The sequence below is a fragment of the Ambystoma mexicanum genome, chromosome 5p (assembly GCF_040938575.1).
Source record: "Ambystoma mexicanum isolate Mex_15411 chromosome 5p, UKY_AmexF1_1, whole genome shotgun sequence".
NCBI lineage: Eukaryota > Metazoa > Chordata > Amphibia > Caudata > Ambystomatidae > Ambystoma > Ambystoma mexicanum.
Genome location: NC_090930.1, coordinates 618094727 through 618166815, shown reverse-complemented (window position 1 = coordinate 618166815; position 72089 = coordinate 618094727).

Below are 72089 nucleotides of genomic sequence, written 5' to 3'. Positions count from 1 at the left end.
GACATGCTGGGGTGTACACATGGTGAATGTTCACATGTGATGTGTAGAGAACACTGATGGTCACTTGAGTGCACATGCATATGTTGAGTGCATGTCCTTGCAGACCCACACACTTGCACTCTGATGCACTACATGTACTCCCACCCTTGCATATCCACGTGTACACTGTTTGCCTTCTGGTGGCCACTGTGTCCCTGCAGCACATGTTCTGTGACCAATTATGGATCCTGTACATGCCTAATTTGCTTTTTGATGTGGTCTGTCGCTTAGATGTGGTGCTCAGGGTGTGCATCACACACAATGGCTGTTCACTGTGATGTGTGCTGAGCAATGTGTTGCAGGAGTAGGACACAGCACACAGAAGCTGCAGTGTTGATTTTGCAATGCACAATGTGCATGCAGACAGGCATTCATTGTTATGTTACGTCTACAACTCTTGTAATGCATTTGGAAATGACTTATTTTGGGTGGGAGGTTGTTGGTCAGTCATTTCATCTGATTCCAGGTCAGGCATCATTGTCTGATGCCACTGTACATTTTGGACATGGCAATGTGTACCTTATTGTTACTGTGTTGGTGTATGGGTATTGCTTGCCATGTCATGTTGTGGTTTGGGAGGGTTTGAGTGACATAACAGTGATGGCCATGGCCTGTTTTGCAGGTGTGTGTGATGCACACCTTGCATGTCAGGGTCATCCGCTTCTCAGAGCAACTAGCTGGGGGTAGATCTCTCTCCACGGCAGGGCCCTCCCTCTGGAACAGCCTTCCGGCCTCACTTGAACTTGAGGGGGATCATCTCCGGTTCGGGAAGCACCTCAAGACCTTCCTCTTTGCTTCTGCTTTCTCTCTGCCTCTCCCTTGCGGAATTCTTCACTGGAACTTCACTGGATCTGCAACTGGGCCACTCTCACCGACCTTGGTCCCTGGCCCAGCCACTCTCCACTTGCACTGCCTCCCTGGCAACCCCTGCACTGCGGTACTGCCTCTCTATCCCTACAGCCCCCCCTTCCCAGCACTTGTCTCCACTTACCTTTGCAGTTGCCACCAGCTGACCTATTTATTTGTTTTTTGATCTACTTCCCCTGTACTGCACTCCCCCCTCCCCTTCCCCTTGCACTTTTCCCTTCCCCCTACCCCTGCACTTGCACAATCTAAATGACACATGGCCTAGTAGTACCGTTGTCTGTCTTCCCTTGTTCCCCCCTCCCTGCCTCATCGCACCTTGAAATACTTGTGTAGAGGCCATATCATGTCATATGTCATATGTGTGCCTTTTGGTCACACAGGATAGCTTGTGTTTAAGTAGCTAGGGATGCAGACGATGTGGCACTTCCATGGCAACTATCTCAGGGTGGTAGGGTTGTGACAGTTGACTGTCTCTTTGTCATCATCGATTGTCACCATTTGATTGCCAGGCCTGTGTGCACTCCGCAGGGGTGGGAGTTTAGGTGAAAAATGTGGCCACAAGCTGGGTCCGGGCTTCCTCGCCATGTGCCCTGTCCCCTCCCATGGGCAGCGCCTGTGCCTGTGTTTGGGGATGTGGGGGCACCAACATGTCCACCGGGACGCCCTGCCGTGTTGCAACATTGTGCAGGACACATGCTGCCACAATGATTCTGCACAGTACTGGTGGTGCATAGAGTAGTTGCCCGCCAGAGCGGTCAAGGGAGCGGAAACGTGACTTGAGCACTCCGAATGTGCGCTCCACTATGGCCCTGGTTGCAATATGGGCGGCGTTGTATCTTACCTGGGATGGTGTGGTGGGGTTCTGGATTGGCGTCATCATGTGGTTGCTCAGAGGGTAGGCACTGGCCCCTGGGGAGGTGATAATAGTTGAGATTATTAGGGTTTGGGTATTTGTCTGTGTGTGACTTGCATGCATGTGCAAGGGCATTTGTACTCACCTAGGAGCCATGTGTCGCCATGCTGCCCAGCTTCCAGGGCCCGGCTCAGGGCGGACATTCTGTATATGAAACTGTCATGGGTGGAGCCAGGGTAGTTTGCATAGACAGAGGTGATGATTCCCTTTGCATCGCATACCACCTGTACATTGATGGAATGCCAGTGCTTGCGGTTTCGGTAGATGTGCTCAGTGGCCCTAGGTGGACGTAGGGCCACATGGGTGCAATCTATGGCACCGAGCACTTTGGGGAAGTGTGCCACCCTGAAAAAATCCAGGACAACGGTCTGCCTTTCTGCGGGTGTTCTGGGCATGTATATGTGCCTGCGGACTGAGGGCCGCGCTGTCATGATTGCCAGTACCTGGTGTAGGCAGCGTGACTGCGTGGCCTGTGAGACCCCCCCACTATGGCAGTAGTCGCTGAAATGACCCAGTGGCCAGAAAATGCAGGACATTGAGCAGCTTCTCCAAGGGGCTCAATGCTTGGGAGCAAAGGGTTGGGGATGTAAGGACATCTTCCCACTCCTTGACCAGGTCTAGGATGATGTGGGGTGGAAACCTATACCTGCCATAGACCTGGTCATCAGGCATCCCAAAAAGGCTTGTCCGTGGTGCGAAAATGCGTACCCTGGCTATTCTCCTCCTCCTGCGGTGTCCCACGATCAGTGCTGCGACAAATGGGGCATTCATCGTAGCTGTATATACGTGTTTGTTGTTTGCGCGTACTTTTGTACTGTGCGCGAGGACGCTTCCACCTGCCTTCGTGTGGCGGACGCGTTGACGCCTGTGTGCGTCTTTTGCCGTGCGCGGGTTTCCCGTATTCGGATCCATGAATACAGGTTGTTCGTGTGCGTGTGGGTGTTCCGTGTAGTTCTCTGCAGTACTTCCCCAGTTACGCCTTCTTTTTCACGCGTTGTTCCCTATTCTGCGTGTTACGCCCACTGTTCCGCCCACTTTGGTTGTGTGCGCCGTGCTATGTGCGCTTTGGCTGTGCGCTTAGCGCACGCCGTGTATGCCTGCGTGCGCCATGGCTGGATTGGGCACACGGACAGCGGTAAACACGCGCAGCGTCTTCCTTGAAACGCACGCGTGCGCGTGCGCTGCGTTTCTCACGCTTGCGCTCCCTTGCGCCTGCTTGCGCATGGATTTTCGGCGCACGTTTGTTCCATGAATCGGCCCCTTAGTTTTTGTATTCATGTTAGTGAGGTTGAAGGTTTATTTAATTGTATGTTCTTGTAATGTTATTGCAGTTTCAGCTATGCAGTCATTTTAGCTGTTTTGAGTTTTCTTTGAGGTAGTACAATTGATGGTGTTTTGTAATGTCATTTTAGTCATTTTTTATTTTTGTATTGTGTTTTAGCTGAATCGTTCTCATTATCTCAGTGGATTTGCAACAGATGTTGGACAGTTAACTTCTGTAAAAGGCTAACCCAATTTCAAAAGATAGTGGTACTGCTGGAGATGAAAGAAGCACATGTATGAAAAGCTTTCTTTTTGACCTTTTTAGCATTTCAGGTGATTATTTCCATGGAGTGCTGTAGGTGTTTAAAGACTCGGGCTGTTGCTGGTAGCACCTTTAATGTGTGGTGGTTGAATTTGTACAACCACTGTTCACAGATGCAGTCAAGTAAACATGAAATTTCTTCGGAAAGCAGTTGTGGCAAATGAAAGACATTATTATGTGTAGTGAACATCATTTCTAAACAGATTGCAGTACTACTGTTTATGTACGTGTGTGATGGTTTATATCCCTTGTTCTCCAAGATGTATTATCCCACCCTATTCTCTCTTGTTATCCAAGTTTACTTAACCTTCCCCATCCTCTGTCCTGCAACTGTCCAGTATAATGTCCTTTGTTTATTCTCACCAAGTTTACATATCCCTATTAGTGGTATTTTTGTATACTTTTTTATATTGTTGTATGTTTTTTTTATCTAAGGTGGAATTGTTTTCCCAATGATTAGTATGTGCAAACAGAGTGTTGGATGCACAAATATTGTATCATGTATATTGCATGTGATGCATTGTATACAAACATTTGTGTCATTAAGAGGTGAGTATTAAATTGTGTTTATTAAAGTGTGTGTGCTCTTAAACTAATTATGTTTTCCTTTTTTCAGATAGAAGGATATTATTTTTATTTTAAACATTGATGAAAAACCACGGCTACAGTTTTGTCCAATGGGCAGTTGGATTTTGGAGGTGCGGATAACCGCATCAACTACTGGGGGGATCCTAGCCATGGGTTCAATGAATTATTTCAGTGGTTATAGCTGTAATGCACAAAATGAACACTCTTTTTATGGACTCTTTTTACTGTCTGTTTTGTTATTAATATTTTATACATGGTTTTATTAAAAGAAACACACAAAATCCTAAAGTCGTGGTTCCAAGAAAGGATTGGGTTTTTTGTAGCCGCGGCTGTACTACATTTTTGAAAATAAAATGTAATGTGGAAAATATATTTAAGATTTATTGAGTGTAGTGTTTGTAAACAGTTATTGTAACATTTTAAATACTTTTTATTCATTAATAATTTGTATGTGTACATATTTGAAAAAGGTAAATTAATATGCAAGCAAAGTTTGTTCAAACGGGTTTATTGGGGTGTGGTTGTGGATCTATGTTTAATTTTAGGTGAAACACATGATACATCTTCCTCTGTTGGCCAATTATCCGAATGTGTACCGTACATGATTTGTCATACATTTTGAATGTCCTTTTTTCATTGATTGTCTTTCTGGTTAAATATTAATAACTATTTTTCTTCTGTTGAGTAATCCATAATTACATGTGTGGGTACTTGTTGTGGTGGTTCCTGTTTGAATCTTTTTGAGACTTTATTCACTTCTTCATCTGTTTGAAAATATTTGAAAATGCATAAACAATTGAAGATATAAAACATTTATAATATTTGTGTTGATTTTTATAAACATTTGATAGTTTGATTAGTGTGCTATATATATTCCTTTAAATATATTTGTTAGTCTAATTTTAAATCAACATATAGAATGTTCTACAAAATCTTGATTGTGCATATTTTCTTCTGGTGCAGTGTTGTCTCTGTCTTCTTTTTTAATTACTTGTTCTGTAGGATAAGTGTCCTCCAGACATTGCATGTAGTTTCAATTTTAGTGTGGTAGAAGAAATACTGTTTGTCACTTCAGATATTAAAATTAGCAATGAAGGAAGAGTACATGAGGAGAGAAGGTGAAATGTTTGCATTTACTTTCTGATTGGTTGTTCATTGTCTGTGTGGTTTGTGCCTTCTTATAGGATGTCAAGTACCTCAGATGCTGTTTAATTATTGAACCTATCAGAGAATGTATTTTTTGAGTGATGTTTTTATATTCCAATGAAACTGTTGATTATATTGTGTCATTGTATTAAGAGCTTTTATACATTATACATTTTTGTTGCTTGAGAGTGAGGTGGAGTTGTATGAGATTTGTATATTTGGTGTTGATTGTATTGTTTGATCGGACATTCCAAAAATGCAGCCAATTTCAGAAAGTGAAGAATTTGATTTTTCAGAAGACCGTTTAGAATTTGAGAATAATTTTGAAAATGGTTCATAAATTGTGAGCACATAGGTGATGTGTTGTTAAAGCATTGGCTTGCAACATTTTTTTGGTTCTATAATATTATTTTAGCTGAAGTGTTTAAAATGAGAGTATTACCCTGCGATTATGGAAAAATACTTTTGAAAGGGAGCCCATGTACTTTCTGTTTGGGAAAAGACAATTAATTAATCATCTAAAGAAAAAACACAGAGACATGTTCCAAGACTATTTTATTTGTCATAGAGGTAAAGAGCATTTCTCTGATTGGAAATATATGTTTTGGTTATATATTGCTAAAAGAAGCCAAAGTCTCTTTTAATAGCCACCCAAAGAACCTTGTTCGTATATTGGAAAAGGTAAATACCGCTAATGCCTTTTTCGTTTTTTTAAATAGCCACAGTTAGGAGAGCAGCCAATGGAATGTTGTGCTCTGTCAGATGGATTATAGCCGCGGCTACCACTAAGCCAATGGGATGTCACATATTTTTGGTGGGTGTAGATGCATCTATGACTATCGCCTTAGCCATGGGTATGGTGATTTCGAGTTCTGCATTGATCATGTTGTTTCATTGATTTTACAAGTGTACATGTGTTCCTGATTCTATGCCCTCATTTTCTACCTTTATTTTTTTTAGTTTTTTTTGTCATCTTTATTTAATTATTTCAAATAGAAACGCGTTGACATTACATCTATGAAATCCTGGAACTAAACATACTTCTCATTTTACACTACCACACAGGTAGCATTTCAAAAAACAAACTAAACTCAACTATATCAACTATATCATTTCAATTAAAACAAATTCCCTTTCTATACACACATTTTCCTCAGCAATATATTTCCCTTCCAGACTAAACACTAACATAATATGAACAATAAAACAAACACAAGTACTGAACAGACTAACAACCAAACTAAACGAACAATAAACAAACATCCCACCTAAATAGATAACTGCAACAAAACACAACAAAGAAGGAGATCCAAACTCATCCTCCCTGATTACTTCTATTTATTCATTCAATTAAAATATACTCTCAGAGCACTCAATACTCACCCACCATATTACTCGATAAAACATGTCCAGAGGGCCAAATACTTTCCTTCTTGATCGTGCCCTTGAAACATTACTCGCACAAACTCAGACAACACCAATACGCCATTTACCCAATCCACCACTTGTGTATTCTTCCTTGTCTTCCACACTTTCAACACCTGATTTTTTGCAATCACAAGCACCTTATCAACTGCCCATATCAAAAACTGCCTATCCATAGCCAGAGCCACAATAGGTACTAAACTTGACTATTGCAATGCCCTACTCCTAGGCACCTCGGTCAACAACCTAAAAGAACCACCAAATCACGCAAAACAACGCGCTCTGCGCAGCTCTGTCTATTCCCAAAAGGGAACACATCTCTCAAGCTAGGAAAGAGGCACACTGGCTGCTGGTTAAAGAACATATACTCTTTAAAACCATGGCCATCACACACAGATGCCTTCATCTGATGCCCCGCCCTACCTCTCGGAAAGAATCACCCTCAACTCCTCCAACCGACCCACGAGAGCTCACCGCACCAACCAGATTTATGTCCCAACATTCAAAAGAACCAAAGCCGGAGGGTCTAGCTTCGAACACCTCGCACCCAAAAAATGGAATGCCCTGCCAACGTCACTAAGGAATGAAAATTCATACACCACCTTATGCAAAAACCTAAAAACCTTCTGATTCTACTAATGCTCTACTAACAGCTTGCAACTATGCTATTGCACTCTAACCACAGCAAAGCATAATATTTGACCTGCTACTTGTCCTTCTCATTGCTCCAACATGAGTATGCAATTTGCCGTACCGCTGCAACTGTTTACTTGTATCCTACCTGTGTCAAGTTGAAATTCGCTGTAACAGCGCCACGATGCCTCAGGGCAGTTTTCTGTGCGCTTCATGAATGCAAATAAATTTAAATAAACAAATAAATAAATAAATAAATAAATAAATCATTGAACAACTTTGCACAGTCTCTTTTTCCCAATAATAACACCTGCAGAGGCATCCTGGGAAAACCTATGAATAGTATTGTAGCTAATCTAATAACATTTCCTTCCAAAATTCTAACACACAAGGCAGTATATGTGAACAAGTGTTTCCTTCTCTTTACTGCATCCCCAACATAAATCATCATCACTTAGACCCAGTTTACACATTCACACTGGCTTCCAATGCAAGCAAGCTAATACTTTCTGATGAACAAGCCTCACTTTAAGATCCAGTCTACTCCTATACCCATCACACCACATATGCTCCCACTCCTTCCTGTAATCTCACACCCTATTTCTTCCTCCCACTTCTCCAACAATTTCCTCCAAGAGTCAGTGACTATACAACTTGCTTGCATAAGATTTGTGTATGTACATACCATGCACGGCGAGGATTCAAACAATCTGCAGCCTGCGTGCTCTTCTTATAACGGTTTTGTTAACATTGTTAGTCTCTCATTCAATAGGGACCTCAGTGCTACAAATCTATTTCTCTCTCTATTCCCTATATAAAATGTCCCTTGTAACTCCTAGAACGTTACTATCCGGCCATCTCATATCATATCTCCTATATTAAAAATGCCCTTTGAAATCCAACTCCTCCAATGTATGGTCTTATTGTCAATCTGCAGACCCTGATTTAGTCAAATAGAGGCCTTATAATTTAGACATAGCTTTCCATTAAAAATATTCAGCCACCAAACTAGTATATCTTTGGTCACAGCAATGCTCTGCAATTTGTAACCCCTCCAGGTAACTTTCCCATTGAAGAAATAGCACTTAACCTAAATCTTGACAGTCTACTCCTTTCAATTGTCATCGATAGTGGCTCATGTTCATTCTCTACTGACATATAATGTGCTGCTTTCTTCAATATGAACTCTTTATAATACTTATCCAAATCCCAATACCCAAAGCCTCCCTCCTTAGTGCTACATAATAAAATTAACCTTGGGAATTTCAATTTTTTCTTCTCACCCCATAGAATTTTTTTACAAACTCGATCTATTGTGTTAATGATATTTTTTTGTGAACCTTAGAGGTAAAGATTGCATGACGTACTTTTAGTAGGAGAGTCATCTTGATGGTATTTACTTTTGCCCAAACCCCCATGCACAATCGCTCCCATTTCATAATGATTCTCTCCAAGTTTTCCACTGTTCTTTTCACATTAAATTCTATCATCTTCTTTATAACTCTAATTAAATAAACTCCTAAGTACTTCACATGAGATTCAGTCCACTTCCAATCCAATCTGGAAATTCAACACTAATGCAATTCTTAGAAAGTGGAAACACTTCTGTCTTGTCCCAATTAATTTGATGTCCCGAATGTTTACCCACTTTTTCAAATATCCTCTTCAAAATTCCACTGCCCCTCTCTGGGTTAGAAAGAACAACCACCATATCATCTGCATAGTAAAGAACTTTGACCTCTTTAAGTCCAAAACTCAAACTCCTGATACTCTGTTCTCTTCGGAAATAGGGTATTAATGGTTCCAAAGCAATATTAAATAAGAATGGCGATAGAGGACAGCCCTGCCTCGTTCCACGTGTTAAGTTAAAATAATCAAATAATTCACTATTCATCCAAATACGTGCCTTACTTCTGCTTTGTAAGCAGCTGATTACCCCTATACATGTATTTCCAAATCTCATCTTTTCCATTGTAAATCTCAAATACTTCCAACTCACTCTATCAAAAGCTTTCTTCGCATCCAAAAAAACGAATGCTGTGTTTAAGGATTAATTTTGATGTAGACTCATCATGTCAATTTTAGTTCTTATATTATCATACCCAAACCTGTTTCTCATAAACCACACCTGTAACTCATGAATCAACTTCCCAATGCATGTATCTAGCCCGTTTGCCATTATTTCAGTAAATATTTTCACATCTACATTCAATAGCGAAATGAGTCTGTAATTTCTAAATGTTTTTTGATCTCATCCCTCTTTTGGTATCAAGGTGATCATTGCTTCACTCATAGATTGCCATATTTCCCCTTCCTGTACAAAAAGATTAAATCATTTTTACAGAATAAGCACCAAAAAGGTCTTAAATCTCCTATAGAACTCCACTGGCAAACCATCCATTCCTGGTGATTTTCCTATTCTAAGTTATTCAACTGCCAGTAGAACCTCATTAGTCTCAATTTCTGCTTCAAAATATGCCTTATCCTACAGTGTTAGTTTAGGAATACCTATAGTGGAGAAGAAATCCTCCATATCATCCTGCGAAGGATATACTTCTTCTATTACATGTCCACGGTAGTGGCCATGTAGTTACGGTTAAGTTGCTGTTTCAATAGGAAGAGCACTTTTTGGGTGGCTTATAACTTGGTTCTCCCTGGACGGATCCTCACCAAACTTTGCAAAAAACGTATTTGGGTCACCCTGAAGTTTGGTGAGGATTCGTCCAGGGGGGGCAAAGTTATAGGGGGGGTCCCAAAACTTTTTTTTTTCCCATAGACTGAATGGGAAAAAAATGTTGCTCGTGCCTACAGCCCAAACCGCTGTATGGATTTCCACCAAATTTGGACCAGGAGCAGCGGCTTGGTCCCGAAAGTGTGCTTTTGCAACTTGGTGAAAATACGTCCAGTAGTTTTTTTTTAAAATGACCAAAAAGTAGGTTAAAAAAAAATTAGTGATATCTGTGTTCGGTTCGCGGACACACTTCCCTGTTCGCTCCGCGGACAGTGTCCTGATTGGCAAATCGTCTTGCGTGATGTTCGCGGACATGCAACATGTTCGCTGATTGGACGGCGTGGAGCGTGAAGCGCGTCAGATTTTTCGGTAGCGCCCGCCATCGCGGACAGCGCGGTGAAACTTTGTTCAAAATGTGTATTTTGTAGAGTGTGTTGGTGTGTAGGAGTGTTTGGGGAGGGTGGGAGTGTATGAGATAGGATGAAAGTTGTGTTTTTTTTGTGTTAGACTTTCTTTTTGTGTTCGATTTGTTTGCGGACATCACAGGTGTTCTGAAATGTTCTAAATAAACTGACTGGGGGGTGTTCTAAGGACTCAATATGTGTCTGTTTTGTTCACAAGCTAAGTGAAACTGTTCTAAGAACACTCGCGGTGTCCGGGGAGTGTTCGTAGGGGGTGTCCTGAGGACGCTGTCCGTATTGTTCTCTGTCAAGTTGAATGTGTTCTAAGAACACCCGCGGTGTCCTGAAATGTTCGCAAATAAACAAAATGGGGGTGTTCTGAAGACGTTTTTGAGAACACTCCCGGTGTCCTGAAATGTTCGTAAAGGGTGTCCTGAGGACGCTGTCCATATTGTTCTCTGTCAAGTTGAATGTGTTCTAAGAACACCCGCAGTGTCCTGAAATGTTCGCAAATAAACAAAATGGGGGTGTTCTGAAGACGCTTCTAAGAACACTCGCGGTGTCCGGGGAGTGTTCGTAGGGGGTGTCCTGAGGACGCTGTCCGTATTGTTCTCTGTCAAGTTGAATGTGTCCTAAGAACACTCGCGGTGTCCTGAAATGTGCGCAAATAAACAAGATGGTGGTGTTCTGAAGACGCCTCTAAGAACACTCCCGGTGTCCTGGAATGTTCGTAGGGGGTGTCCTGAGGACGCTGTCCGTATTGTTCTCTGTCAAGTTGAATGTGTTCTAAGAACACCCACGGTGTCCTGAAATGTTCGCAAATAAACAAAATGGGGGTGTTCTGAAGACGCTTCTAAGAACAAACTCGCGTTGTCCGGGGAGTGTTCGTAGGGGGTGTCCTGAGGACGCTGTCCGTATTGTTCTCTGTCAAGTTGAATGTGTCCTAAGAACACTCGCGGTGTCCTGAAATGTTCGCAAATAAACAAGATGGTGGTGTTCTGAAGACGTTTCTAAGAACACTCCCGGTGTCCTGGAATGTTCGTAGGGTGTGTCCTGAGGACGCTGTCCGTATTGTTCTCTGTCAAGTTGAATGTGTTCTAAGAACACCCGCGGTGTCCTGAAATGTTCGCAAATAAACAAAATGGGGGTGTTCTGAAGACGCTTCTAAGAACACTCGCGGTGTCCGGGGAGTGTTCGTAGGGGGTGTCCTGAGGACGCTGTCCGTATTGTTCTCTGTCAAGTTAAATGTGTCCTAAGAACACTCGCGGTGTCCTGAAATGTTCGCAAATAAACAAAATGGGGGTGTTCTGAAGATGCTTCTAAGAACACTCGCGGTGTCCGGGGAGTGTTCGTAGGGGGTGTCCTGAGGACGCTGTCCGTATTGTTCTCTGTCAAGTTGAATGTGTCCTAAGAACACTCGCGGTGTCCTGAAATGTTCGCAAATAAACAAGATGGTGGTGTTCTGAAGACGTTTCTAAGAACACTCCCGGTGTCCTGGAATGTTCGTAGGGTGTGTCCTGAGGACGCTGTCCGTATTGTTCTCTGTCAAGTTGAATGTGTTCTAAGAACACCCGCGGTGTCCTGAAATGTTCGCAAATAAACAAAATGGGGGTGTTCTGAAGACGCTTCTAAGAACACTCGCGGTGTCCGGGGAGTGTTCGTAGGGGGTGTCCTGAGGACGCTGTCCGTATTGTTCTCTGTCAAGTTAAATGTGTCCTAAGAACACTCGCGGTGTCCGGGGAGTGTTCGTGGGGGGTGTCCTGAGGACGCTGTCCGTATTGTTCTCTGTCAAGTTGAATGTGTCCTAAGAACACTCGCGGTGTTCTGAAATGTTCGCAAATAAACAAGATGGTGGTATTCTGAAGACGCTTCTAAGAACACTCGCGGTGTCCGGGGAGTGTTCGTATGGGGTGTCCTGAAGACGCTGTCCGTATTGTTCTCTGTCAAGTTGAATGTGTCCTAAGAACACTCGCGGTGTCCTGAAATGTTCGCAAATAAACAAGATGGTGGTGTTCTGAAGAAGCTTCTAAGAACACTCCTGGTGTCCTGGAATGTTCGTAGGGGGTGTCCTGAGGACGCTGTCCATATTGTTCTCTGTCAAGTTGAATGTGTCCTAAGAACACTTGCGGTGTCCTGAAATGTTCGCAAATAAACAAGATGGTGGTGTTCTAAAGACGCTTCTAAGAACACTCGCGGTGTCCGGGGAGTGTTCGTAGGGGGTGTCCTGAGGATGCTGTCTGTATTGTTCTCTGTCAAGTTGAATGTGTTCTAAGAACACCTACGATGTCCTGAAATGTTCGTAGGGGGTGTCCTTAGGATGCTGTCCGTATTGTTCGTTGTTAAGTTGAAACTGTTCTAAGAACTATCGTGTTGTTCTGAAATGTTCGTAGGGGGTGTCCTGAAAAAACGGTGTCCATATTGTTCGCTGGCAAGTTCAAAGTGTTCTAAGAACACTCACATTGTTCACGGACATTAAAAGGTTCCCATAGATCATAGTTGAAATGTTTGACTCTATGGATGTGATATGCTGCGGTGGTTGTTGCCAGGGCATAGAGTCTTGGGTGCATGGCCATTTGGCCATTGGCATATCACATTCATATTTGCTTATAACTTTGGGTGAAAAACAAATGTATAAGGAAGAAAGGTATTAGATACTATGGATGTGATATGCTGCTATGGTTGTCCTTATTATTGTATACTTACTGTTTGGTCTAGTAATGGGAGTCCATGTTTTCATTCTGTGATAAAAGAAAATAGCATGTTAGTATTAGTATTTTGTAATGACTTATTACATTGTATAAGCAATATACTTTTATTTTTTTTCGACCCTCAAATTTAGTAGTTTGTTCCATACGAATTGGTTCGTTTTTATTAGTGGTGGTTGTACTTGCATTGAGTTTATTACATACTCATAGTTGTTTTTGAGAAACACTGTTTCAACCTAGATAAGCAAGTTAGGTCAGCTGACCTACATATGAGTATGTAATAAACTCAATGCAAGTACAACCACCACTAATAAAAACGAACCAATTCGTATGGAACAAAGTGTCACAGTAACTACTTCACTAACTTCCAAAGCGAGATAACCAGGAGACCACCATTTTTCTTATCCAACCAAACAGGGGCTTGGGCTAAACCCCTACAATCACTCCTGTGATCTTGCTCATGATCAATATAACTGGAGCTCAGCACTGGCAGGTTCCAACCCTAGAGCCTAAAACTACCTTATACTCATATTTAGTAGAGTACAAATCAGAGTACTGTGCAATTTGCTCAGTTTCTGTATTTGTTGCTAAAATCATTGGGTCTGTAGGAGAAAAAAAAATCCATGTTGGATTAAAAAAAAAACCTTTTTCTGTTATGCTACAGTTTATTTGTTTGTTTGTTTTAAATGTTCACTTTTTGTTTCTGGCTAATGCTTTATACTTTGCTTTGTTGTATTTTTGTTGGAGCAGTAACAGATTCTTCATTTGTTTTGATATTATAAAATTTTGGAGCAGTTAGATACCAATTGGCGTATTCTAACTGTCTATTTTTTTAATATATTTTAGTGGTTTTGATTTATCTATTTATCTATTTGGATTTTGTTAAATTTTGGGACAGTTAAATACCAATTGGCGTATTCTAACTGTGTATTTTTTGGCCTAATTTAGTGATATTCATTTATCTGATTAGTTGTTGTAGAATCTTTGAGCTGTTAGATAGCTTTTGGAGTATTCTAACAGTTTATATTATTTTAACACAAATTTATAATTTTGGGACAGTTAGATACCAATTGGCGTATTCTAACTGTGTATTTTTTGGTCTAATTTAGTGGTATTCATTTATCTGATTAGTAGTTGTAGAATCTTTGAGCAGTTAGATAGCTTTTGGAGTATTCTAACAGTTTATATTTTTTTAACACAAATTTACTTAAAGGTTTAAATACAGTTTATTTATCAAATTTTGGTTTTAAGAACATCAAATAAGCGTTTGTAAGATTTGCTGGTAATCTCTGCTTTAGAGTAATGGTACTATCATTACATTCAAACCATCCACATTTCTTTTTTATATATGCAGTGTAGTGCCCTGAATTGGTTGTGGCTCCTGCGTGGTAGATTATACCTATTGTTGTGAAGGTTTTCTTACCAAGTGATATTTGACCATGTGTGAATCCAGTCAGCTTGCAGTTGTTTTTGGTACCATCTGCATTGTAACGTAGAAGCATTAGTATTACGTGTTTACTATGTGTTTGTATTACTAACGTGGAGCGATTATCTGAATTGCAGGTAGAGCATAATCTACCATGGTTTGCATTTTGTACAAGTTGCTGAAATGGAATGGATTCACAATTTGGTATTGATATATATATGAAGCGTTCATTGGGGATTTCTTCTTGTGTCACATTGTTGCAGAGAGTGCATGTATGTTTCCACATGTATGAAATCTGAAAGATTTCATTTACAGGTATGTTTTTGTTTTCCAGTACTTGTAGTAAGTACATTAGAAATTCTTGTGGATCTTCCTGTGAGTTTATAGTGAATTTCACCATTCCAGCACAGTAGTCCAATTGTCGTCTTATTCCAAAAACACTATATGTGTTGTCAGGATTGTTTGCTGCATTTCTGTGAAGTACTAACATTTTCAAACACAATGGGTCTGTACTGTGTAAGTAAATGTTGTCAACAATTGGTGGTAATTGAAATAGAATATTCATTGCTACATTTGCATAGCAACTTACACCAACTATATTTGAGAATTTAAATGGTCGAGGTAGTTCTGTATCTAACTGCTTTTTTGGAGTTTGTCTTCCTTCTTTAAAGAAGTACCTGGTTTAATTTCTCTAATTGATTCTTTTTTGTTTGTGGTACTTGATGAAGTATTAGTTTCTTTTACTCTCTTTGGAGGATTTGCAGTGATGTCCTGTTGCATTTCTGTTTGATTTAATTTTCTTTTACAACGTTTTAGTTTTTGTGGAACAGAATATGTGTTTAGATGGGGAGTGTATAGTGAGCGAAGTCTATTATATTCTAAAATGCAAGGAATATCAGCGTTTACTTTACTTGCATCAAAGTTGATTAGAAATAGACCGTCAAGTGTACGTAAGCGTGATAGTGCTACGTAGCTCATGCCTTCTTTAAAGACTGTGTTACCAATATCTATCATTGCTTTGTCTAGGGTAAGACCTTGTGATTTATGAATCGTGACTGCGTATGCAAGAGTTAGAGAAAATTGTTCTCTGCGTACATACATATCTTTGAAGAGAAGGAATCTAGCTGTTGAGCGTCCTATCCATTTTACTTCTGAAAGTTTGTCAAAGAGCATATTGACGAACTGAATTTTGTTGTCACATGGGTATGTTTGAAAGCCAACAAATGTACCCAGTGCTCCCTTAACTAGTCCTTGGTCCACGTCTAGGTTACGTTTAAGCATTACTCTGCAATTTAAGGATAATTTTAACATCTTTTCTAAGCCTGCTGCGTTTGAGATTGATTTTTCTAAATTATTTAGTCTTGTTGTAGCTTGGTCACACAAGGGTAGTGTGATACCATGTACATCTAGTTTGTCTGTGGTGCTAATTTCCATTATTGGTTGCATTTCTTTACTTAACATGATTTCATTGAATTTGAGACAGCTTGCAAGAGTTGGCATTAAGGCCATACAATTGACATTTTTGTGGGCTAATTGTTCCATAACATCTGTAGCATATGCATTATCGCCATAAAGTGCATTAATGTGCCGGGTGTTCAATGTTGCTTCTGCTTCTTTAGAAAGTATACCAACTCTCAAACTTTTTAAAATGTTGGCATAAGTTAAATCTGCAGATTGGCGCATGTTTTCTGTTAATTCTCTGTATTGGAAATGTTGCCAAAGGTTGACATTTCCAATGCTGCCAACAGTTTTACGGCTGAGTTTGTGTCCTAATGTTTTAAAAATAGGTTCACCTTTTACCGGTGTTAATTGAAGCAGATCTCCAAAAACAATAATGTGTTTTCCTGCAAAGAGCTCTTCATAGTCTGTTTTGAGTACTTCTTGTAATCTGAGGTGAATCAAAGCTAACATCAGGTTGGAGACCATGCTCACTTCATCTATTAGTAGCATTTTCATTTGTTTCAATACTCTGCGTAATTCCATTGCAGCTTCTGCAGAAAGTTTGTAATAGTCTAATTTGTTCTGGTGTTCTACTGGTAATAGTAGTAATCGGTGTAATGTAACACCACCTATTTTGTAGGCAGCTAAACCTGTGGGGGCAGTGACAACAGCTGACAGTTTGTTGTTTGTCAATTGTTGAAGGAACTTACTAATGATTTTGATTAGGAATGTTTTGCCAGAACCAGCTTCACCACTGACGTACAGTAGTATAGGTTTATAATTATGGCAGGAACATTCTTTATTTTCATGTTTTACACCATGTGCAATTTGTTTTGTTACTTCTTGAAAAATGCTACTTTGCTCATTGTTTAGTTTTGATTGTAGTATAGTTAAGTCTTCCTTATCTTCATACTGACACATGGTGTTTTCTACTTCTATCATAGCTAATTCTGCCTCATTTGTTATTAGTGGTTCTCCCAGTGGTTCTTGGCTTCCTGTTACAGAAGGTTGACTACTGTCAGGAGTATCCTTATCTAGTTGGGCTTGGAGTTCTTCTTCATGTTGCTGTTCGTTGTGCAACTTTTTTTGTACTGTGTAAAGTTTACATCAGTTATAGTGCTTTCATTTGCTTTGAAAGCATCCTCATATGAGTCATAGTTATCTAGTAATTGTTCTTCTTTTCTCCATGGTTTGAAGAGTTGTAGCAGGGACATGTAATATACTTCTTTATGTTGAGGAGTCTTCAATGACAATTTGATATGATTAATTAAATTTGGTTTAGTGAGTTTAACTAAGCTGCCTTCACAGTCTGTCACTCTATATTTACCTTTTTTTTTCATCAGGTTTCATATTATTTTTGTATTTGTAGTTTTGGGCTATTTGGTAAAAACACATGATTTCCAAAGTATTACTTCTGTTTGGGTAGTATGTGTCCAATACATTGTTTTTTAAAATGTCTTGGCTGTTGGGATCATGTTTGGCTATTGTTTCTATATCTTCATATGATTTTAGAACTCTTTTTCTAGATTTAGCTGGACCAAGACTTAGCCATACTATATTTTCGGATTTACCATACAATGAAGTACCAGTTAAACGATCAGCTGCTTCATAAGATCCACATTCTCTATGGGTGAGCATTTTTATGCCCAAGCTGTATAAATTCTGAGATACTGTTTTATCTGATGACAGGTCATTCCAGAGGTCTTGGAGCTCTGTCTTTTCTGCTTTAGTTAAGTATGCTGTGACATATCGTGCAACTGCAGTAGAATTGTCTGCAATGTACTGCACATCTATGTTTGCATTCCATAAGTGGGCAATGATTGCATTATAATCATTGATATATTTTTCTTCTTCTTTTCTTTTTATGTTATATGTATTTTTAGGTGACTTACCTTTAACACTATGTCTAACTGAAGACATGAGGTTGTTTACTTGACCTGTATTTGTAACTGGTCTAGGGAAACCAAATCGGCATTTGGTGTAGTATTTGCCTTTGTTTTTGTATTTGCGACGACAATATTTTCCACATTTGTGTCTTTGAAATTGTAAAATTTGTGCATGAAGATCACTATTTGTGGCTTCTGATGGAATTTCACAAGTGACATATTTTTCAATAAACTGTAAAACAGTGGCATCACTGTCTTGACCAAATTTAGGAGCATCTTTAATCCATAAAAGCATGTGGATATGTGGTGCTCCTCTGGCTTGGTATTCTTTTCTCCAAAAGAAGTGTTGCACTTCTCCAAGGGGAGGAACAGTTTTATTACAAATAAAATGTCGCATAGCAATGAAGCAATGGTGAAAATATCTTGAAACATTAACAGGATCCAAAGAACAAAGTTCTCCAGTTGTTAGAATATCTATGTTTGTTTTGTTTTTATTTGATATGCATAGGAAATCATGTAAATCTTCCCATGCATATTCTGCACAACTTAATGTAACAAACCAAGTGGGTGGGCCAAGGTTTCTGATCATACAACGTACATCTCCATGACGTCGAAACCAGTACTCTTTAGTACCACGCATATTTGCAAATAGATTTGTAATATTTGATTGTAAAACCTCATCCTTTTGTTGCACTTTCTCTAATAATTGTGTAGCTGTCATATTTGTGTAGTGTGATCCTGATTTTAATATGTGTGCAACTCCGTAACATAAAGTTGCTACTTCACTTTCAAAGAGTAGGTGGAATATGTATTCCACATTTTGTCTAAATCTGGGATCTTCAGAATACATCCGTAATGAGCGGTATTCTGAAGCTGATATTTGAATAGGTCTATCATCATACCTTCCTCCTTTGCCAGTAGGAAAGAGTAGAGGAAAATCACGTGCTTCTATACTTTTTTCCCATATACTGATTGGCGATCCTTTTGTTTGATGCATTTGGTAAGTTTCCAGTAGATCTTGTACGGTGTCATTACAGTGCAAAGGATGAATTGTATAATGGTCTAAAGTATTTGATATTGTAGCAGGATCTAGTAGCTCAAATTGACCAGCTTCTTGTGTTTCTTGAATTATTTCAGTTGTATCTTTCAAGTTTTCTTCAATATTAATTTCTTTGCAATATTCATTATTCTCTTTAAGATATTGGAAGGCTTGTCTAACTTTATATAAATATACCAGCTGTTGCCATATTTTTTTGTCTTATGTAGGTACTCCATTTACTAATATAATTAAAGATTGCTTCATTGGACATTGCACTCCTAGAGTATGCACATTTTCTTTTAGATTTAATGGTAAATAAACTACTTTTCCACAAATGCCTTTTACCAATTCAGAGGGAGGTAATTTTGCTGTTTTTGGTTGAAGGCATATTATTGCTTGAAATGGGTGTACTGTTTGAATTATGATGCTCTCATATAAATTAAGTTGTTGTAGAGGTTTTGGTACTGGGTATAATTCCAAATTATTTGTGATAGAACGTGAAGGAGTTTGGTTGTTGTCAAGTTTTGTAGTGCAATAACTGCAAAGTATTAAGGGCTCAGTTCTTTCATATTTGTTTTCTGCTACAAGGTAGAGAGCTAATTCAAACCATTTAGAATCTTCATTGTCTTCTATTTTGTATGATAGGTCCACAGTTTTTGTGTTACTTTTATAAAAAATTCTACGGCAACATACACATACATGGTTTGATACTTCAGCTGATGTACTTTTAAATTTTAGTATTTCTTTTTTTTATGTGTTTAGCAAAATGTTGCCATGTGTAGAATTGTTGCTTAATTGGTTTAAATCTATTTCATTCTGTAAATGGCTTTCACTTTCAAAATATTTTTTCTGGATATAGTGAATTTCTTCAAGTAGGTCTTTTGCTGTACCATGTAGAAGGATGTTATTTAACTTTGCTAGTGCTAAAGCAGGACTTTTAGCATAGTACAGATTATAGACTGGATTTCTTATAGTTGAATGATGTGTTGATATCCTTTTGATATCATGGAAAGTGGTTTTACAATTAGGTCCTGTAATGCAGGCCAATGAATGTCCTTGTAGTCCTGTGTACTTGCGCACTGGACAGGTATCTATATTTTGCAGTAATTTAATTTTGATTTTGTCTTTGCTTTTTACATATTTATTGAGGAATTGGCGTAAAGATTTGAAACATTGTTTGGGAATGTTACACATTGACGTGCATGGCCATTTGTACACTAGACGTTCTGATTCAGTTGAATGGAGGGGTAATTCAGGGCATATTTTTGTAAGGAGTACTTCTTGTTCCATTATGGTATTATTCACTTTTTCATAACCTCGACCACTGCTATTTATGGCAATTGTATTTGTTTGCTTTTGTTTGTACGCTTCTTCATTAAAATATGGTTCTGTGCTCGTAGTGTGATTCCATTCACCTCTGCAGATACCTAAGAAGTTCTTTCAGTTGACATTTCGCTTATTGAGAAGTCTTTTTTGTAATTTAGTTATTAGTTTTGTTAGTGGTTTCATTTTGTTTAACAGTAAAATAAATAAATTTCTTTTGAGAAGAATTGCACTGTCCATCAATGCTTCTAAGATTAATTGCCTACGATATGATTTAAGCTTTGAACCTGATTTCTCTCCTGTTTTTATAAGATTTTGAAGGACTTTGTGACGGTATATTTTGGCTAAAATACTTTTCTTGGTATGCTTACTTTGCACTATATTAAAATTTGAAGAAGTAGTTTTATCTGTACTGATAGCTGATTTTCTGTTCATTGTTTTTTGGTTTGTTTTACATTTTGATAGAGGAAGCGAAGTTGTTGTACTTGAAACTTCTTGTGTTTCACTAAATGATTGTATTAGCTGTTTTGTTTCAACTTTTTTTACAAATTCTGCTAGAGATGGATGCTTATGTTGGACACCTTTATTTTCATTTGCTCTACTTTTGCGTTGCTTTCTACGGACTTGACTTTTGGTAGGCATTCTTTAGGGTCTGTTGAAAAAAATAAAGAAGATATGGGTTGGGGTGTTCTGGAATGTATGTGTGCTGTGTGCATGAGTGTTTGAGTAAGATGATAAAGATGTATGTAATGGTGTGTGATTGTGCATTGGGAACTAAAACTCGTAGGGATAGGTATTCTTGAATTTGTGTGTTACTAAACTGGGGTTCAGATGACAAAAAAAAAGTAAGCTAGTGGTGTGGAAAAGTACAAATAGTAAATCTAATGTATACAATTAAAACAGTTGTTTGTTCTATAATATGAAAATTGTAGTGGTTCAGTTGGCTAATTTGTGTGTCCAAAAATAGAAATTTGTGGGCCATTCTGGCTGTAAATCACTGTTTAAGACATGGACATTTTTGGACAAAATGGTACAAAATCTCTATTTTTAGAAACCGAAATAGCTCGTATTAATGTTATAGTATATTTGATTAATAATACAAATATTATGGTGATATTTTACTTACTTTTTTTAAATTAACAGGTAACTTCTTAGTTTTTCTTTCTTTTTCGAATTTGGCTGCTTCTTTTCAGGAAACTGGTCTTCACTGCAATTGTAAAAGCTTCAAATTAGTAACTTTGTTTGTATATAGCACTGTTTTTAATTTAGATATTGATTTTTTTTATTGAAATCCTCAGTGCCTTCTGTAAAATCATAAAACTAATTTATTTACATAAGATACATTGCATCAGTTCAGTACATATGATATGTTCTTAATGAACAAATTGTATTGAATGACTAACTGTAGCAAAAAAAAAATATCTTTACTATGTCTTGTGAAATTTATAATATATTAGTGAATACCACTATTTCTGTAAGTAAACTGTTCTAGGTAATAGCGCCTCAATGTCATGTCTAATTTAAAGTAATTAAGTAAATAAATAAAAACAAAAAATATGAAATTGTATAGGTATTTTTTATAAAGGTTTAAGCATAGATTGTGTTTGCATGCAATTTTGTTTGAATATATGTAGTCTATATATTTCATTTAAAAAATGTTAGTTTAACATGATTTGAGTGTGTGTGTATAAAGAAAGTAAATAGTATAAAGGTTTATAAGTGATAGTTGATTTTAGGAAATTGAAAAAAGTACAGTAAATTCATTTTACAGATTTTACAAGGTAAAAGTCTGTTTGAAAATGTGTTCATCTACTATACAGAAAATATGCATACCTGAAGTTTGTGTTCATGCATATGGATATGCATGGAGCTGCAAGTAGAAATCTTGAAGACTTGTACAGTATTTCTGGTAGATGCTGCTTGCCAATGATATGACACTTGTACTCAGAGAGATTCAGAGTACATTTGCAGTGCTGATCTATGATGATGCAGTTAGATTAGAGGTCTTGAATGTGATTGGTGCATGGTCATGTGATTTTTGAGGTACATCCAATGAGGGAATGGCAGAGAGAGTGTAGTGGAAATGGTAGAAGGGCTGTTCATGTTACGATATGTCCGCGGACATGGCGGTAGTTCGCGGACATCGGGAGTTACATCCAGGGATTTTTGGGTTCATAAGTCATGCAAATGAGAATAAGCACTGAAAGGGATTGGTCAGGAAAGTTTGGTGGGTGTGTTGTGTCAGGAGAGATTTTCTCAGATACTCTTTTTGCTGAGAGAACAAAAGATAGCTATGGCTGTGTGTTTCAGAAAACAGATTGTTTGGATTTTAGGAGATTCGTGGATACATTGGTTGAAGGTGCATGCAGAAAGCTGTGGAGTAGCTGTAGATCTTGGATTCCCACATGTGGAAGTACACTGGCATGGAGTACGTGGAATGAAGTGGTTGGACTTGCTACCTCTCTGTGCTACTCTGGAGACAGAGCAACATCCAGACATAATTGTAATTCATTGTGGAGGGAACAGTTTAGGACATGTGACTGGAAATGATGTCATCTTTGATGTCCTGGGTGTTAGTCTTAGCAGTGCACGGTGGTGGCGCGAGTTATGGTTGCTTAGCTTACCATAACTGGCGAATTTCAAGGGTTTTTCGGTTTTACTTGGAACCATAACGTCCCTTTAACAAAGTTTTTTCACTGAATTTCATAGGTTTTTAGTAGCGCAACTTAACCATAACGTCCCTTTAACAAGGTTTTTTTCACTGAATTTCATATGTTTTTAGTAGCGCAACTTAACCATAACGTCCCTTTAACAAAGTTTTTTCACTGAATATATATAAAATTGATCATAAAATCTCTTGAATCATTTACATAAATCCACATTTTTTTAATTCTACACAACCTTGTTTGTTCTCAATGTCCTGAACAAAGGACTTTCCCACTATCCCATTTAGGGGCCGATTCATGGAACAAACGTGCGCCGAAAATCTTCGCGCAAGCAGGCGCAAGCAGGCGCAAGCGGAAAAAAACAGGCACACGCGCACGCGTGCGATACATGGAAGTCCCTGCGCGTGTTTACCACGGGATGTGCGCCAAACCCGTGCATGGCGCACAGGTCACTGCAACATCCCGAAAGACGTGCGCGACGCGCACAGTGAAAGCGCACAACCTCTGCGCATACACTAGAAAGTGGGCGGAACACGGGGCGTAACGCGCGGAATGGGGAACAACTTGCGAAAACAAGGGCGTAACTGGGGATGTACTGCAGGGAAGCAGAAGGAACGCCCACACGCACCCGAACCACACGTATTTATGGAACCGAATAGGGCAAAGCCACGCACAGCGAAAGACACGCACAAGCCGATACACGTCCGCCACACAAAGGCAGGCGGTAGCGTCCCTGCGCATTACAAAAGTGGCAACATACAGCAATTGTGCGAGCGGGGCACGTGTATTTCGGGGGTTCGCGTGAAGTTTTACACGCGAATAGCCTGGGCGCGTGTATTTCAGGGGTGCGCGGGAAGTTTTACACGCGAATAGCCTGGGCGCGTGTATTTCAGGGGTGCGCGGGAAGTTTTACACGCGAATAGCCTGGGCGCGTGTATTTCAGGGGTGCGCGGGAAGTTTTACACGCGATTTCAGCAGGGTACGTGTATTTCAGGGGTACGCGGGAAGTTTTACACGCGATCGGGCTATTCGCGTGTAAAACTTCACGCGCACCCCTGAAATACACGCGCCCGGGCTATTCGCGTGTAAAACTTCACGCGCACCCCTGAAATACACGCGCCCAGGCTATTCGCGTGTAAAACTTCATGCGCACCCCTGAAATACACGCGCCCAGGCTATTCGCGTGTAAAACTTCACGCGCACCCCTGAAATACACGCGAATAGCAGCCCCCTTGCCGTGCTGGTACAGGGTTAGCGCAGCCCTTTGTGCTGGATTGGGGATTTTGATGGCTTTTCCCTGCGCGGAAGGCGTTCTTGGGGGCGTAACTGGCGCTGCTGGAAGGTCGCTGCGCCACTGTGCGCCACGGCTGGTTTTGGTGGCTGGAATCCATGAATACGCTGTGCGGGGAAATGGGTTTTGGCGCACACGGCTGGCGCAGGGATTCGCACGCGCACACTGTGCGCCAGCCGCGTGCGCCACTTGTGCGCTGAATTCTATGAATTACCCCCTAAATCTATTAGCTAGCTACTTCCCACTCCTATCCCCACATTCCCAATATTTTTGCCTTGTAAAGAATAGACCTTGCTCTGCTAAAAAATCTGTTTTTTCTCACCAAAATGTTCTGAATCTGTGCCATCTCCAATTTATCTTGAATTTTTCCTGATTGCACATATTTTTGTTGCAGATAGGAGTCTTTGCTCAATTGATTTTAATTCTCCCAAATGTTTTTTTAAGATGCAATGTCTTACTAATCAACCCTCCCTGTACTGTAGCTTTGAAGCCATCCCACACACCTCTAAAACCTTACCAAAAATGTCTTTTGAGGAGAATACAGTATGTATTCTCCTCAAAAGACATTTTCGTTAATGCTTAAACACTCTCCTCAATACCCTCTTCATCCAAAATCCCTACTCTTAGATGCCATCTCATAAAAGCAGATTTCTCACTTTCAATATTCAAGTGTAGATCCACAGGAGCATGATCCGAAATGTCCCTTTCCCTAATGTTCACACTTATAATCTTATCTATTAATTTATTTGTGATTAACACATAATCAATTATAGACAATGAGTGATGTACTGTAGAATAAAACATGTATTCCCTGGAGGAAGAATGCAATTCCCTCCATATATCTACTAAACTGAATCTCTGCAAGAACAACTCTCATTCTTTGCATACACCAGCATTTGTGTACCTACATTGACTAGTTTGATCTATTTTATAATCATGACTACTGTTAAAATCTCCTCCCAAAAGTATTGTTTCTCCACACATTTCATGCAACATTTGCCATATTTCATCAAAAACACCTTTCCCGTTGAACATGGACCATAAACACACCCCAAAGTGTGTATCCTCCCACTGTATCGAATATCCACAAAGATCATCTGACCCTCCCCATCTGTAATTAACTTTTCAATATTGAATCTCATTCCCTTTCTAAATAGAATACTAACACCTCTTGATTTAGCTAAATAACAACTTGAAAGTTCCCTGTGATGTCTAGAATTAAGTAGACATCCCATGTCTTCATCTTTTAAGTGTTTTTCCTGTAAAAACACGTTGTCTGCCCTTTCCCTCCATATCCTTGTCATCACCTTCCTTTGCTTTTGTGGACAAATCAGGCCTTTAACATTCCAAGTCATTGCTGTTAGTATACTCATTTCTCATTCAGTCTATTATATCAATATGTTCAAACATGTTATTCTCTAGCATAATCAGTATTAATGTTCTCCGCTGTGTTGTGTCATACAATGGATAAGTGAGCACTAAAGTTAAACATTACGATATAGCTAAAATAGCTACAAATTCAGGATCGCTGACACCAGACAATATGCACAAACAAAACATTAGACAGACAAAAAAACAAAAAAAAAGAAACCCAATGCATTTTAAATAACTGGATAACTTGGAACCAATGTCCAGTTTTCTTCTGAGTACACATCCCCCTAGTACAAAACACATTCTAAACCATTTCCCCCAGCAATCCCAAGTCCATAATAGCTGAGTCTCATTCACATTATTTCTCTCTTATTGCAATTTCATAACTTCTCAACCACATCCCGACATTTCCATGTGCAAGGTCCATAATAATGTAATAGTACATAGACTACTTCAATGAGTTGCCTATATGTAAGCACAGTCATTTCACTTATCCATTCCGCTCCTGTTTGCATCTAGTTATCTTCCCTTTTTATAGTCCAGACCTACCCTGCTCTTAATTTTTGCTATCTTGCACAGATTATTTCCCAAATTTTTATTTGGGACTAGTTTCAGAATACCCCAGTACATTACATTCAAGCCAGAGAGCCATTCATGTAAAGGTGTCAAACCAATTTTAACAATCTTTAGATGCACAGCCTATTTTTGACACAAATATTAGTTAATAAATCCTTCATGAAGAGTCTATACCTCTTCAAGCAGTAACAGTAACATGCAGCAATATATGTTCATAATCAGGAGCAAGCAGCGATGCTCAGAAGGACTCGAAGGAAGGGCTAGCGGGCATAGCCACAAATGAGTGATAAGGGGACAGATTATCCTAAAGCTGGAAGGAATGGGGAAACAGAGGTAGTAACCAAAGCCATAGACAGCATTAAGGAGAGCAGCAAAGCAATGGATTTGGCTTAGATAAAGGAGGAAGCGGGCATGAACGAGAAGGAAAGAGAAAAGAGGATAGCGAGAGAGAACAGAAAATGGATAAGAGAGGAGGCAAAAGGGCAGAGGCACTGGGAGAGAGAAGAGAGGTTAGAGAAGGAGCACAGATAAAGGAAGAGAGAGGAGTGGGAACAGCGGGATAGGTTGAGAAGAGAACAAGAAGAGATCAAGAGACGGAGGGAGGCAGAGGAGAAGGAATAACTCACGTTGATATTGAGGGAACAAAGGAAGTTGCAGGTGGAGAGACTAACAAGAGAGTGTGCTTGTAGAGAGGAGGATGAGCATGAAATCACAGCTATGAAGACACGATGGACAGTGGATAAGGGAGATGACAGAGTTGGATGGGTGGACAAGCAGAGCCAGATAGTATGACAATACAGGACAGGAGTGCCACTGAACCAGACAGAACAGGTCTAGGATCATGGAGAGGATGAAGCAGGTATAACTTGAATGACATCGACATTACCATGAAGCCCAACCAGATATGACAACTAAGAGAATGAGCTTCATAGACGTTTGCTGGCAAGGACCGCAAAGCTTGAAACACACAAGGGGAGACTCACATTCATAATCAATGAACAAGGGGTGGAGAGATTTGATGATGCAGGGATAACACAAGAGTTCTGCTGCTTCTACCAGACCTGTATTCATCCCACACCCAAGCCTCACAGGCGGAATTAGAGAGTTATCTGGATCAGGTGGAACTGTACTAGTGTACAGGGGAAGACAGAGCAGGTCTGAAAAGTCAAATATCTTTGGAAGAGGTGCTGACAGCCATTAAAATGTTACCATCAGGGAAGACCCCCGGCCCGATGAATTCGGGGCAGAGTTCTACATGTACATTGCACCCAAAATTAGCCCCTGTCTTTTACAAATGTACCACCAGAACACCTTGAAAAAGAGACTCTCAGAATGCCTGAGGGAAGCCATGGTCACTGTTTTGCCCAAAGATGCATCAAAAGAAATCATTGAATCATGTAATTGATTTTCATATTTTTTTCAACCTGTATTTTCTGCAATGAAAGCATAGCCATTTGAATTATGAGGACACGGTTCAGCTTGGTTGATCTACCTTGCTTCTATCCCCATCCATCACCTTCTAAATTCAAAGATGTATATGGTGCTGACTAGTTCAGGGCCATCTAATGCATACTACGCAATAAGCATAGTCAAAGCAGGCGGCCACACAACAAATGTGGAATAATTATGATGCCTAGGCTGGAAATAGCGTTTTATCTAGCGTTATCATCATGAGTGCTATCAACGCTATAAATAGAAAATAAATCCATTATGGATGTCCCTCTTGATGAAAAAAGAAAAAAAAATAATATCTCATACCATCATGTTTGCAACTTTGTTAGGAATAGAATGCACTCTGTTGGTATAGTTAGCTTTGGGGGTCTCCCTGGGCCACTGATCCCCATCCTAAACGTGTAGTTCGAATCAGGATTCCAAAGTATTCCCTATGTGTTCGACACACAAGCAGTGAAGAGGTTGACTGTCGCTAGTTCTGAATTTGCTGGAACCCATCGTTTGCAGGGAGTGTTTTTTTTTCTTATATTTCATGGCAAAGTCTGGAAGATTGACTCACACCTTTTCATGTAACTTCTATTCCGGAATCATGTCCATTGCATGCTTTCATTTTCGGATCTTAAAACCTTCATATCTGTTATGGTTTTGATGCCCCTTCAAATACACAATGTTTTTATTGCTCAGGACTGAGACTACACCTTCCGTTTAATCGCTGTCTGTGATAGGGGCATTGGTGCTTAAAAGCTACTGTAATATAGTACTCTGTTGCATATTATAATAGCATCATAATAAATTCATGATCTCGTTAGTGCGCCAGATTTATTTATAAGAAGTGTTCAATATGTGTAGATTTCCCTTCTGTATTTGCAAAACGCGTTTGGAGTGCCCCTTCCTATTGCATATACCCCAGTTACTGCAATGCAAATGTTTTTCTAGAAGGCACAGCTCATAAAAAATGCAAGTGCAATCATGTAGAAATAGTTGTTTTCGAAAGAAAACAAGGGTCTTGTATCACTGTTCTTTAACACAGACAGCAAACCTTTGCAGCCATTTCTCTTCTCCTTTCAACTTTGAAGAAACCCCGTGCATGGTTAGGTTCACATAACATGATGTCAGCTCCCAGTGACAGGCATTCATGCAAGAGTGAAACTACATAATGTATCTGCCCACTTAATGTATGCAACAATCCCTAAAAGATTGCATTTAAATATTTTATGTTTGAGTTAATGAAAAATTAAAACCGTGCTTTCATAAAAAAAAATCCTCCAATATAGCAGAATTAGAAACCATAATATCCGAACTTGGAAAGTATGTCATGGCAGTACTTGGATTTTGTGGGTTAGTAAATATTAGCGGAATTTCAGCTATGCACACAGGAATAATCCGTGTCTAGTTATGTCTTTCCAGGCCGTTAGTTTTATGATAGATTGACAGACAGATATGTTCGCGAGCAGAGAAGGGGAAATGAGAACTTTTCTCATGAAGGTTTACAGCGGAGGAATGATCAGACTTCTGGCACTTTTTAAAACGCGAGTATTTGCGGCTTCATAATAAGAACTTGGCACACAGAATGACATTTCTCTTATGTGAATTTAGAGGTTTGAACAGCGTTATATTCTGTTCTATGTGCAGATTGGAATTGTTTTTTAAATAAAACGTTTAGGGTGCGCACACTTTAAAAACACACTTCTATAATTGTGTTTCTCCTAGCATTAGGAACTCCAAGTGCTTAAATTTAACGTTACACTTTGAAGTTTGCCCCGCAAAACGTGTCTTCGTTCAAATGTGCTTTTCCCACTTCGGTCTAAAAACATATTTGAATATTCTGCTTATTTTCTTGCAACTTTTATTTTGATTCGGGACCAATATTTCTTTCAGCATCTCCCTAAGCCTATAGAGTTTTATACTCTGTATTCTGTTGTTGTACTTTTTGACTAAAGCTTTTAGGTGATATATTAAAATAATACATAGAAGGAGCAAACGGGAAAGAACTAGGGGGGAATTATTCAACAGGAGGAAGACATTAATCGTAATGTCTTATGCTGTTATAAAAGTGAATAGTGCTGGCCATTTGAATGGTATGGTATAATATGTGCATAACATTGTCACCTGGAATATGTTCTCTAAAAATATCCCAGTTTTCATTACCTGCAAGGGTGACCTCTGGTAGACCAATTGCGTGAAACAAATGAACGTAGTCTGACATTGTTCTACTGCCGGATTTGTCACTCCTTACAGCAAGTTCTGCACCACGTGGTGAGGAGAAACACGCTACATAGACCAGTAGACGGTTTAGAGAGTCTATGTTTCTGCCTAAGTTCTTCAAGGAGAGTGTTGCAAGTGCAAAGACAGATTTCAAAGTGAAGCTGTACGTGACACTGTTGGGGATTTAAGGAGGTGCTGAGTGCTGCCTGCAGCGGGAGTCTTCGAGGCAATGCCCCATGACCAAAAGCTGGAAGGAGTGATTCAATTGTAAAAATTGATAATTGCCTTATCCCAAACATTTTCTAGCATGTTTGTGACACATTGGGGCAGGCAGCTCTACATTCAGAGGCATAGACAGGGTAGAGCCTTAGTGGGCAAGGCCAACACAAAATCTGAAAATACCCACCCAGTAATGCTGTCTGGGCATTTACTGATGTCACTGTACAGACTCAGCAGCAACGGTCCCTCTTTCGTTCATATGTGCATGTAATGAACCAGGGAGCTCTGCTCGTATCTTAGTTTATGTCTGTACCTCGTTGGAGCATGGGAGCTGGAAGCCGATGGAGGCCTATGGAGCAGGGATCAGCTGAGGAGGCAGCATCATGCATTTCTGTTTGGGTTTGTGTGCCTGTGCGTAATTAGGCTTCAACCTTTCTTGGCATAGTCTTTCTTGTATACCATTTAGTCCTGAAGCTTCTCGGTCCTTCATTTTATAAGGTATTACCCAATTTGATTGAATATTATTGATCGAATGGTACATTTGACTGATTTCGGCCAGTACAATTTGATCGATTTGATTCAACCAAGTTGGGTAAAAATACCAAACATGGCGGGCGGGGTTGCAAGGGTGTCCCCCACTCTCTTGTTCACTATGTTTGGGCCTTGCGAGTTTGCAGGGGTGTCCGCTGCTTCCTGTAGATTGGAGGCAGGGGACAAAAACAAAAAAAAGAAAGGAAAAGGGGACCATGCAGCGTCAGATCCAACCCACCTTAGAGGGACGGAACTGACACTGCAGGTTCAGGAGAGGGAGTGGACTTCACTTTCATCAGATTTCTGTGTACACGTAATTAATTGTACTGAGACAAGTCTGTGTGTGTGCTTGCATAATAAGCCTTGCTCGGCCTCCTAGTTCTCCAGTACTTCACTTTGCCTTTAGTCTGTCGAGGTAACATCACTAGGGCTGACATCCAACCTTCTCCTTCACATGGTTTCTCTGTCGGCTCCCTTCCACCAGCGTCTTCTCTTTGTGGTTCTCACAGTATTGCTTGGTGTCTTGGTATCCCAAGGGGAGACCAGTGCATTTGTCAATTCCTGCTCGAAACAGTGTCAACGTTGTTAGATGGGCAGCATGCCCACCGTGAAATCCTTGTGATAATGCCACCATCCCACTATGGACTCTACTCCCCTCATGCTGCACTTCCAGTGTTTATTTTCTGTGTTCAGAAAACTTCTGAATGTCACAGGCTCTCTGGCTCTCCCCAACTCCATCTCCTCCAGCTCTTATGCTCCGAGGGGGCCTTGGTTGCATGTGTATGCGTTCCTTTCTCTCTGTTTCTTTCGACCTGCACACTTTCTTCAATCTCTTTGTCCCAGTTCAATGGAGATCTTTACTTAAAGAGATGCTTTTGTTTTCTTCCTGGTAATGGCATACAATAGATTTCTCTTTAGCCAAGTCTCAGGACTTGACACTACTTTGGATGTTAGATAGTCCAGTGTAGGCTATTATGTGACATGGTTTAGGGAGTACCTCACAGGAACCAGAGTCCTTGTCCCCAAATCGGGATTCTCCTCCGGTTAAGTCCCAATTGCCTATTTCCTTATGGAGGGTATTGTGAAGTGGGGGCTCCTCTTTGGGGGTGCCTGTAAGTGCATGGTTAAGAATAAATGCAGTGTGAAGGGTGTACATGGTTGGGAATGCACATGTGAATGAGAATGCCAGAGAAGGATTGAATATGTCAATGAGTGACTGAGTGATGAATGTGAGAGTATCAATCAGAAGGAATCAGCAGGAGGGAGAGTGAGTGAATGATTGAGAAAGTGATGGCCAGAAGGATGCACACACTGTGTATGAGTGAGCTGCTAAACCAGTGAATCATTATGCTTTGTTGTTTAAGGAAAACTGCACTGACGAAAAGTATATACAGGAGTAAAAAACATAATTTTAAAAACAAATATGTGAGCCGCAGCTGGCACACAACATCTGAAAAACACACGTGCAAGGAAAAGGTCCAATGTTTGCAACTCCTGTAAAATGAAAATATCACTAACAAGACGTGAGATAAATAATTCCAAGTACCAGCAAATATCCTGAAACTTGTATTCAAATGGAAAACTGCTCAGTATAAGATTGAAAACACAACATGGAAGATGATAATGGAATTGGGCCTGCATTGTTGCAGACCTTTCATTGTATATATATTATTTTCATTACAGAGTTTACAATCTGCATTATGAATCATGCAGAGGCATTACAGATGTATATTGGACAGAACACTGATCAACAATGCAATGTTATAGTTTTGTTTTAAAGTGTCTATTGCTACATAGAGAACACAAAGATGTATTCATGATACTTATTTTTAAAGCACAGCAAACCTATAGCTATTGTTCCTTTCTCACAACACCCAGAAACAAGATGGGAACTGAGATGCCTTGCTTTCTCAAGGAAATGAAAACCTTTTGAAACAGAGCCGTAAAGATAATGGGCCTCATTATGAGTACGGCGGTAGGGAGTTAACGGCACCGCTAAGGATGCCGGTGCTGTTAACCCCCTACCGCCGCATTCCGAAGTCCCTTAGCGGGTCCCGCTAGGGCCGGCTGGTTTTACCAGCCGCCCTTAGCGGGACCCGCTAAGGGACCAAGGAGCTAATAACCGGCCCGCTATTTGCTAGCAGCACCATGGCTGCCTCCAAACTCGTAATGACCCCCAATATCTGTCACTGGAAAAATGTCCCAGGAAGGCACACCCTCCAATTAAGTCAAAGGGTTGATTTTACAGCCTTTATCTTTTCATGTGCTGTGATTTAGCATCTTAAAATTAAAAGAAATTCAGCTTGACCAGTCTGTCTTTCTCATTGAATGTGATATTTCAATCACCAAGGCCTTTCCTGAAGGAAGGAATCTGACATGAGGGAAGGCAGAATGTCTTATCTAAGACCAGCCAGGCCCTGGGACAACTCATTGTGGGAGGGACTAAAGTCAAGAACCGCCCTATCAACCAAAACTGCAGAAGACGTTACCATAGCCAGATCTCTGAGTCATAAATACACCAGCTCCGACTTAACAGCATAGACACCAGATATTGTGGTCACTAGGCAGAAAAACCAAAGACTGCCATGTCATGTTGTATAGGTATACAAAAACGTCTAGCCATATCCCAATATTAACACAAAGCAAGAAATCTAAAAATACAATGAAAATGAATGGGAAATGACATTGAAAATGATCTGAGATTTTATATTGTAATTTAATTAAAATTATATGAATTGTATATGCTTGTGTAATTTGTATGACATTACTGTATATACATTTGTGAAAAGTGCAATAGAACTTAAACACAATAAAAAAAAAAACATCGTATAAAGAAAATACATTATGGAAAAACATTACATTAATATTTCTGTGGGCAGCGTTGAAATTAAAAATCATAGAGAGCTAAATCGTTTTTAAAAATGTTCTGCTTGAAAATAAATGGCCCAAAAATAAAATTGTTCTGACTGATGTAATTGTATTATTTAAATTAGACAAAATTGTATTTCTGTGCAGAAATGACACACCAGTTATTTATATATCCTAGCATTCCTACTGACGAGCCTGTTACTTTGAGATAGAAAAATCATTTGTGCATTACTGAATATGTGAGTTAAATGAAAACAATGTGTAAGTCATCAACCATAACTTGTATTGAGATGAAATTTGGATTATTTAATTTGAGCAGGAGAGAGAGATCTAGTGAACCGGTTATTAACATTGTCACATGTGGAATATACTATTTCAGAAAGTACAATGTTTAATGCAAGAAATCTCAAAGATGACATCACATCACATAGGAGGGAAACTGGGTTTAGATGTTACTCCCATCAGATTTCCCATTTCATTAGTATGCCCAATGACCACAGAGGGCAAGATCTAATGTGATGCCTATACACAACTCAAAAAGCCAGGAGGAAAGCCCAATCCTTCTTCAGTGAAAGAGAAAGCACACAGGCTGTATTAGAAAGCTGATCCCATCATGCTGACTTAGGCAGACCTGTTCCTAGAGGAGGAGAATGGAACCAGTCCTTGAGAGGGTGCCCACCTGTCTGTGAGGCAGCCAAAAGAAATTAATATGCAAGTATGTTCTAAAAGGGAAGTTATCTTGAAGGGTGGATACTATAAATGCAATTAGATTATACACTGCCCCCTGTTATTTGTAAGTGCTAAGAGGCGGGGTATACAAATTGACTGTACATCCTGAGAAATAAGTAAATGTTTCAGAAGTGTATGTGCTTCTGAAATTATAGATTTTATCAAATAGTACCTATGGTCTATATATGGTGAGATCTCCTCACTCCTTCTCTTTGCATTGCATAACCACAGACAAGCAAAGGACATCTCACTGGGCCTCATTACGAGTAGGGCGGTAAGGGATACCGGGCAACGGTAAGGAGTAAGGGGACCGGTGCCGGTAATCCCCTACCGCCCTATTCCGAGGTCCCTTGGCGGGGACCGTAAGAACCGTGTGTTCAGACCAAACGTCCCTTACGGGTCCCGTAAGGGACCAGGGCGCTAATAATGGGCTTGCATGTTGCGGGACCATTATTAGCGTAATCCCTATTCTCATTGAGCCCTATGGGGGCTCAAATAGGAATGGCGAATGGCATGTTCAATGGGGACTTACTTATTGGTGGCAGTCATGGTGCAAATAGCGCCATGACTACCACCAATCTCGGAATGAGGCCCACTGTGTGCATACCTAGAAAAATAAAGTAATTGAAATCATTTCCCGGGTGCACCATCAAGCAGAACCGTATTATAAGTGCTGAAATGCTCACAACAGATGGAAAGGGTGATCATTCGATACCAATTCTCCCACCTTGAGTTGCTTCTTGCATTTGAGTTTTCTAGAATGTTGCTGAACTTCTGTCATGTTTATTAAAAAGGGGGGTCTCTGTTTTCAAGAAAGGGGAAGTAGAAAGAATTGGGTTGGCAGGGGTGATATGAATTAATTAGCTTTTTAACAGATTAAATGTTCAGCTTGGACTTGTGCATTTTTCAATCCATGCTGCATCCATGCTCAGGGTGAAATAAATGTATAAGATACATGTGGTGTTGTGTGTGTTACAAAAGGCTCTATTTCTGTAACTGTAAAACTGAGGTGGCTAGTGTATTCATAATTGCTCATCATTGTTATTGGAATTTCATGATGCACAACTTGCTTATCTTTAAATTGATTCAACGGCTTCGATTTTATTAATACTTTAACTTTCTATGCAAAGCTATGTATTTCTTGTCGCAAGAGGCGAGAGGTTGTAAGGTAACATTACTGTTTTATTGGGGGGGGTCCCAATTTCATTAAAAAGAAATTAATCGAATGAAGGGAAATTGTATGTGATTGTTTTGGGATGGGTGGAAAGTTCCCTGAATTAGATATTGCCTGATTCAAACATTCTCCAGTTGGATTCTAGACTTTTAAATTAGTATGAGTGGCTTTGCTGCATAGTGTTAATATTGCTGCAGTGGATTTTTAAGTGTAACATAAACATCTTAGAAGAAAATGCCAGGTTGTTAAAATGTATTGAGGAGAAAGGCCTTGGTTTAGAGTGAGCAGTGTGGTTGGTTTTTGTGTGAGAAGTTGGATTTGGTGTTTTAAATGCCAAACACAGCAATAACAGATGTAGAGGAACCTATTTTCCAGTTAAAAAGGAGACCAAATTACACATGTAAATAATGATGCTCCTAAGGTGATACTGAAATAACACCAAGTTTTCACCAGCTTTCTGCATCAGTAAAACTGTTTTCTATCTGTCTTGGTGTAAATAAGATTCCCTTTTGGCCAATGACAAACACAACTGCAGAAAATAATAAAACACATGAATACAGTGAGCCCACATAATTCTACTGCCACAATAATACAAGTTACTTTAAAGTGGTAGTGTGAGGAACTCTCTGACCTCCATGTGGCAAATTGCATAACATCCCTGGTAGAAACCAATTATTGCATGTAGGTGTGGCATGCAACATGTGTGAAGTAAATATAGTTTTGATTTGTAGCAGGTGCTAATTTATAGTAGTTAGCACTGGGTTTCGATACTACCACAGTTCCAGAGCTGGTATCATATGTTTGGAGACTCTGAAGTGAACACATGCGGCCTCAACACACAACAGCTGCATGAGCTCACGTGCCACAATTCCACCCAGTGCCCAGCCCTGGAAGTTCATCTTCAGTTGGCCTAAAAAACACATACTATTGTGGGTTAAACCCTTCCCTTAAGGGAACATTTTCTGAGGATGTAAAATGATGCTTCAACTTTCAAGGAGAAACATGTGCAATTCAATAATAAGATAGTATTGTCGGTTTGGGACGGATACACATGCTCTATTCTTCTATGCTCCAAAGAGTTCAGAAAACAATGTGTTAGTTGGAAAATTATTTTCTGAAGAGTAAGCATGTTTTTTAAACCAGATGTCTTATTTGCAGGTCCTCCTAGCTGTTACTGCAACTTCAATCTATTCTGTCAGAAACACGATAGCATAGGACCTTATGTAATTCAAGTATTCCATAGAGGCTGTTATCCTTAGACACCAGTTGCTATTTTGTAATTATAATGATGACCCATGGGAAGTATCAGTTTATTTTCTTTGTATTTTACTGCAGTTTAAAACAGATCAGCGGGCACAACTCAGAATGGCAGTGGTGGAAATCCATTCCTCTGGGTTAACGTGTGGCCCTTATGCCCTGGTATATGGTCTAGTCTCTCTACACTACCAGGTAGTTCAGTGAATTACATTATGGAACAAGGCAAATGGTCTGGGGTAGAATCCTCTCCCCTTGGTAGATTATGGAAAGTACTCTGCATGCATTTCCTTTGGACATTTTCCCACTAGTAGCTTCCCTCTGTTCTGTTGCTGGTCTGCAGAATGTTCTTTTCGGTTCTGTATCTATTCACATTGTAGTGGGGATTAAATATATCTCTAGCCATACCCTTACTTGAAATGATTCCATTGGTCAAAGATATTATCAGACAGATACTTCCTGTTATTGTATAATCCGGGTGATCAGGTCTAGGGAGGACAATTACAATGTACACCCACAAAGCGCCCATTAGGTGTTAGCAGGGCAATTCACAAAGTAGGAGTTTAACATAACTATTTGAACCTCCCCTGAACCAGAGGGAATGCATGTTCTGGGTGCTTGTGTGACTGGCAAAGAAGCTGTAAGGATGAGTGATTGGTGTGTGTGTGTGTGTGTGCATGCGTGCGTGCGTGCGTGCGTGCGTGTGTGTGTGTGTGTGTGTGCACGTGCGCATGCAAGCCTGGGACCCAGGGAAGGGATTGGGGATTGGGGCATGAACATTTATACAGGGGCATGAAATGTTTGACTGGCATTTTTGGGAAAAGCAAAGCCAACTTGAGCGTTAAAATGTGAAGGTCGGTTGGGGAGTACTGAACTGTGGCTGCCTGGGTACTTCTGTGGCATGGATTTGTTTACACACATCAAGGGCAAAGTGAACTTAACTCCTCTAACGCGGGGAGATTGGAGTGCATGTTTCCCAAATGTGGCATGGAATTTTATATGTCGGTGATGCATATTGCCCTAACACACAAGCAATACACACAGAGGAAAACAAGAACCACAATGCAAGGGAACACATACCTATACATCAAATGTCACAGCCCAACATTGCACACATACAATGCAACACTGGCAGAAAGGAATGCCCAGTAATTTGGTAACCATGTATGTGAAGCCATAATAGAAGGAATGCAGACACTGCAAACATGCAAAAGAATAACAAATCACCCAACAGGGCACATGCATGACAGCAATGTACAGGTCAAAGACAGGCCACATAGTGAATGGCAACTGGGATGGACAACCATGTTGTATGACAATACATGGACAATGCATGCACTGATTGTCCATCAATATTTAATTAGACAAGGCAACACATGCACAATGCACTGTGACTGATACCAGTGGCCTTTGTTCTTGCAGGTGACTCTGGATACCCCCAGTTACCATGGCTAATGACACCTGTGTGCAATTCACATTTGCCACAGGAGATGGACTACAATCAGGTACATCAGGATGAGGATATGCATTGAGCAGACCTTTGGCCTACTGAAGGGTCATTTACAGTGTCTACACAGGACCGTAGGGGCCTTGATGTACAGGCCAGAGAAGGTTGGAAAAATAATTCTTGCCTATGCCATGCTGCACAACATCTGCCGCAGGTCAAATGTCCTCCTGTCACCTAATGAGGACATGCAATCCAGAGAATACATTGGCAAAATACCTGAAGGTGCAGTGCTGCCACAAGATGAGTGGGAGGAGGGAAGTTATGGTCACCTGCTGCAGCAAGAACCAATTCACAATTATTTCTGAATACATCAAAAAGCACCTGCTTCTCCCCTTTATATATAGGCATGCCTTGAATAGATCACATTTAAACAATAAGTATTGTCCTTGCATTGCTTCAAGTGAACTGGCATTTAATGAAGTGTCAAAAACATACATCCCAACCACCCCTCCCCACCCACCTTCCCCATCCACAGCACAACATTCCCAACATCCCTCCCTAGCACTCCTCCCTTATTCCAACATATGATTCCCAAAACTCCTCCCCACCCATCTCACCCATCCCCACCCAGTTCCCCAACCCTAACACATGATCCCCAAATAGCCCAATTCACAACACACCATCCCAGGCATCCATGCTCTACCACCTCCCTCGTACCATGTCACTTCCTTGCCTATTGTCTTTGCCAGCCTACTCGGGCACTGTTGGGGTGAGATGGCTCAAAGAGGGGCACCTTGGGGTGCTAGACAGTGATCCCTCTGTGTGGGTGCCAGAGGTGGAGGGCTCTGACTCCTGGCGCTGGATGTGCTGCAATATCACGATCCTGCAGAAATGTAGTGACTCAGCAAAGGCTGACATGCCCTTAGTGTGTTCCCTCATTCTCGGCCCAACAGTGGCGATGGCAGCAGGAGTTTTTGAAAGCTGCCTGCACTGGCCCTGATTGCCTAAGGGTGCTGCAACTACAGTCCTGCAAGGGTATTCGGTGGACACCTGCAGCTGCTCAGTGGCATCCAGCCTCACCCATATTGTTGCCAGTGAGTGCTGTGGCACTGGTTGTGAGCTCTGGAGAGGGCTAGGGCTGAAACAGGGTGACATGAAGCCCATGTCTCCTTCCTCCTCATCTGAAGGGCCATCTATTCCAGTGTCTGCCCCAGCCTGGTGCTGGTGATACCTGTCTGACACTGGTGATGAGAGGGTATCGGGGGCAGATGGATGGGTTCAGGTGTGTGAATGACACCATGTTGACCCTTGGTGATCTCCGCAGGGGACGGCTCTGGTTTAGCTGTTACAGCTGCAGCATCTGTAGCAACATGTGCTCTGCCACGTGTACCATCTGCATAGCTGGTGGAGGGGCCCGGGGCACAGATGTGCAGACAGTGGGTTTTTCCATGCCTAGCATGGCTGACTCTGTGCTAGTCTCATGTGGCCTAGGTGATCTCCTACCTGCTCTTCCTCCTGCTAATCCCATGGCCGTCCTGTGCAGGGGTGAAGGTGTTGTGCAGCCAGTGGTAGAGGTCTCCTGGGCAATGGAGGGCCCTACCTCTTCAGTCTCAGTTGATTGTGTAACTGATGGGTGGATGTAATGCCATGCATTCAGTCATCATGCATACTAGTAAGTGGGCTAGCAAGACACTCATTCCAAATGAAGTCTGATCATCCTACACACATTTGTTTTGATGGTTATGGTTACTTTCAGGCCAATGAGTACAGCTACTGCTAGGTGAGAGTAGTGACTGATAAGGGTGTACATGCCACATGCATGTGCATGTTGCTTGTTGGCCTGCCAATATTTCTGGTTGTTGAGGTGGTGCAGGGGATTGACTTGTCAACATAAACCATCACAGCACATATGGGTGTTTCTCATGGTTCCATGGCTTCACATGCACATTTTCCCCACAGTACATCGGCATTACAACATTATCCCCTCTTCCCTGGCACATGCATGTAGTCTTTGTGACTTTTTACTGATTGCCAGTGGTTGCCCATTCCCCAGCCCATTGTGCTCATCTATGTTTCGAGACGCATGATTTTGGCAAGTGCATTCATATGAGGATGGAGACTGAAAGACTCACTGCCATCCACTTGGCTGCTGGCTCCAAACACGGCACTGCCCTCGATCCCCTCCACATGGAGTATTCTACTTGCCTTCTCCTCTGACGTGGTCAGGACAAGGGGGTCCACAGTATCACCTCCTATTGCAGACATCTCTCAACAGTGTTTCAACAGGATGCTGTGGACCCTGGCCTTGGGGTCATTCTGCCTCTTTACGGAAGTCTTCTCAGTCCCGTGGGACTGTGCCCACTGCTGTGATGTCTTGTATGCTGGCCCAGATGGAAGCCTTCCTCTGGCCAGATGTTTTCCTGTCCCTAGAGCAGTAAAGCTATTAAGCATGGGGCACTACCTCATTTGTGAGCACCTGCAGCTCTGCTTTGCATAATTTTTGCTTGTGAAGCCTCACACCTGGCACCTTCCCTTTGCCCCTTTCCTGTGACATGTTCTATATTCCTTCTGGGTTCAGATTGCAAATTGAAATATGGGGTCCGGAGTGAATTTGATTTTTTTAAGATGGTAACCACAGTGTTTCCCATTGCAATTGAGTAATTGGTGCTGGATGTGGCAGCAGTAACAGTAGTTCTGCTGATTCAGGGCAGAATTACCATCCAAAACTAATTTATAGCAGTAATTCCGCTGGACGGAATTACTGTTACTGCCAATGATGTGTGTGCGCTGCTGTCAAATTGTAATACTGCTGTAGTTCCACTGGACAACACAGCAGTAATGGTAATTCTGCTACCAACGTATTACCACCAAAATCATGACGAGGCCCTTTGTCTTCCCTTATTTGACATAAATGCTGCTACCACCTCTTTCTTTTGTAATTCATAGATTAGTGAGAGAGGGAGTGATATCTTGAAGTGGAAATGTGAGATAGTAAATTGGGACCTATTTACAAGAGGCTAGTGCTAGGAATTGTACATTGTCTTGTATGCCTACTCCCCACTTCCCACACATGTTGAATCCACTATAAGATTGCCCACCACATTGCATTACACACATAAATCTCCCACAGCACAGGCTGCCACAACAGTCCTAGTTGTTAGCACAGGACTAATAGATCAATGACTACGTTTTTTCTTTAACCCAGTCACACTCTCCCACATTAGGAGCTAACTATACCCAAAGCTATGTGCTTGTATACCATCTTGAGCTCCTCCATATGGATAATATACTCCCAAGTCTCTTAAACAAACCCACATAAAGCAGGTTGGCACACAGGAACCAGGTACTTCTAATTTGAACCCATCCACACCACAGGTTTATCATCTTCCTAGCCCACTGCGTCGCCATCACACCCTTAAATAATTAGGCCATGAAAAGTGGCGAAATAATATTAAACAAGACAACATATTTTTATTATGTAATGCTGTCAATGAAAATGCCATGAATGTGCTTGCTTTCTTTTGCATCCTATGCAGCCCAAAAGGTATACAGTCTCTTTGTTCTGTACTGAAACCTTTCAATTGTAGGCACTGATGCCCGCTCTTTTATTATATTGTATCTTCCACTGATGCCCAAATGACCTGAACACTGATTCAGGATGTGTCGAGCATATTCCTAAAGGACACAAAGCATGAGGCTATTTTCCAATAAATATAAACTGTTTAGTATATATTTGTTTACTATGTAATTATTTATGAGCCAGTGCTATGCTAGGTGTGTGGGCAAACCATATATCGACTCTAAATTGTCTTTTTATATACATTGTGCTTATGTTTTTGATATCTAACATTGTATAATATCTATGCCTGTTGGTGGTTTTGGAATGTATTTGTTTAAAATTGAAATTGGGTTTTTATATTAGGCTTCATGCTGGAGTCCATCATCATAGCGCAGAATTGAGAATCAAACCCTTGCAGAAAAGTGTTGAATTCATTACTTTTATGGGAGTATGGGCCAAATGAATTAAAGCAATGATGATGATCCCAGCATCCAACAAAAATAAGTCAAGCCAATGACACTATCTTCAAATGGGAGATATCTATGGCAATGGCCCTCATTAAGACCCTGGCGTTAAGGGGTTAACGGCGCCGTAAAAGGTGTCAGCGCGTTAAACCCTTAACGCCTTACTACGAGGTCCCTTTGTGGCTCCCGACCTTAACGGCTGGTCTGGACCAGCCGTTAAAGTAGGGACCCGCAAAGGGACATTGATGGCAATTACGGTAGTGCAATTTGCGGTACCATATTTGCCGCCTTCCCCATTCCCATTGAGCCCTATGGGGCAAAAATGGGAATGGGGAAGGGCCATGGAGAAAGGGGGAATTACCGTCCCGCCAACCTTGGAATGGGGTGCTGATTCCCCCTTTCCCCATGGCGGACTCTGGCATGGACCATGGTGCAAATAGCACCATGGTTTAGCGCCGGAGGCCTAATGAGGGCCAATGTCTATAAAAATGGAAACAAATGATGAAGGATTGTGCAAGATGTAGAGAGCAATCAAATTGAAATCAGGGATGTCCAACCTGATACTGTAAGTGACAGAGTTCCCACACGTTTTAAAGATCAAGACATTACTGATATACAAAATAGATGGCAGACAAATCCCTGTTACTGACAATGGGTCTACTCAAACAGAGGCACAGAGCGCCAATGGAAATGCACATAGGATAAACACCAGCCCAGTTTGAAACAGATGTGGGTAGGAAAAGTACACCAGTGATGAGAAGGAATGATCCACCATCAAAAAGAGTAGCCCTGGGGTTAGAAGACACTTTATACACATGTGCCAACTTAATGACAAAGGATGGGTAAGAAGCATGAAAAAGTACTTTGAAGTGTATGACTAAGACTTTATTTTATCAGTTCAGAGCAACAGAAATGGAGGCTTAGGATAGTTGAAGTTTATAGGACCACCATAAACATGATGTTGGATTCATTGTCTTTCTACACCCTTACCAATTAGGCAATGTTAATGGTAACATTTTCAGTAAACTGTGGGACCTTCCAAAAACAAGCATCAAACCCACAGCCTCCAGAAAGAGACAAATTCAGATCTATGGCTACAAGTGGGTCACAATAAAGTACAATGACAGAGTTGCTGGTGCAGTCTATGTGTGGTATCAGAAGGAAGCCTAGGGGATTCACAGCACTGCCCTGAATCCCAAGAGCAGTCAATGAGAGTATAGGATCTCTAGTGAAGTATGTGGAGGATCACAAAAAGGAAACAGAGGCTGTGAAGACATTTTAAGTATGACATTTATTCTAAATTATAATAAGGCCTACATCTCTCTACATCTATGGGGTTTCCCTTTTGACTTTACTAAGCTGCTTGACAGTTAGGATGAATTTCCAAAATCAAGTCTGTCCACTTTCGATATCTAACATTTGTGATGTATTCTTTGATGTCCTGGGTGTTAGTGTTAGCAGTGCACGGTGGCGCGAGTTATGGTTGCTTAAGTTACCATAACTGCCGAATTTCAGGGGTTTTTCGGTTTTACTTTGAACCATAACGTCCCTTTAACAAAGTTTTTTCTCTGAATTTCATATGTTTTTAGTAGCGCAACTTAACCATAACGTCCCTTTAACAAAGTTTTTTTACTGAATTTCATAGGTTTTTAGTAGCGCAACTTAACCATAACGTCCCTTTAACAAAGTTTTTTCACTGAATTTCATAGGTTTTTAGTAGCACAACTTAACCATAATATCCCTGACTTCATATACATGTAACATAGAACATACTAACCCCCTCGTAGTGATTTTCATGTCCGCGGACTACCACCATGTCCACGGACATATCGAAAATCTGAGCGTGATGAATGTAAATTTAAATAGTGTGCCCCATTTCCCCTTTGAAGTTGGCTCTGCCGTATTTTTTTGTTTTTTTTACAGATGCTTGACAGAAACCTGTTATTTTGTATTTTTTATTCTTGTTTTTTTTCTTACTTTACTCCTAAAATCTTCAAATAACCTTCTCCAAAGCAACCCTTACATTCCAAAATAGAAAGGCATTTCCCGTAAAAGATAAGGAAATGCCATCTTCTTTAATATTAACAGCATTACTGGCATCAATATTCTCATTATTACAGAAGAACATACCAGCTCTAAGCATGAAGGCACACTTGCCTCGGTTGATGACACACCTAGCAATGTTTTGCTGAGTACAAAAAACTGAACTATTGTCCCATATTGCCCTAGGTAGTAATCCAGAAAAAATTACTTTCGCATTTGGAAGGATCTTCATTACGGCTTGAACCAAGCGTTCCAAATCAGCCAACAAAGTAGGGGCACTGACGTTGCCCAAATGGAAAGCACCATAGTGCAAAACTACCACATGCGGACTGTTCATCGTGGCCGTATCCTCACAAACTTGTACAATTCCCTGTACATTGCAATCAGGCACAGTGCTCCACACCACCTCCACTCCTTTCACATCAAAGTTCTTTGCAACATGCCTGCATTGAGCGTACTGTTGTAAACCATGCACAAACATATCTCCGAGCACCAACACCCTGACTTTCTCCACTTCTGCCATCTTCACTACACACAGTCTCTTTCAACAGAAATCCACAACCTCGACATCTGATTGGCTGATCCGTACAGTCTTCTTTCCATGTTGGATTTCCTGGAAAAACCCAGATGTAGCACGCCCTGTCCACGAACAGCCGCGGTGTCCGCGGACGGCATCCACTTTACTCTCTGTGCCATTCCCTCATTGCATACAGCTAAGCAATCACACAATACGAATAACGTCCTCAGAACACCCCCATTTTGTGAATTTTCGAACATTTCAGGACAATTATCATTTCATTATTCAACATATTAACATTACAAATATTATACTTTCATCTTGTACTCTGCACACAATGCTATGTTTCTCCATTAGTAGCTCAGTATACTAGATAGAATCCCATAATACAATGCTATTTATATCAATGCATCGTTCAAAGCACTAATAACGGTCTGATATTTATTGCAATATCCTTGACACTTTTTTCGCAACATTATAATAAAAATCCCTAGTACACAAATTCCATGAAAAGTACATACACATGTGATGTCATCAGTGATTTCATCAATGACATTTGCGATGTCATCTTTGATGTCCTGGGTGTTAGTCTTAGCAGTGCACGGTGGTGGCGCGAGTTATTTTTCATAGCTTACCATAACTTGCGATTTTCAGGGGTCTTTCGGCTGTACTTAGAACCATAACGTCCCTTAAACAAACTTTTTTTAATATCACGCAAACAATATACAAACATGGCGTGCAAAAACCAACTTCTCACAGATGGCTTTACACAGAATGTTGCAAAGTAAGAATTTATGCTCGTTCACAGTGAAGGTCAGCTGCTTCCATTTGTTTCTCGGGCCCCGGAGAGGCTCACGAAGCGGACTATAAGGTTGTATTGTGTTTTGACCTTGACAGATAGAGATTGTGAAGAAAGACTTCTCTTGAAGGAGTGTTGCTAAAACGTAAGAGAAGATAAGGATGAAATTTCTGAAACGAAACCACTTTTATATATTATATCACTATGCGAAAGATCGTTCGTACACGCAGAGTCGTATTTTGGGACTGCACTACTCGTAGACAATGGAAATTGCAATTGTACTGTAAGTAACCCTTTAGATTATTTTATACCAAATATAATTACAATAGCGTAGCATTAAATGCCGCCCAAGTTGAACTTGTTTATTGAAAGTGGCATAATGTTTTCTACCGCGCACTATCACCGCCGAATTGATCCCCTGTCGTTTAGAGGGCTCTGAAAAAGGCAGACGACACAGGGTGGGTTAATAGAAATAATTTAACCGTTCTATAGGTGGTCAAGCGCTCAACTCGCTGTGCCACTTCACTGTAGCCTGTCAAGTGGCACAGCGAGTACAACGCTCGCTTTGACATCCATGCACACCTTGCTAACGCAAGTTCGAATCCTGGCAAGGCCAAACTCAGCCTTTCATCTTTCCGTGGTCGATAAATGAGCACCACACATTGTGGTTAATAATAAGCACCGCTTAGATACCTCAAGCTTCTTAGCGCTATATGAATGGGAACATATTATTATTTTATTATTAACATACTCCGTTGCACTATCTTCGATAGCAAATAGTTTCACGCCCTAATAAATAAAATGATGATTTTTAATGAAGATCAGCTGGTGAGACTAATTTATGTTTTTTAAAACAGGTATGTGGCCCCATTTTGCCTATGTCACGATTTACAGACTCCAACGGATGGGGTCTTCAACTGCCAGGTGCAGGTCCAAATATGCAACTTCATGACCCTCACCATTTTATGGGACAATCGCCAAGGACCAATATGCCCTTACGCAGTACTAGCGGCTACAAACAACATACCAACCAATAGGGTGGTCTAATGGCTCGTTGTTGGAGCAACCTTCCGATTATCAGAGCGACCATTTACTGCTTTTATCATAAACCAACAGCCTATCTACCGCAAAGGAACAACGCGTGGCTCAAAATAAACTTTTTCTGATCGACAGCAGAGACAATAGCAAATCGCTGAATTTTCACTAAACATTTCATGTGAAATAAATGTACTTTACCAAATTTACAATCCTGCTGTTTACTTTTAAACCACAGTTTCATATTCCGAATTGTGGCGCACTGAGTTGTAAGCTGATCTAACACCCTGTGTACCGCAAAGGAATATCGCGTGCCTCAACATGAACTTTTGCGGATCGACAACAAAGACAAATGCAAATTGCTGAATATTCTCTAAACATTTGATGTCAAGTAAATGTACCTTACAAAATTTACAATCTTGCTGTTTGCTTTTAAATCACTGTTTCATATTCCGAATTGTGGTGTGCTGTGTTGTGACATAATATGTGTTGTCTTCCGGGTTCTGTGTAAAGTCACTTAGGACTGCAGAGGACTGGGCGCGTTTGATGACGCACCCTGTAAAGTCACGGAGAGAGGCGGGGAATATGAATGCTTTGATAATATCAGGCTTAGGGGCGGGAGATATGATTTAGTATCGCAAAAGCAAGTCAGCCAGGTCAATAGCGCCAGTCATAGGATTATCACATAATGTCGGCGCACACCAGCCGGATTTATCGTTTCTTTAGTGGACAAAAAGTCGGTTGACGCCCATAGGAAATTGTACTATTAGCGGACAAAAGGAGTGGTCTTAAAACACTTTAACCCTGACAACGAACAATACAAACAACGTTCTCAGAAAACCCCCATTTTGTGTAATTGCAACCATTTCGGGACACCGCGAGTGTTCTTAGAACACATTCAACTAGACAGATTACAATACGGACAGCGTCCTGAGGACACCCCCAGTTTGTGTATTTACGAACAATTAAATACACCGCAAGTGTTCATAGCTCATTTTTACCTTCCTTGCGAACAAAAATGACACATACTCTGTCCTCTAAACACCCCACCATTTAGTTTATTTACAAAATGTCAGAACAGCGGTGTTCTCCACGGACAAATCGAACGCAACAAAAATGTCTAGCACATAAAAAAAAAACATTGAACCTATCTCATACTCCCCCACCCTCCCCAAACACTCTTACACACCAACACACGGCACTAAATACAATTTTTTATCCATGTTTCACCGCGCTGTACGCGGTCGACGGCGAATACAAGATGGCGGGCGCCATAGAAAATCTGACGCGCTCCACGCCCCTCGCCGTCCAATCAGCGAACACGTCGCATGTCCGTGGACATGACGCAAGGCCATGGGCCAATCGGGGTGCTGTCCGCGGAGCGAACAGGGAAGTCCGTCCGCGAAGGGAACACAGATATTACTCATTTTTTTGCCTTACATTTTGGTCATTTTTAAAAGAAACTACTGGACGGATTTACACCAAATTTGCAAAAGCACGCTTTCGGGACCGAGCCGCCGCTCCTGCCGCAAATCTGGTGTAAATCCGTCCAGCGGTTCGGCCTGTAGCCGTGCGCAAAGTTTTTTCCCATTATGTCTATAGGAAAAAACAAAAGTTTTGGGACCCCCCCTATAACTTTGCCCCCCCTGGACGAATCCTCACCAAACTTTGCAAAAAAATTCAGAGTGGGCCATATACTTTTTTTGCAAAGTTTGTGAGGATTCGTCCAGAGGGAGCGAAGTTATAAGCCACCCGAAAAAAAATGCTCTTCCTATGGAAACACCAACTCAACCATAACTACATGGACGCTACCGCGTCCATGTAATATTGTGCTCTATTGTTTCTTTGTCCTTATGGCATACTGGGCACATATTTTGACAGTCTCTGAATTACTGCTTTTTTGGGTCACAGCAACAGGCAATATTCCTAGCTGAAATTTGATAAAGTATGTGCCTGGGGGGGGGGACTTATTTTGTCAAGGTAGGTCTCCACTTCAGGGCATTCTTTTGTCCCAAAGTAATCTCCTATAGGCCTGCTTTCAGTGTCCTTGTGAGGATTAATCTCTGGCAATGTCCACTTCTCTGGATGAATCTTTCGTAATATTTTGCGGATTCTGCCATCCTTCATGGTAGCATATCTTGAAAAGTTCGTTTTTTTACGTTCTTGAACCACAATGAGTTGCCTTTTTGTATTTAAATACTTATTGATTGGTCCAATAAAGGAGAGGTTTTATATTGGCTCATCATAGGGTTAGGGTTTGGTAGACCTAACAGTCGTTTTAGGAACTTGGTTTCCAAAACTGTGAGGCTGCTGGTGTTAGAGTAGCCCCCAAGTTTCACTCCATAAAGAGAGGCTTGCCTGGCCCTCATTTCAAATATGCATAAGGCAGAACGTGTGCTCCTATTCCGATTTATACTTGTAAATCTACCAAAAACTGAACTGTACAGTACATCACACACTAGTCAGGCCTCATGAAATGATTCTGGAAAGGAAACTAAAAAGTGCTCCTGCTCCAAGTGTACATAAACATAAGGCAGATTCAAAATGGCATTGGTAGAGGTCATGCTTGATCCCAGATCTCAAAACTGCTCCTCAGTTGTAGGTGTTTTTCTCAACCATTTCACAATCCAAAGCTGCACGTACAAAGCCCATAGAAGAATACATAAATGTTATCATATTTCTTTTTAATGAGATATTTCAAATGATCACATTTCAGATAGTTTTACTTTGTTGCATGAAAACAGATAGGAAATATTGGGAGACGTGTTGTCTTGCAATGATGCAACATGTGTTCACATTAGCAATGAAAGGTTAGTAAACATGATGGAAAGCCTGATAAATGAGATACTGTGAAGGGTAGTAGCTGGAATCATCTAAGAGGTTAAATCAATCACTGTTAGTAGGCGTCCTTTTCACTTTTCAAAGCAACTACTTAGGATACCAACTATCCAGCAACATTTTTATTTAGGGCACCATTTACATCACCCCTGCCAGCTGTATTTTGTGTTGAGTTAGCGAAAAGAGAACTACACATTTGGCAGCCATGATAAAGGTCTTTCTTTTCTCTGAAAAAAAAACTGTTCAAATTGTCATTGACTTTTTCTTCAGTGGTCAAGTTTTCGATAAAGAGGGAGGGTCACATGAAAATGGACAATAATACTTGTGCAGTCTCGGGTATTGCAATTTTCATTCCTGTTACTCCTATATTAGTCATTCCAGCTGCAATTGTTCCTCCGCGAAAAAGCATGTTGCTTTCCAGCAATCATGGTGTCTTCTGGAAGAAGTCTTCAAGGAGGATACCCATCACAGTCTTGGAACCTCTAATGCATTGTTGCCTTAGTGTCAGGAGGAACAATCTTCTTGACAGGTTTGTGTAAACTGATCAAATCAAAAGGAAATATTGCAATGACTCGTTGCTTAGTTCATTTCATAAGCAAACAATTTCTAGCATCAGTTTATTACAAAGGGCATAAGCAACAAAACATTTTCTGGGGGTTCATGTGGCAATGAACCATTGCTGTGGATGATAAGCTATTGTGATGCCAGGGTAGGGTGGATAGCTTTAACGCCTCGTAGACTCTATGTAGACCCATTTTATATGTGCCTCTTGTACAAAGTCCTCATTAAGAAGTCTGCAGCACTGAAATCATTCTGGTGTCAAATAGGGCTGCGATAACAAGATTTTTTTAATCCTGATGGTTATTTGCGTCTGTTTCAGTTCGCATGATTCAGTGAGACCTTGTCCAAATCAGTTGTTGATATTCTAACTATTCCCAATGTTAATGACCTGTTGCCTACCCTTTCCAGTGAAAGCTACACGGTAGTCCACTTATGATATGAGTTATTTTTTTTTAGAAAGAAAATAATACAAAAAAGCTGCAGATGTGGGTCTTTGTAAAAGGACCCACATCTACTGTCCTCAGTCACAAACATCATAGACATTCAGAGCCCAACAGTATGACGAATGCGCACAATTACCCATTGCTATTGCATATATGAATGGGTACCCTTTAAATGGAGTTCATAATGTGTGAACAATTAAAGAGCTAATTTCATTATACGTTTCATGCCACTGGGAGGGGAGATTCCACAGCAGAACATCAATAAATGCATGCGGTCCGAGCAAAGATATGAAAGCAGAGGTTTAGGACGAACCATTTAATAAGGTTTTATTATACTTATTAAAACACCAAACAAAGATTAGAGTGCCACAAAACATAAGTAACTAAGATTTTGAATGCAGGTGAAGTAAAAGAAACACATATAAAATAAGTTATTAGAGAACGCATCAATAAATGTTTTAAAATATGAATGTAAAAATAACAGATTGAACATAATTCATAGGTACACTTCGATCTTCTGTAGATATGCTGATAATTGGCAGTAAAAGTCAACGAAAGGAAGCATCTCTCTGTTAAACAACAATTTAAAAATCTTGAAAATAGAAAATTGTCATCAGTCCACCAGGACCTCGCTATTTCTTTCCCCTTGTGTAGCCGTACGCTATTTTTCATTACACTTTGTCGAGGAGGGTATACGCTTTAATTGCATGTAATCCAGCAGCTTTCTTATTTGTTCTCTGATCAGCACGACTTCAATATTAATTTCCAGCAGTCTAGAAGCTTGTCCTTTTTTCGGGCACACAGTTTAACTGCGCTCACACATTATACACACATCGCAAGCGATTCATGGAAGGTTCTACGTGTGGCTTTCCCGGGAGCTGCGCCAAAACCACTCTTACCGAATACGTCACTGTGACTTTCCAAATGCTGTGTTGGACACGCACAGCGAAAGCACACGTCTAGCGCATACAACTAAAAAGTGGGTCGAACACATGGAATGGGGAACAATAAGTGAAAATGTGAGCGTAACGGGGGAGGTACCGCTGGGAAATACACGCAACACCCGCACGCTCGTGCACAACAAATATTCATGGAATCGAATAAGGAAAACCTGCGCACGTCAAAAGACATGCACACGCACAAATATGTCCACCACGCGAAAGCAGGCGGAAGCGCCTCCGCGCAGTATAAAAGTGCACGCAAACAACAAACAAGCATATACACCTATGATGAATGTCCCATTTCTCGCAGCAGTGATCTTGGGACACTGCATGAGGAGGAGAATAGCCAGGCATCTCATGTTCATGCCCAGGGCCAGCCTTTTTGGGATGCCTGATGACGAGGTCTATGGCAGGTATAGGTTTCCACCTATAAAACCTCATATCATCCTAGACCTGGTCACTGAGTGGGAGGATGACCTAACATCACCCACCTTGTGCTCCCAAGCACTGAGCCCCTTGGAAAAGGTACTCAATGTACTGCATTTCTTGGCCACTAGGTCATTTCAGTGGACAACTGCCATAGTCGGGGGTGTCTCATTCATAGACCATGCAGTCATGCTGCCTACCATTATCACCACCCCAGGGGACAGTGCCTACCCTCTGAGAACCTACAAGATGACACCAATACGGAACCCCACCACACCACCCCAGGTAAGATACAATGCAGCCCATATTGCAACCAGGGCCATAGTGGAGTGCACATTTGGAGTGCTCAAGTCACGATTCCGCTCCCTTGACCGCTCTGGCGGACAGCTATGATATGCACCCCCAGTAGTGTGCAGGATCATTGTGGCAGCATGTGTCCTGCACAATGTTGCAACATGGCGGGGAATACCGCTGGACATGGTAGTGCCCCCACATCCCCACCCACATGCACAGGCATTGCGCATGGAAGGGGAAAGGGCACATGGCGAGGCAACCCGTACCCAGCTCATGGCTACATTCTTCACCTAAACTCCCACCCCTGCGGAGTGCACCCAGGCCTGGCACATACCAGGTGACAGTCGATGATGACAAAGGGACAGTCAACTGTCACAACATTATCAACCTGAGAATGTGTCCACGGAAGTGCTACATTGGGTCTCATTACACGGTAGGCGGTGAGCCATGGCGCTATTAGCGCCATGGCTCATGCCGGTAAAATACCGGCACCGCCTTGGCGGAAAGGGGATTTACCACCCCATTCCAAGGTTGGAGGGGCGGTAAATCCCCTTTCCGCCATTGCCCTTCCCCATTCCCATTTCTGCCCCATAGGGCTCTATGGAAATGGGGAAGGCGCTAATTACGGCACCGCAATTTTGCAGTGCCGTAATGAGCTCCGAGGTCCCTTAGCGGGTTGGATTTTAACGCCTGCAAGAAGCAGGCGTTAAATCCTCCAACCCGCAAAGGGACCTCGTAGTACGGCGGTAAGGGTTAACGGTCACCGTTGCCATTAACGGTGACCGTTAACCCTTACCGCCGTCCGTGTAATGAGGCCCATTGTGTGCATCCCTAGCCACTTATACATAACCAATCTCGTGTGACCAAAAGGTACACATGCAAGGTGCATATCCCACCACCCCCTGCAAAACAGGGCATGAAAATACTGGCATGTCAGCTAAACTCTCCCAACCGCCATGACCCCTGTCCGCCACACCATGGCACGGCAAAACATCAAACCAAATGCACAACACATGACACAATCGTCATGAAGTGTCATGTGAGAAATGTAAATAGACATGAGACAATTACACCTGACATGGAATCTGATGAAATGACTGACAAACACTTCCCAACCATAAAATGTTTGGCACAAATGCACGCCACCAGCGGTACTAGCAACACAAGTCAAAATGCCTGTTGCCATGCACATCGGGCAATAGACAATTGGCAATAGAACCACTGTGTGCTGCGTGTTTGTCCCCTGCAACACACCGTTCACCAGACAGCACAGTGAGTGTGCTTTGCGTTGGTGAAACCCCTTGAGCATCATGAAAAATAATTACAATCAACCAAAAGAAGAACCCTGTGATGCATGTACATGATTAAGGAATAGAAAGTGGTCATGCACTGCAGGGACACAGCATGCCTGAGAAGACAATCTGGGTGCACGTGTGTGCATGTTGTCGTTGTTGGTGTGGGGGTATGTTGTCTAAGTTGCATCAGTAGGGAAATGCACTGAATACATGTATGTGAAATGAAGTGACCCTCAGTGTTCTGTACACAGCACATGTGAACATTTCCCTCGTGGACCCCCCAGTGTGTTAAACCACACCAATCTGCTGACACCTCAAAAGCAAACCCAAGACAGGATCATTGTTACGCTCACTCGGTCTCTGCAGAGGCATTGGGGAACAGTTGCATCCTTCCCTGGTGTTATATCTCCCCCTTCTGGTTTTGTCCCCTGCGGATCAGCTATGTGTGGCAACAATTGGTGGCACTGCTCCTGTGTGGATATGAGAAAATGTGAATGTGCTGGTAGGTGGCTGTGGTATCTCCCAACCCCTTCGACCCAAGGTGCGATTTCTGTGGGCATGTACCAGCCCATAAGACTCACCTGGTTAATGTGAATGATGAGCTCTCCGTCCTGCTACTTCTGGCAGGGGCACTTGTTGGTGGAATCTAGTTCCTTCACTGATTCTGGAGTATTAGTCCAGTCCGGCTGTGACTAAGTTCCTCTTAATGCTTTCTCTCAATGGGCCTCATTACACGGTAGGCGCTAAGGGATTACCAGTACCGGTAAGGTCACCGGTGACGGTAATCCATTAGCGCCCTACTATGAGGTCCCTCAGCGGGTCCCATCCTTAATGCCTGGTCTGACCAGATGTTAAGGATAGGACGCGCTAAGGGACCTCAGAGCTAATAACGGTACCGCAAATTGTAGTACCGTTATTAGCTCCTTCCCCATTCCCATTGAGCCCTATGGGGGCTCGAATGGGAATGGGGAATGGTATTTGGCATGGGGACTTACCGGGTCCTCCAGGGTCGGAATGACCCGGTAAGTCCCCATACCGCCTATCCAGACTCGGTATGCGGTAAGGGAGTAGCCATGCCGTTAATATCGGCATGGTTACCTCCTACCGTGTAATGAGGCCCAATAACTTTTGTCCTTTCCCCTCTTTCTTCTTTCTTTCAATGTCTTTGTCTATACCTCTCTTTCTGCTTTCTTTTTTTAAATGTCTTTGTCTTTTCCCTCTCAATGTCTTGATGTTATTGCTTTCAATGTGGTTGTATTGCACTGAATAATGTTTCTGTCTGTTTTCTCCCAAATAGGTGGAAATGCGGCAACGGCTGTGGAGGCGCAGAACATATCTGAGTGGAAGATGGATGCAACCACTATGTCCAGCAGCAGGTGAGTGATGGCTTTAGGGAAGGCGCAAGGTTTGAAAGGCAGCAAGCCGTTAACGTAATGTCTGTTAAGTGTCTAACCTTGGTTTTTTTGCCTTTTCGTTGCAGGTACTGCAAGTTCGGATGGAGTGCGTCGTGCCGTGGTGCCCAGATGAAGCTGTCTGCATTCTGGGGTGTTTGTCAGTGAGACGTGTTGCCAGGAAGACGATGTCTGTGCTCCGAGATGTTTGCAGGTCAGCTGCGGTTCCAGGAAGAAGATGTTTGCACTCTGAGATGTTTGCAGGTGAGCTGCGGTTCTAGGAGGAAGGATACAGGTGAGAGCAGGATTTTCCAGTGAAGTACGGATGAAGATGGCAGGATAACTCCAGGTAACATGAATCCCAGGCGATGGTGAGTGTTACGCTGCACGGAGGTGCAGAATAACGCGAAGCGTATGCATTGGGGTTGGGCCTGCTTTTATAGCTGAGCTCTTAAGGCCACGCCACGTAGCAACGTTCTGCATGCCACACCCTGCAACTCATAGAAGTTGCACATGCAGATGCATATGGAGACCACACCCGGAAAAGTTACACAAATGAGAGTTCTTGAGAGTATTCTTACTCATAATAAAAGAGTTTTTGTTCATTCTAAGCATTTCTGCCCATAATGGAAATGTCTTGTTTAAATCCTTCCATGAGCCTGGCACCAAAGGCACCAGGATTGTGTCCAACCAGGCCCCCCATGTATAAATGTCCCAAAGGGACGTGCGTGACCCATGATGTCCCCTGCTCCCACCACTTGATGGTACCACTCTTGTGATCCTGGGCAAGTGGCCATGACAGCACTGCCCCTCAAGGCCACTCTCAAGGGTGGTCCTCCTCCCGGCCCAGGTTTGGTGGGATTATTACGATGGAATTGTCTGACCAATCGAGGGGCATGAACATATTCGCTGGGTCCCCAGGTTCGGTCTTGAGGTCCGTATCCTTTCCAGTCTCTTAGGTAATACAGCTTGGATCAAACCACCTCGGAATCCAAGATAGACCCAACTTCGTATTCGGGTTCCCCATTTAGCAATTCGGGCTCTGGCGGAGAATCAATCCATGTATTTGGTTTCATGGGTTTAAGGAGTGAAACATGAAATACTGGGTGGATTTTCATGTGTGATAGTAACTCCAATTTCATGGCGGCAAGGTTTATTATCACTATGTTAGTATAGGGGCCCAGCTACCTGGGGAAGAAGGCCCGTGGTCTTTTCAAAAGTATGTGTCTAGATGCTAACAAGACTTCATTTTCGGTGCTGGTCAGCAAACAGTTTTTGTCTTTCTTTGGCCTTGTTCAATTGTTCTGTTGCTTCTTCAAGAAATTGAATGATGGATTTGTGTAAGGTTTTTATTGCTGGCATTTCCAACGTGTCGGGTGGATCAAACACTGATGTCTGTGGATGTCTCCCGTGTAGAGTATAGAATGGAGTTTGTCCAGTGTTTGTATGAACCGAATTGTTGTAGGCATACTCGGCTACACAAAGTATGTCTTTCCAGGAGTTTTCGGAGTGCTGAAGCATACATCTTAAATATTGTTCTAGCGTTGATTGGTTCGCTCAGTTTGTCCATTGGTTTGAGGGTGGGGACTAGTGGACATCCAGAGGTCAATTTTGGCAATCGCACAACACCTTCTCCAAAAGGCAGAAATATATTGAGTCCCACAATCGATATCAAGATTGATGGAAATCTATGTAACCTGACAATTTGTTCCAAGAACACAGTGGCGAGAGTTGTTGCAGTTGGAAGTCCTTTCAGAAGGGTGAAATGGGCCATTTTTGAGATTAAATCTACAATGACTAAAATGGTGTTGTAACCATTGCAGGGAGGAAAATCTGTGATAAAGTCCATCGATAATGTATGCCAACGTGCTGGTGGAATCATTAACGGACATAGTAACTCAGCAGGGTTTTGCTTCTGAGCTTTGTGCTGTGCACTGACACCACAGGTTCTAACAAATCGGGCAACGTCTTTCCTCCAAGTGGGCCACCAATAGTTTTGTTTTATCTTAGCCTGTGTCTTGGCTATTCCAAAGTGTCCTTCCACTAATATATCATGGTAGTTTGTGATGATCTGAGTTTGCAGTCTCTTGTCCTAGATTATAACTGTCCTTGGAAATATGGTAAATTGTTCTCGATGGTGTACCGGTCTCCCTTTAAAAGCCATTCCTGTTGTTTTACCAGAGTCATCTGTGACAGTAAACTGGTTTTTAAGTCATCTACACACGTGGTAAGAGCGATGGTGGTTTGAATTCGTTCTTCAGGAACGATGGCCACGGGATCGGATGCTGGAAAGGCTTCTTTTTCCCCACTCATGTGTGATAATGCATCTGCTTTTCCATTCCGCACCCCAGGTCTATAGGTAATAATAAAGTCGTATTCTGTGAAAAAGAGCGCCCAACGAAGTTGGCGTGAGGAATGCGCTCTAGCAGTCTTTAAATATTGTAAGTTACGATGATCTCTGATGACGGTGACGTTTGTCGTGCTCCAAGGAAATAACATCTCCATGCCTTAAATGCAGCTTTGATTGCCAGCAGTTCCTTATCTGTGATTGCGTAGCTCAGTTCGGGAGCTGAGAATTTGCGGGAACAGAATGCGACAGGATGTAACTGTCCAGTTTCCGGGTCTCTTTGGGATAACCCCGCTCCCATGGCTATATTTGAAGCGACGGTTTCTACTACATATGGTAGGTCTGGACGGGGGTGTCGAAGAACCGCTGCTGTGGCAAATGCTAGTTTCAGTTTCTGGAAGGCTTCTTCAGCTTCTGTGGACCAATGGAATTTCTTTTTCTTCCTCAGCAATGAAGGGATTCGATGAACAATTTGCGAGAACCCAGGAATGAATCGACAGTAGAAATTAGCAAAGACGAGCACACTTTGTACTCCTTTCTCGGAAGTTGGTGAGGGCCACTGGAGGATTGTCTCAACTTTCCGTGTGTCCATATGCACTCCCTGCAGTGTGAGCATGAAACCAAGAAATTTGACTTCGGACATATGGAAGACATTTTTTTCCAGCTTGGCATATAATTGATGTTGTCAAAGCTTTTCCAAAACTGCTCGAACAAGTGTACCAACAGCATACCAGACCGAAACACGTGTCTGGGGTTTCTGTTGTTACTCTTGTTCAGAGGAGAATTGCCCAGAATTTCAGTGCTGGACTGCCCCAGGGCAGGACAAAGACTGATATGTTTGGGATATCTCTTCTCTGTGAAAGATAGTGAGCTAAAGACTCTGGGTAAGTCTCTCGTAACCAGGACTAATGTCTGGCAGAGGGACTCCCAGGACCCCCTTGTTAATTTGCATATTTAAGTAACTTTGGGTCTGACCCTAAGTTACTAGGGGAATCCAGACGTGGACCCCTTGCTCACTATTCCTAGAGAGGCACAGATCCACCCTAATGATGAGGTCCAACCAGACCAAAACACGTGTCTGGGGTTTCTGTTGGTACTCTTGTTCAGAGGAGAATTGTCCAGCATTTTGGTGCTGGACTGCCCCAGGGCGGGACAAAGACTGATATGTTTGGGATATTTCTTCTCTGTGAAAGATAGTGAGCTAAAAACTCTGAGTAAGTCTCTCATAACCAGGACTAATGTCTGGCAGAGGGACTCCCAGGACCCCCTTGTTAATTTGCAAACTTGTTTGGGTCGTCATTGAAGCATTTGTGTGGGGCTAAGGGCACTGCCTCTGTAAGGACTACCTGAACCGGTGTGGTTTGTTGTGGCAGAGCAGCATGGCTTATCTCAGGCAAGGGAACCTGTCCTGCTTGTGCCTGTAGCACCTGCCTTGCTATATCATCAGTTCTCTCCTGAGTTACGATAAGATCCCGCCTTAATGCACTGGTCTCTTGTTGTGAGGCATGTACTTCAGCCTGTAATTCCCATCGTAGTTGGGCCACCATAACTGTCTCAGAAGTTTCCATAACGGTCAGGCAGAGAGTTGTTGAGTCTTCGCATTCTGTTACGCTCACCTGGTCTCTGCGGAGGTGTTGGGGCACGGTTGCAGCCCTCCCTGGTGTTAGATCTCCCCCTTCAGGTTTCCTCCCCTTGGATCAGCTATTGGCGGTGACAATTGGTGGCAATGCGCCTGCGTGGATATGGGAAAACATGAATGTGCTGGTAGGTGGCTGTGGTATCTCCCAACCCCTTCGACCCAAGGTGCGATTTCTGTGGGCAAGTACCAGCCCATAAGGCTCACCTGGTTAATGTGAATCATGAGCTCTCCGTCCTGCTACTTCTGGCAGGGGCGCTTGTTGGTGGAATCTAGTTCCTTCACTGATTCTGGAGTATTAGTCCAGTCCGGCTGCAACTAAGTTCCTCTTTCTGCTTTCTTTCAATGTCTTTTGTCCTTTCCCCTCTTTCAGCTTTCTTTCAAAGTCTTTGTCTTTTCCTCTCTTTCTGTTTTCTTTCAATGGCCCTCATTACAACCCTAGCACTAAACCATGGCGCTATTAGCACCATGGTTGGTGCCGGTGTTGTAACGAGTCCGCCATGGTGGAATGGGGAAATACCGCCCCATTCCAAGGTTGGTGGGGCGGTATATCCCCATTCCACCATGGCCCTTTCCCATTCAAATTTTCACCCCATAGGGCTCAATGGGACTGGGGTAGGCGCTAAGTACGGTACCGCAATTAGCACTGAGGTCCCTTTGCTGCACCCTACTTTGACGGCTGGTAAAACCAGCCGTTAAGGTCGGGTCCTGCAAAGGGACCTCGTAATCAGGCGTTAAGGGTTTAACGGCGCCAACACCTTTTTACGCCGCCGTTAAACCCTTAACGCCAGGGTCATAATGACCCCCAATGTCTTTGTCTTTTCCCTCTCAATGGCTTGATGTTATTGCTCTCAATGTGGTTGTTTTGCACTGAATTATGTTCTTCTCTGTTTTCTCCCAAATAGGTGGAAACGCGGCCTAACAATGGCTGTGGAGGCATGGAATGCGGCTCAGCAAAAGTTGGATGTGACCGCTATATCCCGCAGCAGGTGAATGATGTCTGTTAAGTGTCTAACCTTGTTTTTTTGCCTTTTCTTTGCAGGTACTGCGAGTTCAGGTGGAATGCGTTGTGCCGCAGGGCCCAGATGATGCTGTCTGCGTTCCGGGGTGTTTGCCGGTTTGCCGCGTTGCCAGGAAGGGAAGGAGATGTCTGTGCTCCAAGATGTTTGCAGGTGAGCCACAGTGCCAGGAGGAAGTATACAGGTGAGAGCAGGATTCTACAGTGAAGCACGGATGAAGATGGCATTATAACTCCAGGTAAGATGAATCGCAGGCGACGGTGAGCGTTACGTTGCACGGAGGTGTAGAATAATGTGAATCATGTGCCTTGGGGTTGGGCTGGCTTTTATAGCTGAGCTCTTAAGGCCACACCCCCTAGCAAAGTTCTGCATGCCACACCCTGACACTCCTAGAAGTTGCACGTGCAGATGCAGCTGGAGACCACACCCGGACATGTTACACAAATGAGAGTTCTTGAGAGTATTCTTGCTCATAATAAAACAGTTCTTGTTCATTCTAAGCACTTCTGCCCATAATGGAAATGTCTTGTTTAAATCCTTCCATGAGCCTGACGCCAAGGGCGCCAGGACTGTGTCCAACCTGGCCCACATGTATAAATGTCCCAACAGGACGTGCGTGACCCATGATGCCCCCTGCTCCCTCCACTTGATGGTACCACTCTTGTGATCCTGGGCAAGTGGCCATGACAATCATACGTTGGCCAGCAGAACATATCAGAGTACCCCACATCGACAATGTCAGACAGTGACCAATCACTGTAGCCTAATTGTCCCAATGTGACATTGTCACCACATGACCCCTCCCATCATCAGTGTCTGTTTCACAGCCAAAGGGTGCACGGTACCGCCTACATCAGGAAGTGCATCAACAACATAGACAGGCAAGTCATAAAAAGCATCACAAGCAACATGATGAATTGCACAGTCAACAAAATACTCACCAAAATGAAGAGCAGACATGCATTGGAGAAACCATACGGAATCCCCACTAGGGGTGTATACACAAGTAGCACTGAAAACTGGCCACAGATATGACGGAAGCTCAATGCCCATGTGTAAAATGCTGTCACACTGAGCCATCCTTGCGAGCCCATGGAAAGGGGAAACATGAGTGGAATATGTGTCAGGACCCCAAGCCAAAAACACATACACAAGACAAGACTGTATGGGGCCAGCTGGAACACACAGTGGATGCTTTCAAATGCCACAAAGCACCAAACTGTCACTTAAATGCACAATAGACAAACAATAATAGAAAATAAAAATAAATATGGCCACATACGACCCGGGGGGTAGCACCCAGGAAGGGAGAAGTACACGGTGCACCTCAACTCGCACATGTGTTGATGTTGACATTTAAAAAAGAAAAATCCTCCATGGGCTCAACTCCTGCACAGCACGACTTTTGTGAAAGATAAGTCATTGTCATCATCACCCCCTGGATGTAAACCAGAAGGTGGACGTGGCATAGTTGCCTGCCAATACCTATCCCAGCAAGCCCCTGCACGGCAGCAAGCATGTGGGTCTGGTAAGCCCAATCCTGCATGGCTATGGCACATAGGTCTGCATGCATCACTTCACGTGATACACATGCATCCTCCTGCAAGGTCTCATGTGTATGACTGAGTTCTGCCTGCATGGCCTCACATGAAATATGGAGCACCTCCCGGCTTGAATGTAGCTCTGCTGAGATAGTGTTTTCAAGCTGCTCCATCCACTATTCTGACCGTGTCCTCTGAGACATCATGAGTACACCCAGAGTAGATCTGAGGGATTGGTATTCTTCCCTCAGGGCCTCCCTGTGTGCCTCTGCCTGAGAAGCAAGTGCTTCACGCAGAGCCACCATTTCAGCCCGGCGTGCCCTGTCGGAGGCCAACATGTCCAGCCTGAGTGAGCGGGACATGGACCACATTGCCTGCTGCTGGAGCTCCACCTGCCTCTCTAGGGGGGAGGTTGGAATGGGCCACACTTTCCATGCTTTGAGCCATCATCTCAACTGCTACCCCCGTTGTTGTGCTATGGCATACATGGCATGCTCCCACTCAGCAGTCCACGGTGTTGCAAGGCCACAGCGTTGCCGGACACTACACCTGCTGGGCCCAAGGAGCCGTGGTCCTTGCTGGGTTGGCACTGCCCTGGCTGCAGAACTACATCCCTCTGTTGACCTGATGCCCCAGGAACATGAGCAACTGGTGTGGAGTGTGACCCTGTACACATAACCACCACAGGGAGACATTCCAACACTGCCTGGCCCCTTGAGAGCACTACCCTCACTTCAGGTGTCGTGGACAGAAGATCATCTACTGCAGGATCACTCACCGGCGATGACACGTCATGATGCACATCCAATTAAATTTTGTGGTCAGATAATTCATCAGAGCTTGACTCATAGTCAGCCCTGGACCCGATGGTCTGGAGCAATAATGGGTTTTCGTGGTCTACCACCCCACAACCACCACTTGTGCTAGGTTGTTGACGTAAACCCACCACCGTGTCTGGAATCACATCCTCATCCTCTGCCTCCAGTGCCTCATCGCCTGTAACGTAAACAAAAGAAACATGAGCACACATGTCAGCTGCACATACCACACACATAGACATCACAACATTGACAGCCAACACATGAAGCAGACATGTCTCAAACGCCGACATACATCCAGTGGCATTGCAATACAAGGGTATCCCGAAAGCAGAAATTGATGTGTGTAAAATGTGAAGCCTACACATGTACTGAATGTTGTATATCACCTGCATCACACACAACCTCTGCCAGGCACAGCTCCAAGGCAGAAATGAGAGGTGGCAACAAAGAGAATGCACATAGCAAAAGCATGGCGGAAGCCCCAATTAGCCACAGCTGCAAGTGAAACCAAAAACACCATGAAACATTTAATATGCATGTTGACATGCAGCACTCAACAACCATCACTAATACAGAGTACATGTGTCACAGGATCCACCTACGCTAGTGCGTTTCAATGGGGTGAAGGGATGAACATGGGAACATACATGCCAGCTCACTTTGACATAGCAGCATTGTGTAGGCATGTTGAAGGGTGGAACATGGTACAGAGGTGGGTGGCTGCAGTGCAGTGCATGTGTACCACCTCAACTTCCAACTTTAACACGTACGTAGTGATGTCAATCTCTTAACATGATGGCAGTGTAAGGGCAAGTGCAGCCACCCTGTGCAAAGTGAATGCACTGGCTTGAATGTATACAGTGAAGCCCCCACCCTTTGCGGAATTGCAGGGAGGCAGTGCATGGCAATGAATGGTTGACCAGAGAACTGTGCATTGGCAGACAGTGTTGGCATGCGTCAATTGCATCTCATCAGTCAAATGACACTACAGCAGATGAGAAGTGGACATTAAGCAGGACACATGAGGAACCATCAGTAGTACACCCATGCATGCAGAAGCCACACCACTAGTTCAACAGAAGCAGGAGGCCTGTAAAAGGGTGAGGCCTGTGCATGACACAGACGAGGAGACCCTAAACTTGGGCATGATGAAGGACTGACCCAGAGTGAGCATTAAATGGATGACCAAATACCACAACACTTAAATCATCCTGGAGACTTACTTCGATGATCAGCCTATCAAGGACCCATAGGGGCATATATGGAATGCACATGGAGCATGAATGGGCACTCATGTCCAAAGGGAGACACTGCAATCTGCACAGTCCAAGTGAGACACACTGCACCAAGGACAAAGGATGTACACCACAGTACGTGTTTTGTAGGTTTGCAGAGGGAAGTGTGCATTTTCACAGGAACGGGAACAGGCAATTGCAGTAGTCCAACATGTGACTCACCAGTGCCATGTTGAAATTGAGATGCCGGGGTTTGAGAGTCAAGGAACGTGCCCGTGAGGAGGACCACCTTGCAGGCTGTCCACACTTACACGGCAGTCATGTGATGAAATTGGCCGAATGCTGAGTGCAACAACACCACAGGCTACATGCAGACATGTGAGTGAGCAGGAACATGTACCGGAGGGGCAGCCGAGTGACTTGCATGTGAGAAGGGTGCATGTGTGGTGATGAGGACAGTCCCCGTGTGCATCACATATCCTGCATGCATCACAACAGGCACACATCAGTGAATCATTGCATGACTCACACATGACCACCATTTATATATAGCATGTAGTAGCAATCAGCACAACACATTACACAAGCCAAACATGCATGTCCTGGACAAACATGCATCAACACTCATCGGACGATGGATTAGTTCTGCCTCGATGAACTCTGCATCTAATTCCTTGTGCGAGTGAGTGCATCGTCTTCTGGAGCTGGCCCACTGCCAGTCACCTGAGTCATGGCATAATTTGAGGCACGCTTATTCTTTTGGACAGCGTCGGAGGTCATTCCAACACTTGTAGCAATCTTGAGCTGTGCGCACGTGATATCCCATGGCAATCACAAAATCCGCAATATGCTGCCAGTGGACCCAAAGCTGGGCAGGCGTAGTATGGCACTGTGGGCCCACCAGTATATCGCGCTTGCGTGCTGACACGTAGCCCACAAGGAAGTCCAGTTACTTCTTGTTGAAAGGCTTCTTCCTTGACGTGCCAGAGGCCGGAGCAGTGTCTGGGGTCCCAGCCTCTTGTTCAGAAGCACCCTTCCTCCTCTTGGGCGTTGGTACGGACCCTGAGTGGCCAATGTCACCCTGATCAGTTGAGGCAGTGGCGCTGGTGGACTGGACCAAGGGAGTGGTTGGCGGAACCATGACGGAAGGCCTGACTCGAGTCAGTGGCTGCTGTTGTCAGGACCCAGCGCCACATTTGCGTCAGTGCCAAGGTCTGTGACCGGCACAGTCCTGGCTGACAGACTCACAGCCGGGGTGGTGTTGGCTGCATTTGCCCATGCAGTTACCACCACTTTGCTGCTAGGGGCAGCAGATGTCACCACTGCCCCAGATACATGTGCCTCGGTGACAGCAACTCTGGTCACATGTGACTTGTGCTTCCTGACCACCTGGAATTCTGCCTGGGATGTCATCAGTGACATTTGTGATGTCATCTTTGATGTCCTGGGTGTTAGTCTTAGCAGTGCACGGTGGTGGCGCGAGTTATGGTTGCTTAGCTTACCATAACTGGCGAATTTCAAGGGTTTTTCGGTTTTACTTGGAACCATAACGTCCCTTTAACAAAGTTTTTTCACTGAATTTCATAGGTTTTTAGTAGCCTAACTTAACCATAACGTCCCTTTAACAAAGTTTTTTTCACTGAATTTCATAGGTTTTTAGTAGCGCAACTTAACCATAACGTCCCTTTAACAAAGTTTTTTCACTGAATTTCATAGTTTTTTAGTAGCACAACTTAACAATAATGACTTTGACTTTATATACATGTCGTATGGAACTGACTAGATCTCTTCTTATGAACGTGATGTCCGCAAACTTAGTTAATGTTTGCGGACATGTTCGGAGAACAGTACCACTACCTAAAAACTGTGGGGGGTGGGAGGGTGGTGGGGTATGTTTGATTGTTATATCATAATATAGGAACATTTAACAAATTCAAAAAGCAGCACACAAACACATTATATATAGTAATACATAAGAAATGTAACCCATATATGTAACACACTAACCATTCATTTAAATACAATATGTTCTGAAATGGAATATACCACAAGAACATAAATTGGCTTCCAACATAATTACCTCACAGACACAACAGAACTGAGAACAAGACCAGACCCACTGAATACATAGGACTTATCTTACCAGAAATAGTAAGTGTACTTCATTTTACTCATATATTTATAAACTTTCTGTATTAGATTAAAAAAATATTATCTTTTTTTTTTCTCACAGAAATGTCTAGTACTCTGGAATGGCTAGAGAACAATTTCCCACATGAAGAAATGTCACAAGATAGTGAAACTAATGGTAAACACTTTATAATATGAACCATTTAAATATTATTATTTTGTATACATTTAACATATATACATTTTTTTTGTACAGAGCATAACAAAATAGAAACTACCTCTGAAGAAGCTGTTATGGAAAACACGCTTGACAACATAAAAGAAAAAATTGATTTACTGTTGACCAATTTTAATAATTTGAAAACTTTTGTTGAAGATCATTTTAAAACAAAAACGTCATACCATTGCCCCACATGTACTTGTCCCTCCTCACCATATCCCAGTTAATTATCCCCAAACCCTCTCCATAATCCAAAACGTTTTGATGAGATTTCCATCCCTTCTTCACCTAATACCAATCATGTTGAAACCCCAAAGTCTCCTGTTTTTGTTTCCGTTTCTGCCTCACCTTCTCTGTCATAAATTATTAATATATGTTAAATAAAGTTTAATTTTTATATTGTATTGTGAATAGTTTCCGTTTTTTTTTTTAAAAAACAATAAAAGTGTCCGCGGACAGTGCGAGTGTTCTGAAATGTTCGTACATAAACGAAAATGGAGGTGTCCTGAAAAACAACACACCTGTTCGTACTGTTCGCTAGCAAGTTGAAACTGTTCTAAGAACACACGTGGTGTCCTGAAATGTTTGTAAAGAAACAAAAATTAAAGTGTTCTAAAGAACACTATATCTGTCCGTAATGTTCACTATCAACTTAAAACTGTCCTAAGAACACAATTGGTGTCCTGAAATGTTCGTAAATAAACGAAAATGATGTGTCCTGAACAACAGTACAACTGTTCGTAGTGTTCGCTAGCAACATGAAACTGTACTAAGAACACACGCGGTGTCCTGAATTGTTCGTAAACAAACAAAAATTAAAGTGTCCTAAAGAACAGTATACCTGTCCGGTACTGTTCGCTAGCAAGTTCAAACTGTTCTAAGAATGCTATTGGTGTCCTGAAATGTTCGTACGTAAACGAAAATGGAGGTGTCCTGAAGAACACTATACCTGTTCATAGTGTTCGCTACCCAATTGAAACTGTTCTAAGAACACAATTGGTGTCCTGAAATGTTCGTACATAAACTAAATTACACGTGTCCTGAAGAACACTATATCTGTCCTTACTGTTCGCTACCAAGTTTAAACTGTTCTAAGAACACACGCGGTGTCCTGAAATGTTCGTTTCACATGTGACGCACTTTTAATTACTTCAGAACCCGAACAGTGTCCGTAGGACATCAATGCGCATGCGCTAACCAATCTCCGTGCACTTGGTGTCCTGCGGACAGGCGCTTCCTTCGCGGACTAGTTCGCAAACGGATCATATGACCGCGCCCACACTCATCGTGTGTCCTGAAATGCAGACACTGTTCGTGTCCCCGAACAATTTAAAAGTACATTTTCAGTTAATCCATAATATTTTTCAATAAAATCTCACCATGCCACAAGTCCCACATAGCAATCTAGAGTTTCTATATACCTTTTGAAACTTTCCGATCTTTTTTTTGTGTTCGATCTGTCCGCGCACAGTGCACATGTCCGCGGGCCACGCACAAACACCCCTATAAAAGACCACGCCCAAGAGCTTATTCCCATTGTGTTTCTGGCTATTCTTCAGAACACAGTGATTTTTGCTGCCACCTGCAGGCTACACCATCATCGAGATGGCATCCTTGGCTGCTGAACTGCCACTTGGTGCTGCACCTGCTTCAGCACCACCACCACCCCCTCCACCAGCACCACCTCCCCATGGGCCTGAAGAGGGGAACAGGACTGAGGATGCGGAGGAGGAAGAAGAGGATGATGAGAATGAGGCAGAGGAAATCCCTACTACCCGCACTAGGCGTGAGTCTTGGGTGTGGCGGTTATTTACCATTCATGGGAATGGTCCTAAGGCTCGTGCGAACCATGTTACCTGCAATGAGTGCAAAATGATACTCAGTCGCGGGAAGCACGGTAACTACAGCTTTGGGACCACTACCATGAAGCGACACCTGAGGTCATTTCACTCTGGGGCTATTCGCAGGGTTGGACCTTGCGAAGAACGTAGCAGGTTGATTTTCTCTACTTCATCCTCTGTTTCTGATCCTGTCACCACAAGGACCACCTATGTGGGACAGCGTCTTTCTCAAGATGCCTCACAGGCCATACAGAATGCTGATGACCCTTACCTTTTGAGGGTCACAGTTGTATGTATGTACTGTGACACAATACTCTGCAGGGGGGAGCAACTTTTTGAGACTATCGTCTCAGAGCACGAGAAGACCTGCTCACTACCCAAATAAAACCCACTCTACATCTTCCTCTCTCAGCTCGCCCTTTCTTATCCCTGTGGTTGGTGTCCCCCCTTTACCTCTCCTAGTGTGTCGTGTCTGAAAAACCAAAAAAAATACAAAATTACAAAAATAAAAAAAAAATAAGGCTCTTTTTAGAGCCGCCTTTCCCAGTTAAAAAACAGAAGTGAAAATAAATGAAGCAGGGCTCTTGGTATTTTTTAGAAGTCCGCGGACAGTTCGCGAACATTAAAAAAATTGGGTTGCTACTCCATCACAAACATTGTAATGTTCTCTGGAAAGAAGTGGTGGCTCTGAAAAGAGCCTTTGGGTGGTGTTTATAAGTCAAATATTTTAAATGCTTAACATCTACTTCAAAATCGTTGTTGTAATTCCAAAAAAGGTCGCAATGCATTTTGTACATTTCTCAGAAAAATCTGATTGCCAGCATAAGTATGATGGACTCCATCTCTGCGAAAAATGTATGTACTACACAACATAATATTTTCATTGTGAAAAGAAGACATGCCAACATCTCTTAGAAAGCCACAAACAGCCTTATTAACATTGCGCCTTGCTTTTTCCATTTGTGGACCAAATGAAGAAGAACAAAGCCACATTTGTCTCTGCGCAATCCGTGAAAATATCACTTGAGAATTAGGAAACATGTCCATAACCTTCCTAAGTCCTTCTTTCATAGCAAATTGCAAAACAATTCCAGTCACATGTCACATGTCCTAAACTGTTCCCTCCACAATGAATTACAATTATGTCTGGATGTTGCTCTGTCTCCAAAGTAGCACAGAGAGGTAGCAAGTCCAACCACTTCATTGCACGTACTCCATGCCAGTGTACTTCCACATGTGGGAATCCAAGATCGACAGCTACTCCACAGCTTTCTGCATGCACCTTCAACCAATGTATCCACGAATCTCCTAAAATCCAAACAATCTGTTTTCTGAAACACACAGCCTTAGCTATCGTTTGTTCTCTCAGCAAAAAGAGTATCTGAGAAAATCTCTCCTGGCACAACACACCCACCAAACTTTCCTGACCAATCCCTTTCAGTGCTTATTCTCATTTGCATGACTTCTGAACCCAAAAATCCACGGATGTAACTCCCGATGTCCGCGAACTACCGCCATGTCCGTGGACATATCGTAACATGAACAGCCCTTCTACCATTTCCACTACACACTCTCTGCCATTCCCTCATTGGATGTACCTCAAAAATCAAATGACCATGCACCAATCACATTCAAGACCTATACATCTAACTGCATCATCATAGATCAGCACTGCAAATGTACTCTGAATCTCTCTGAGTACAAGTGTCATATCATTGGCAAGCAGCATCTACCAGAAATACTGTACAAGTCTTCAAGATTTCTACTTGCAGCTCCATGCATATCCATATGCATGAACACAAACCTCAGGTATGCATATTTTCTGTATAGTAGATGACATAGCTCTCAACCATTTTTGTTTTACAGGCGGGTGAAATCACCCGATTTTGTTTTTGGATGGTGAGACACCCATTGGAATGAATGGGCGTGCAGGAGGCTTGGCGGGTGAGTCTGCCATTTACAAGGCGTGTGACACCCGCCAAAAGCGTGTGAGTTGAGAGCTATGAGATGAACACATTTTCAAACAGACTTTTACTTGTAAAATCTGTAAAATGAATTTACTGTATTTTTTTCAATTTCCTAAAATCAACTATCACTTATAAACCTTTATACTTTTTACTTTCTTTATACACACACACTCAAATCATGTTAAACTAACATTTTTTAAATGAAATATATAGACTACATATATTCAAACAAAATTGCATGCAAACACAATCTATGTTTAAACCTTTATAAAAATACTTATACAATTTCATATTTTTTGTTTTTATTTATTTATTTATTTACTTAATTACTTTAAATTAGACATGACATTGAGGCGCTATTACCTACAACAGTTTACTTACAGAAATAGTGGTATTCACTAATATATTATACATTTCACAAGACATAGTAAAGATATTTTTTTTTTGCTACAGTTAGTCATTCAATACAATTTGTTCATTAAGAACATATCATATGTACTGAACTGATGCAATGTATCTTATGTAAATAAATTAGTTTAATGGTTTTACAGAAGGCACTGAGGATTTCAATTAAAAAAATCAATATCTAAATTAAAAACAGTGCTATATACAAAGTTACTAATTTGAAGATTTTACAATTGCAGTGAAGACCAGTTTCCTGAAAAGAAGCAGCCGAATTCGAAGAAGAAAGAAAAACTAAGAAGTTACCTGTTAATTTTAAAAAAAAGTAAGTAAAATATCACCATAATATTTGTATTATTAATCAAATATACTATAACATTAATACAAGCTATTTTGGTTTTTTAAAATAGAGATTTTGTACCATTTTGTCCAAAAATGTCCATGTCTTAAACAGCGATTTACAGCCAGAATGGCCCACAAATTTCTATTTTTGGACACACAAATTAGCCAACTGAACCACTACAATTTTCATATTATAGAACAAACAACTGTTTTAATTGTATACATTAGATTTACTATTTGTACTTTTCCACACCACTAGCTTACTTTTTTGTCATCTGAACCCCAGTTTAGTAACACATAAATTCAAGAATCCCTATCCCTACTAGTTTTAGTTCCCAATGCACAATCACACACCATTACATACATCTTTATCATCTTACTCAAACACTCATGCACACAGCACACATACATTCCAGAACACCCCAACCCATATCTTCTTTATTTTTTTCAACAGACCCTAAAGAATGCCTACCAAAAGACAAGTCCGTAGAAAGCAACGCAAAATTAGAGCAAATGAAAATAAAGGTGTCCAACATAAGCATCCACCTCTAGCAGACTTTGTAAAAAAAGTTGAAACAAAACAGCTAATACAATCATTTAGTGAAACACAAGAAGTTTCAAGTACAACAACTTCGCTTCCTCTATCAAAATGTAAAACAAACCAAAAAACAATTAACAGAAAATCAGTACAGATAAAACGACTTCTTCAAATTTTAATATAGTACAAAGTAAGCATACTAAGAAAAGTATTTTAGCCAAAATATACCGTCACAAAGTCCTTCAAAATCTTATAAAAACAGGAGAGAAATCAGGTTCAAAGCTTAAAACCTATCGTAGGAAATTAATCTTAGAAGCATTGATGGACAGTGCAATTCTTCTCAAAAGAAATTTATTTATTTTACTGTTAAACAAAATGAAACCACTAACAAAACTATTAACTAAATTACAAAAAAGACTTCTCAATAAGCGAAATGTCAACAGAAAGAACTTCTTAAGTATCTGCTGAGGTTAATGAAATCACACTACGAGCACAGAACCATATTTTAATGAAGAAGCGTACAAACAAAAGCAAATGAATACAATTGCCATAAATAGCAGGGGTCGAGGTTATGAAAAAGTGAATAATACCATAAGGGAACAAGAGGTACTCCTTACAAAAATATGCCCTGAAAACTTAGAATTAACCCTCCATTCAACTGAATCAGAACGTCTAGTGTACAAATGGCCATGCACGTCAATGTGTAACATTCCCAAACAATGTTTCAAATCTTTACACCAATTCCTCAATAAATATGTAAAAAGCAAAGACAAAATCAAAATTAAATTACTGCAAAATATAGATACCTGTCCAGTGCGCAAGTACACAGGACTAAAAGGATATTCATTGGCCTGCATTACAGGACCTACTTGTAAAACCACTTTCCATGATATCAAAAGGATATCAACACATCATTCAACTATAAGAAATCTAGTCTATAAACTGTACTATGCTAAAAGTCCTGCTTTAGCACTAGCAAAGTTAAATAACATCCTTCTACATGGTACAGCAAAAGACCTACTTGAAGAAATTGACTATATCCAGAAAAAACATTTTGGAAGTGAAAGCCATTTACAGAATGAAATAGCTTTAAACCAATTAAGCAACAATTCTACACATGGCAACCTTTTGCTAAACACATACAAAAAAGAAATACTAAAATTTAAAAGTACATCAGCTGAAGTACCAAACCATGTATGTGTATGTTGCCGTAGAATTTTTTATAAAAGTAACACAAAAACTGTGGACCTATCATACAAAATAGAAGACAATGAAGATTCTAAATGGTTTGAATTAGCTCTCTACCTTCTAGCAGAAAACAAATATGAAATAACTGAGCCCTTAATACTTTGCAGTTATTGCACTACAAAACTTGACAACAACCAAACTCCTTCACGTTCTATCACAAATAATTTGGAATTATACCCAGTACCAAAACCTCTACAACAACTTAATTTATATGAGAGCATCATAATTCAAACAGTACACCCATTTCAAGCAATAATACGCCTTCA